Raw genomic sequence first — 72,089 nt, 5'->3', positions numbered from 1 at the left:
GATTGCACAAAAATATGGGAAATTTTAATGAACTTTCCTCATAGGTTCATGCCTATAACCATATTCCCTTTACAGTGGGAAGCTTTAAGTGTTTTCGTCGGTAGAGTTTAATAACTACGTTTTAGGGTTTGATAGAGATAGATAGATAGATAATCAATTAATCAAAAGCAGTGTTTGTTGCACCTATGGATATTGTTATTTTTATATATGAGAACACATTTTTGACGAGAATAAAGGTAACAAAGTCTGCACTCATCACATTTTATTATGTTTTCCAAAATATGTTTTACTAAATCCGTTATTTTGATTAATTTTATAAAAGTGCCAAACAGTCACTGCCAAAAAATGACATCTGCAACGAAGTGTATAAAATAGTAAATTAATCTATTTGCTAGATCTGACAAAAGCTAGCAAAAATAAATATGAACGTAACATTAGTAACAAGAAGTATTGTAGCGCTCCTCTGCAGACAAGAGAAATAATGCAGTTGTGGCGCCTCAACTCATTTATACAAACTTAATACATTATGTGACTGCTACTTCAAACCTCTGCTACTTCAATAATTTAAAAAACGAACATTCTATTTAAGTGTCGCAAGTGTAGCTGAACGGTAAACGCAGTCGTTTCAGGTAAGAACTGGTTACATCAGTACCCTGTACACCAATACTTGAAGTGGCGGCGCAGAGTAAACGCCTTAATAGTATTGACATTCCTCTAAACGGCGTCTAAACGCTTTTCGAGGTCTTGCGAACCTTTTCCTAATAGATACATAATGTAGCTATCACATTGAGGTTACGATTCGGTTTGGGATCGCTTTAGTTGATAGGGAGCTTTATGTGGTCAGCCGAGAAACCGGGCGTGTAATTTAGCCTCCAATTCAACCATGTTTGAATTACACATGAATCCGATTATCGAGATTTTTATAGACTGCTATTTTTGTATCGCTAGCTAGAATTCCAATTTGAGGTCTATACGAAACGTTCTGAATTCAGTGATCAACTGTTATTTACAAATGTTTCCCGTCATATACTTTGGTTATAGGAGAATCTGAGTATCTTAACAGAAGTATTTTCTTATAATGTAAAAGGAGCTGACAAGCATCCAGTCTGGAGGTTAGTGGCTGATGCCGCCTATTGGCATCTGTTTCATGTAATCAACCCTTAGATAGGATTAGCCACTACCCTTGAGGACTAAGCTGGAACGCCTTTGGAAAAGTATGTCTCCCTTACCACACCCTTCAAACCATAACACAGCAGCACTTAACAGTGCTGTTATGGGGCAGAAATAGGTGTGACGGTGATGCCGCCGGAGTCGAACCACAAAGGGTTCTACCACCTTCGATTACATACACAAATAAAATTGAAGTGTCAGCCTTGATTTCCAAATATTTAAATTTTTATCCAACTATAAAACTATTAATTTGTAAATGTAATGTCTTATTTCTAAAATAGTAAAACCGATTTCCGGAACTTCCATTCAAACGATTTTTGTAGTATAAGCTTATTATATTATATACCTTGTAATATCAAGAGTTTCTGCCAAAAAATTAGTAGGGGTAGCGCGTGTTCATACAAAATGTAATATAATATTATCTAAGTAGGCAATCTGGGATTGTTATCTTAGTTATCTAGGGCAAATCCTGAATTAGCTCTTATTTGCGGTGTAAGTAGGGTTGCCAGCTCGAAAATTAGAAAGGACGGACTGTATATTACATTTGAGAAGCCATTTAAGTTTAAAAGCTAGACATCTTTTTTGATTCTATCGCGCATATGTAGATGATCAAATAATAGCATTTGTTGCCTGCCTTATATGTGTACATTTTAAATATTATCCAGCCTAAAGTCGGCCACAAATGTAATACCACTGAGATGTAAGTTGCTACATTGGAACGAAATAAGAATGTCTCCCTTACCACATCTTTCAAATCAAAGCACAGCTACGCTTAACACTACTATTTAAGGCAGAAATGGGTGTAGTGATGCCTCCGGAGTCCAACCACAAGGGTTCTATCATATCATGTTAATAGCCTGAGATTATCAAAAACCAAACGTGTCCAACAAAATCCAAACGCTTGGAAACCCAACGCGTAATACATAATGTGGAGAGACCTTACAGAAAAAAATACAGGATTTGTAAAAAATAATAGTTTTTGCATTAATTATGTAAATGTAAGAGAAAACTATCCGTTTTGTTTTTTTTAACAAAGACATTTAATCAAATTTATAAAGTAACTAAAATATAAAAACCAAACATATCCAACCAAATCTAAACACATAGACATCCTAGAGGTAATAATGTGTAATGTGTACGAACCTTACTCAATACATAATAATACAACTCCCTATTACATTTGTGGTAACAATCCAGACCTATTACCTAAGTTGGCGAAACCAAGACCGAATGCTCGGTATATCGGGAACCTATCGCCGTAAATTGCGGCTGAGCGGATCGACGTAGCCGCACAACGATCCAATCTTACACAACCGTTTAAATTCAAACGATTTACGTAAGAGACAATTCTCTATTTTAATGGTGTGTGCCGCCACGATTATGTGCACGAAATTGGACTTTCCCCATTATTATAATATTAAAATGTTAACTATTTTATTCAGTTATTTGTGACTACTATAAATTAATAAACTATTAATTTTTATTATTATTGTTTAATTAAATATGTCAACATTGAAATATGTTGGGACAAATCACAATTCACACATGACATCAGATGGTCAGGTCAATGGCCAGGCTAGGAAACCTGTAAAAGTTTTAAAGATTTTAATATAATACTAAAGAAACTTTTTAGTAAAGAAACTTCAATAAAGAAAATTTGTTTATATTTGATTCGATCAACATAATAAGAATGTTATAAGTAAGAGAAACCTAAAATAACATTCATTAATTCCAAAAATTCATGTAAATTTATATAAATTGTATATGTAGGTACAATATATACATCACATACGCATTTGACATACAAATATATTATCTTACGTAACATAATACAGCTATTGGCTATATTGCAGCAATTGGAAGGTGGTAGAACCCTTTGTGGTTCGACTCCGGCGGCACCACCGCCACACCTATTTCTACCTAATAACAGCAGTGTTAGGCGCTGCTGTGTTCCGGTTTGAAGGGTGTGGTAAGGGAGATAGACTTTTCCGAGGCGTTCTAGCTTAGTCCTCAGGGGTAGCGGCGCATCTGTGACCGACCTCAGGTAGGCATATCTAATCCTATCTGGGGTTGATTACAGATGTCCATGGGCAGCAGTACCCACTTACCATCAGGTGGACTGCATGCTCGTCTGCTAGTCTTATATTATAAAAAAAATGTGGATACAATATATACAACACATACCCATCTGACATACAAATATATTATCTTACGTAACATACTACAGCTATTGGCTATGTTACAGTTTATTCATTAGTTGAAAACATGTTGACCGTATTTTAAATTCGTTACTCAAATATAGACAAATAAAACGTTAATGAAAAGTGACATCACATGTATGAACCGTTACTCATTTTAATGAATTCATTCGCAAAAAAAATGATTACACTAGAGTAACCATGTTTGGTTTTAATAAAGGGACGTTTGTAAGAAAATATATCAGATTTAATTAAACTGTAACACTGACTGATTGACAAGGTCATAACAGTGTTCTCCAAGAATTATTTTTATATTATAAACGAAAGCAACAAGAAAGGAGAAATAATCGATATAGACTTGTTTCCTGTAAAGAAACAAGTTCTTCATCATCATTAACCCATTCATGTCATAATTATACCAAAGCTGAAAAAATAGGATCCTAGGAGCAGAGCGGCTTCTTTACCAGTCTTACACACATTGGGGTCCAGACCAACTAAGTGATAAATTTGGAGTTCCTTTGCGTCTAGGTATTTGTGTATTCGTCTTTGCGTGTACACACCCACGATACACAAATCCTACCGTGGAGTTATTAGTAAAACTCTTATTAAAAATCGAGTCTCCAAAAATACGTAACTCCTGGTCCCACCAACTATGGATACACAATTTATAACGCATGTCATATCCCTTTGTACGGTTAGGCATAATATTTGCGAAGAGAGGAATGCAATTTGTTTCTGTGTAGCTATGTGACACGGGAATACCGTGAAGAGCCGCTATGTTTAATGTGCGAAGCAAAACGAGCTAGCGTGAATTTAGAGTAAATGGCCTAAAGCGCTAACTAACAGATCATTTATAGTTTATATGTGCCTACAGCGGCTACAGCAGCGCTTTATGGAACTGTTTTCACTGCTATGGTCTGATTTTAAAGAGATTAATTATATGAGTCGATATGACTTGTCCTCAGGGATAGCAATTATACGTCACCATTTTGGTCACCATACCGCACTTTTTATTTGTGGTCTATTTGTTCTCGACTACAAAGGGTGTCGAGCATATATGTGTAATATCATTCTTTAGCACCATTTGCAGACCTGACGGCTGATTTGAATATACCTATGTGGTGCGTTTGAATTCATCTGTACCTACTGTGGCAGTAACTCAAGTTATATTTTTTAGGCCCCGACATTTTCAATTTAGCAAAGAATATAGCCAATATTCAATATAGCCAAAGAATATAGCCAAACAGTACTAAGTCAATAAAAAGACGACACATAAAAATATTTAAAAGAGATTTACAGCCACGCTATAAAACTTAGGCCATAAATTTGTTTCCTGTACGTTGTTCTGTACACCCTACCCTACACGGAACCTGAACTTTGTTGCAATCCATACAGAAAGTTTGTTTTATTACGCTGATATATGTACATTCTATTACTGTCTGTACCCAAAATCGTGACACGTTCTGTCGACAAACAGAGCAAGTTATATGAATTGGAAGCAATATCCATGCTATTCAATTCGCGACGTTAATTTTAAAGTATTTCACGTTGTAAATTGGGTTATGTTTCTGTGTACCTGTGTGTATATAGTTTTCAAATTTCATTTATTTAGCCTTAACAACAGTTAATGTGTAACATGTTGTTTACACACTAGAAAACATCTATCCAACTACATAAATTTACTGCTTTTAGCTTTGATAACTAAAGATACTTCGCCGCCTTGAAATTGAATGAGCCAGAAACGGCTGATTTGTCAGTTATTTTTTTTAAATTTTGACAAATAAAAAACATTTTTAGAGAAATTTTACGAATAAATAACTAATTTGCGTAATTTACATAATAAATAAATAATCAAATATTTTAGTGACATTTTAGGACGGGCACGTGGCAAAACTTTATTATGCAACTATTTCAATTGTCAAAACTAGTTACATTTTCTTGTTAGTGAGTAATATTTACTAATCTATGGCTTTTAGTTCAATTTAGTTACTGATGGGAGAATATTTTTTCTTATTATTCGACGAAGTAATCTCAGTATACGTTAGTGTATTGGTTTGTGCATGGCTGATTAAACTGTATATTAAAATATACAAATAAAATTAGTTGTTCAACATGAAAGATAAATTATGACCAAGACAAAAAAATATCGGTGAATTAAAATGATGGTAGAGTCACATGCATCTTCAAGTACGTATTCATTACATATTCATTGCGTTTTGAAGGTGGTAGAACCCTTTGTGGTTCAACTCCGGCGGCACCATCGCCACACCTATTTCTACCTAATAACAGCAGTGTTAGGTGTGGTAAGGGAGACAGACTTTTCCGAACCGTTTCAGCTTAGTCCTCAGGGGTAGCGGCGCATCTGTCGCCGACCTCAGGTAGAAATATCTAATCCTATCTGGGGTTGATTACAGATGTCCATGTGCGGCAGTAGCCACTTACCATCAGGTGGACTGCATGCTCGTCTGCTACTCCTACATTATAAAAAAAAATCACAACAAATAAAGTAGATAAATAAATTACTCCTTATAATATTAATCGGTAAACAAGAAACCGCACATCGTAATTAAAGAACGGTGGAGAAGTCTGTAACTGTAAAGAGTACTTCAAGGTAAAAACATAGAGTATGCGCGCCTCAGTTGGTCTGTCTAGCTAAATAATTAAATTTGTTTAAAAAATAATGTTTAAGATCAATTTCATGCAGTTTTCCACTCCCTTGCCGATGTCTCGATGGCCTCCTCGACAAACTCTTTTACAAAGTTATAATATTAATTTTCTTTTCCCACGCGACATCGTAAAGTATGCCTCTTATGGCCACTTATACGAAAACTCTTATTCGAGCAAAGTTTTTACCTCCGAATAATTTTATTTTATTTATTTAAGGGCCTCTAAATCAAACCTGTATGCGCATGTGCGATTTGTGTGTAGCTACATGATAATTTAATTTACATTAATAGATATTAAAAACGTTTTCTTTTGCCACGCTTTTATTAACTTGACTTATATGTACGAGTATATATCTGGGTTTGTAAAGGAATCTTTGAACTCGATTTTTTCCCACTTTGAACGGTCAGAATTTTGCAGAATTATCAAGAAACGATAACTTACACAATTTTAATAATTTTGTTCCATTTTCCTCATTAACGATTAATGATTTACGATCTTCCTTCTACGTTTTAGCGTGGTCTTTAGTTTTGTTGAACTATATTTTTTAAAGTACTAAATACTTACTTGATCAAGGCACCGTAGCCTTACAAGTTCACTATAGGATTTTTAAAGTATTTAAATACTTATGAAGTGTTGCCATTATTTTACATGTATTGGTTACATATTTAAGTTAGTTTTATGGACCGAATTTAGATATTTTATCTCTCAATGACACCACAAAAGTATTTTTACTCTAAAATTGGGTGCGTTATTTATCTTTGAACATTATTTTGGCTAGGAAAGTCACCGCGACTAATCTTGATGAAGCACATTTCTGGACGTATAATTTATCTAATTTATAACGAAATAAGGTGTAATAAAAGTAAATGTAGTATTTCTACCTATTGACAGCAGTGTTAAGCGCTGTTGTGTTCTGGATTGAAGGATGTGCTAAGGGAGACATAGGTACTTCTCCGACTGTCCCTGTAGTTTCGGGACCAGAATAGGGCTACGGTATCCCCTGCCTGTCGTAAGAGGCGACTAAAAGGGGGCTTCCGGGGTTGCGGGCGGTAAGTGTGGGAGCTCGAACCGCTCGGTAAGCGACCCCGGGAAGGGCGGCGGTACGTGTGGTCGCATACCGTCGTACGCACCAGATGGTGTGGCGAGCGTCAAGCTCACCTGGGCAGAGCCCGACGGGGCAACGCGCTAAGAGGACTCCGGTTGCGTTCCTTTGGAGATCCCGGAGTCCTCTACGCAGCGCTGAGGACGGCCACCGGGGGGGTTTTAGTGCGGTAAAAATCCCACATAACCCTGCGTCGCTCCCACGGCGCCGGGTACCTTTTGAAGGTTTCCCCCTCGTGAACAAAAAAAAAAAAAAAAAAAAAAAAGGTACTTCTCCGACGCATTCGACTTTAGATGGGACTCTGGTCTTCTCTGTGGTTGATTGCAGATGTCCATGGGCAGTAGGTACTAAATATCAGGTGGACTGTTCGTCTGCTACTTCTATATTATTTGTATAAAAATGCAACTATCTGAATGTAATGTAGAGCCCTAAATATCCTGCAGTAAATGGCACTACATTTTGCACAGTGCGCGCACTATTAGAGTTAGTTTGGCAGTTAACCCTTTAGAAAGTACCACCATAGTTCGAATCATGACTAAACCACTACAGTCCCAAGCGTCTTAGGTCCGAATTATTTTTAACAACTAAATTTACCCCATAATTATTGTAACCTGATTATTTACAGATTTTCAACTCCAGAACCAGAATAGTCCAGAAATGTATTCAAAATGACCGATATTCCTGCGACTAAGTAGGTATTACTGTTTCAATTAATTTCATAGTACATAATTTTTTATATAACCAAACCTCCATGCAAATAGGATGAGTATTTTTTGAGAAATATTAAGATATACTGCAGTATATCGATATTCTTTAAAATTCATGAGTTTATTTACATGCAACCACTCCGCAAATTTACGGGTGACAATTCTATCGCTCTATTGCATTTATTGCAGCTTGTACAAGAAAACATCGTCTCAGAACAGTACAGATAAGCGTAATATTATGCAGTTATGGGGCCACTGAAATTCCCACATCATAAAATTGGACCCGTAGACGCCATAAAAGTGATCAAATCAAATCAAATCAAAATTTTTTATTCAAAATAGGTTCTTTACAGATCACTTTTTGAATGTCAAAGCAACTACCACCACTTCACAAGGTGTTTCGTTATGGAGAAGAAGCGGCGAAAGAAACTCCATAACACACATCTTTTAAAAAAAATGTTTTTGACAATGTTAACTTAACGTAATGGTACATGTGGAGCTGGAGCTAATTCAGACCACACCGTTTTGTCAGTCAAATAATCACTTACTTTATAGTACGCTTTTTTACATAGCGTTAGTTTGACGACATGTTTAAACTTTTTTTCTGTGAGATTCAAAATGTGGTCGGGTATTTTATTGTAGTAGCGAATACAGTTGCCCACGAAAGATCTAGCCACCTTACATAATCTACGTTTAGGAATTACTAATTTATTTCTATTTCTGGTATTAAAGTTATGGTGGTTACTATTTTTTTCAAACATATCAGTGTGTTTTCTTACATACATAATATTTTCATAAATGTATTGACTATGCACCGTCAATATATTAATAGTGGGAAACAGTTCTCTTAGGGACTCACCACGCCGCAGACTATATATTGACCGTATTGCTCTTTTTTGAATAGTAAATATAGAGTCTATGTCAGCAGCACTGCCCCACAGTAGAATGCCATAAGACATAATGCTGTGAAAGTAACTGAAATAGACAAGTCTGGCAGTGGGTATGTCTGTTAACTGTCTAATTCTTCTGACTGCAAAAGCTGCAGTACTAAGTCTGCTGGACAAAGCAGAGATGTGGGGACCCCACTGGAGTTTAGAATCAATGGTAATCCCCAAGAAAACAGTTTCATTGACGAATTGCAAAGTCTCACCATTTAGAGCGACATTCATCCCCGTACTCCTTACATTTGGTAGCATAAATTTAATACATTTAGTTTTATTAGAATTTAAGAGTAGGTTGTTTGCATCAAACCAGTTCTGAATCAAGCAAAGAGTTTCATTAATATCGTTCGTATCCTGTGATTGTCGTTTTACTCTAAACACCAAGGAAGTGTCATCAGCAAACAAAACAACCTCAGATAAATCCTTTACTACATTTGGCAAATCATTTATATAAACTAAAAATAGAAAAGGACCTAGGATGGAGCCCTGAGGTACACCTATTTTAATATTAGAACCTGCTGATAATGCTCCATTTACTTGCACTCGTTGGACTCTATTGTTTAAATAAGAATTTATCAACTTTAGAGAATTTCCCTGAATACCATAATATTGTAATTTTAACAATAAGGTTTTATGATCAACACAATCAAAAGCTTTAGACAAGTCACAAAAAATACCTATAGCATCATGTGCTTGTTCCCAACAATCAAAAATATGTCGCAGCAATTGAACACCAGCATCTGTGGTAGAACGGCCTTTAGTAAAGCCAAATTGCTTTTGATGTAAAAGATTATTAAGTTTAAAATGAAGCAACATTTGCTGTAAGAGGATCTTTTCAAAAATTTTACTTAGAACAGGCAGTACTGAGATGGGTCTATAATTGTTGGGATCTTTAGTATCACCTGCCTTAAACAATGGAATTATTTTGCTATGTTTCATTAAATCAGGGAAACAGCCCTGATCAACACACATATTAAAAATAGTGACTAAGTAGGGAGCTAAAGTTTTAATGATTGATATACAAACTTTTACTGACATTCCCCAAATGTCCTCTGTATTTTTAACAGTTAATTCTTTAAAAGCTTTTAATATGTCATTAATTAAAATATGTCTAAATTTAAATTTAATGTGACACTGACTTAAATTCTCTTTAAGGATGGTCACTGCTTTAATTGGGGATGATTTTAAAAATTTAGTAGTATTAAATGGTATATTCGAGAAAAAAGTTTCAAATTCTTGTGCAATTTCTTTATCTGAGGTAATCTGACCACGTTCAGTGGTAAGAGATACTTTACTGATACTTAATCTGCAAGTTCGTGTTTCGGCATTAATTATTTTCCAGATTGTTTTAATTTTATTATCAGCATTTTTTATTTTATTATGTATGAACTTAGATTTAGCTGTCATACAAACTGATTTAAATATTTTAGAATATTTACGAACATATTCATTGAAGTGAGGGCTACAGTTATTCTCTCTTTCACTATAAAGCTCGAAAAGTTTACTTCTACTTAGACGAATACCTTTAGTAGCCCATTCACAAAAACTAAGTCTAGTACTCTTTTCATACCTAACTTCAGAAAATATTTTTTTAAACTCTGTGTGCACTGTGGAGAAAAATGCAGAATATAAATTATTAACACAAGTGCTATGGTTCAGAACTGACAACTTATTTAGTAGCACTTTATTATATTTTAATAAACGGTGACTTGTAATTGGTCTATGAAGAAACTTTATGTTCCCTTCCTTGGATATGTTATATTGGATATGGACAGACTGCCCCTTGTGATCAGATTTAATCTGATTTATTATAGATTTTTCAACTACAGAGCAGTTACAGAAAATGTTATCGATGCAAGTAGCAGAGGATGAAGTCACCCTGGTTGGCTCAAAAAAACTATATTCTAAGTTATATGATCTAAATAAGGAAAGTAATTTTACTTTCAATGTGGTGTTTTCTAAAATATTCACATTAAAATCACCACAAACAACAACATATTTCTTACATTTGCAAATAATATCCAAAACATTTTCCATTACACCTTCAAATCTAGAAAATGTTTCTATGTTAGGGGGCCTATACACGCTAACCACAATAAGGCTATCCAGCTCGACACATGATAATTCAATAACACGTTCAACCGAGAGCCCCACTATATCCAAGCGTTCTCTTGATTTTAAACCTTTACGAGTTATTATTAATGAGCCACCATGGATAGCTGACTCACGGCTGAACGAACTAGCAATAAAGTGATTTATATAGTTTATTTGTGTTTCACCTTGTTTTAACCAGTGCTCTGTTAAACAAATTATATCATAATTGTTACTCTCTAAAAATAACTCCAGTTCCAGTTCCTTACTTGAAAAACCCTGGATATTCTGGTGCAATATTTTTAGAGATGAAAACTTTTTATTGCTAGTTTTATTATTACTAAATTTACCCATATGAAGACATTTATTTGAAATATGTCTCTTAATTTGCTTATTATTATTATATTCATATGAATTACTTACATAATTATTTATTGATATGTGATCATTTATTTTTACGACATCGATCCCTAGCTTAATAATTGCGACGCCATAATTCTTGTGGACTCTGAAACATTTTACTGCTTCCACTGTGAGGTAGTGTATCGGAGTTAGAAGTTGTTGTAGACTAAATATTTTTATTGACCTGTGATTTTTCGTAGTTATACTCGAACATAGATTAGTAAAGATGACTCACTCCTAACAAGAAAACGTAACCAGTTTTAACAATTGAAATAGATGTGTAAAAAAATTTTGCCACGTCTCCGTGCTAAAATGTCCCTAAAATATTTGAAATAAATATTTATTTATTATGTAAATTACGCAGTATTAGTTATTTATTCGTAAATTTTCTCTGAAAATGTTTTTATTTGTCAAGAATTCAAAAAAAGAACTTACAAATAAGCCGTTTGTGGCTTCATTCAATTTCAAGGCGGCGAAGTATCTTTACTAATCTATGTACTCGAACTAAAGTTTTCGAATCCGACCGCGTAATTTTGATGTCTATCTTCTTTTCAATATTTGTTTGGTTTAGCCATAAGGCAAGTAACATACGAGCGATACGAGCGACAAAATAGTCGTCGGTGAACGCTGACGATTCGTCGTCGACGTCATCGACAATCGACCAAAGTTAATGTCGGTCGCTGACGACAGGCGGCGATGATCGCTGACAACAGGTTGTAAAAATTTGTCGAACAATTTGGGACGTTCGTCAATATAAACCTTCGCTCGTGTAGGTGCCTTACCTTGGTATAATGGTAGATGTATTTGAATGATGTGCTATCAGAGAGTTTGAATTTCATTACGTGCACCTTTAGTTTATTTTCCAACATCTTTCGTATTGTCAAAACTGGCGAAGCGCCTAAATCCTTCAAAAACGAGAATATAATCCTTTTCACAAATAATCAGATAACAGACACATTAACTGATAAGGTACACCTACGACAGAACTTAAATTTCGTTTATATTTATTCTTTCAGTCTACAAATTGAGATAAGTAAAATTGACGTTTGCAAAGGAGCAAAAGTTTGAAAACGGTTTCAACGAGTATTGGGTTTATGATTTATTTTTAGTTTTTTTTCCAGAAAGTAAACGGTTAAAGGAAAATGACGCAAGGAAGCTATAAAAAGCAATGTAAAAACTCTAGTATCGACGTTATCGAACAGGCTTCCTTCTTATGCCCATTATAATATAACCATTCTATCCATTTTTACCTACTAGAGATCGTAACATGTCTATTGAAGTAATTGAAACGATCTTTAGTAGGCAAAACATTGAATTAAACCTATAACTTTCTAACCTATATTTGGTCTTCCAGTAATGTTTGTGCCCGAGAATCAAATTTCAGTGACTCCGAACGGTGATTTAATTGATCGAATTAAGCGCTTTATTAATATAGACACAGATAGGTATTTCAGGACACTAAATGGTAATCATTAGTTCAACACTGGAGGCAGTGACCTCAGAGCTCTAACTGTAACTCTAATATTAAATAGTTAACGAATTGTCAATAGCATTGGAATGATCTTTCCAAAACTATCCTTGATGAGATAGGATGGGGATATTGTCATTTTCCTAATGTTAAATGAGAACGTCGTCGCGGATCTTTTCATATTTACTCAAAATCACATGTTTTTAGGTATGAAATAGCTTATAAGTGACATAAGCCCTATATTTATATACGGTCTTTTATATTACGTCTAAAAGTTTCCGCGATCAAACAAACATATAGACAAAACATCTATAGTCCATTTTTTATTGCTTGTACATATATTTTATTATGACTTACGTACATTATCAACTACTATTATTTTATTTATTTTAATACGCAAGAAATACTTGTAAACATCTGTAGACGTGTACTGTCTATACAGATAACTCAAGCAAGTGACGATCTCGCACTGTTGACGACGTACGTTCGCCACCGTGAACGGTTTTAACGATCCTTCTCGGCTCCTCAGCCGTTAATTAAGGCTATTAATCCGAAGGCACGGCCACCTTGTTGCCCCTAATTGGTAGCGATTTTATATAGGCGAAACCTTAGCTTCGTGCCGTAATAAAATTGCGTTATGAAAAAAGCCGCGTTCAAAAATATGTAAGGTTTCGAATTAATTTCCTAATTTTAATTTGGTTTGTTAATATTCTCCATGTACATTGTACATTATACTAGACTTCAAAATAGCAGTATATCTTTCACATTGACTATTAAAACTCATCTTCAGAACCATCAGAATCACTAGACTTGGCTATCAGTATGTCCTGTCCTACGTACCTAATTCAAATTAATTCCTATTCCTCTAGTGTTTTACTCCTATTAGCATACTAGCCGACAATTTCAAAGTTCATTTCAATAATAAACTGAAAAGACAGAGCGAGAGAGAAAAAGATCAGTAGATAATAGAATTATTTTTCTGAACATCCATCGAACCAGCGGGGGTCGTTATTCAATTACAAGCCAGCGAAAATACGCCGCGATGTTTGCCGTGTCGCTACAAGCCATTTTAGCTGATCTTTTCCAAATTACTTCACCTTTTAGGTATTCATACGAATTCATAAGAATAGTCTGTACTAATTACTACAATCCCTTAATTAGGCTTTAGAAATGGGAAATAATTAATTCCTGACGCCGAAATACGAAGATTTTTACGTCAAACTCTATTCTATCTATCCATCTTCGTATTTTTCAGTTTTAAGAAACATGATGAAAATTGTAAAATTATTGTAATATCACCGTAAAAATACATAGCGAAAGATCGGTAGATAATACTTTTTTCCGAGTATCTATCGAACCAGCGGGGTCGTTATTCAATTACAAGCCAGCGAAATTACGCCGCGATGTTTGCCGTGTCGCTACGGGCAATTTTAGCTGATTTTTTCCAAATTACTTCACATTTTAGGTATTCATACGAATTCATAAGAATAGTCTGTACTAATTACTACAATCCCATAATGAGGCTTTAGAAATGGGAAATAATTAATTCCTGACGCCTAAATACGAAGCTTTTTACGTCAAACTCTATTCTATCTATCCATCTTCGTATTTTTCAGTTGTAAAATTGTAAACTTAATGTAATATCACCGTAAAAATACATAGCGAAAGATCGGTAAATAATACTTTTTTCCGAGCATCTATCGTACGAGCGGGGTCGTTATTCAATTACAAGCCAGCGAAAATACGCTACGATGTTTGCCGTGTCGCTACGAACCATTTAAACTGATCTTTTAGAATTACTTAAACTTTTAGGTATTCATACGAATTAGAAAAAATCTAGCTTTAGAAACGGGAATTCATTAATTCGAAACAGCTAAATGGATTGAATTAAGCTTTTTACATCTAATCCTATTCTTCCATCCCATCGTAGTATTTTCACTTTCTACAAACGTGACGAAAATTGTAAGCTAATTGTAATATCACTCTAAAAATACAGTGCAAAAGAGATAGATGGGAAGATCGGTAGATAATAGAATTAATATATTTTTTCCGAGCATCCATCGAACCAGCAGGGGTCGTTATTCAATTACAAGCGAACGAAAATACACCGTGATGTTTGTTGAGTCGCTTCGGGCCATTTTAGCTGATCTTCTCATGGTATAGTATAACTTTTCAATGAAGTCGGTTAAATAGGATCTACTTTCAGTATTGTTTACAGATTTACCTGTAATTGATTCTGCCATATAAAAAACAAGAATGGATTAATTCGGAAGAGCTAAATGAATTGAACTAAGCATTTTAAGAAAGGAATGTGGCAATCCGTTCTAACTATTCTATCTTCTATTGTATCTCTTTTAATAGTTAAGTCGAAGCCAAGTAAATTTTAATATCACCTTGAAATACCAGTGACAGAGGTATATAGAAAGATCGATAGATAATAGAATTATTTTTCAGAGCATCCGCCGAGCCAGCGGGATTCGTTATTCAATTACAAGCCAGCGAAAATACGCCGCGATGTTTGCCGTGTCGCTACGAGCCATTTAAACTGATCTTTTCTGAATTACTGTTCAGTTACTCAGACTCACACAATCATTCATACGAATTTGTAAAGAATACTATTTTAGAAGTGGGAATTTATTTGGAATGGCTAAACGCATTGAGTAGTTGCTTACGCCACTTTCCGTTTTTCCGACCCGTATATTTTCACAGTGATGAAAATTTCAAGTTACTTAATTTTAACATCATCCTATAAATTTTTGAGAGTGGAAGATAGGTGAAAAATCGGTAAATAATAGAATATTTTTTTTGAGGCAGCGGACGTCGCTATTCAATTATAAGTGAGCGAAAATACCGTGTCGCTTTAACATTTTAGCTGATCTTTTCATAATTACTTTGGTACTCAGACCTCCTCCACCATACAATAATGTATACAGATACCTGTAAAGAATCCGGCTTTAGAAATTGGAATTAATGAATTCGGGACGACTAAACGGATCGAGCGGAAAATGTTATTGTGATGCGAAGCTTGGGTCTCGGGATATCGGGAGCCATTTTTGTCATTTACTCGCAATAATCCAATATGGCGGCGCGCGTGATCTCGTTGACAGCGAGCCGCGAGCGCGATCCATTATTCATGGTGACCGACGCAGATAATGCTTGATTTGCTTTTGAAACACCGCAATGTAAGGGTTTAGGGACATTGATTAACCCATTTAATACCCAACTAACAATGTTTCGTCTGTTTCATTGTCACTATTTTAATGAGTAGATCAGGTAATTATAAATTGATAAATCGAATGTTCTCGTTTAATCTACCTCCATTTACTTTGTATTAGAGTGACAATGTAAATTAAAGAATGGGCGCTTAAGATACATTTAAAAAATGATTTCTATATTTAGTTGTTAAAATTGTGACTCAAAATATAACAGAACTATAGAAGAAATAAGTTGCACGCAACTTACACTTTTAAACGTAAAAAACAATGTTTAACATGCATTTAGTTTCCATACCGCTTATGCAACGCGAGAGCATCTTATACAACCAAAACCAGTAATTCAAAGTACCTACTGAATACCTATTTTTCCCAAATTAAAATAACAGTTTGCTTCTGGACTTAATGGCCATTATAAATGGTTATAAAGAATGCTTGTAATTTCCAAGGAACCCTTATAAGAGGACTTAATCCTGGCTAAATCGCTGATTTATTAAATCGCGTGCATGGTAATTATTCACCGGTACCTCACCCAATAACCCGCATAAAGGGTGGTTTCAAACCATGTAATTTGCTCGGGAGGTTTAAATTTTATAAATCATTCGATTGCGTGTTCACACGAGTTGTTTAACGTTACTTTACTACGAAAAGGAAATACGAATAACTTTTGACGTGCACTCGATTGTAGGCTGTCAACGCTATGATAGAGTTTGGAAGACTTTAATTTGTTTCGACTTTGTTTTGTATAGTTTATTTTATTTGTATAGTATCGGTTGTATTCAGTAGTTTTTGTACGATACAGTAGTTTTATATATCTATTTACTATGCCTACAGAATCTTATAATATCTAATATGATCCACGTCTACTTGGATAATCTTAAAAATTAACACATCTCTTACGTCCATTATTAATACTCAATGTATCCAATGTTTTGCTTAATATGATAGGTATATTCAATAGTAGTATATCGATGGGTATATTGTATCAAAATTTGACAATGTCTAGTATGAAGAAATTGTTAAATGTCAACCTTTGGTAATTTGATGAATTGGTTATTAAAACTAGCGTTTACGTTACTATTATTTATGCTTCAAATCAAAAGGTTATGTGCATTTCCACATTATCAAACAGATTATATAATTAGGCGTGTTACAGGAATTCCTGCAAAATGTTAGCAAATAGGTAGATACAACATTTTGCGTGGCTGTTGAAAATTAGTTTCATTCTCATTGGAGTGTAATCGCTTAATTAAATATTTTAAACTTACGTAAACCTAAACTGTAAATGTAAGCACGCACGCGTGAGTACATGCACAAACACTAACTCAATTCATAAATTTAATTTTATGTTATACATATTATGTTATAATTTTATGTTATATATATGTAAAGACGTTATTACGTATAGAATCGTAGGCGTATTATGTAAGAAAGCAGTTATATATTAAAGGGCGGACTCTCAATCGAGTGGTCCAAGGTTCAAATCCCTGACACGCGCCTCTCATCTGTGTGCATATCATAAATAATGATCACTTGCTTAAAATATGGAAAACATCGTGAGGTAACCTACATACCTGAGAAAAAAGTTACAAAGGTACATAAAGTCTACCAATTCGCACTAGATCAGCGCGGTACACTAAGACCTAATCGTTCTCATTCTGAGAAGAGACCCGTCCCCAGTAGTGGGACAGCGATGGGTAGATGATGATTATCCAAGGATCGCGGCAAGTGTAGCTAAATATTTTCATAGCACATCTTACTCGTTCAATTTCGTAGCTTCGCTTCGACATCGCACATCGCTTAGTTTTTTGTTGTGTTGTAAGAGATACTTATCCCAAGCCTTCCAACTTAGTAATCAGTACCTACCCTTACCATGAGTTTTTACGTTTTGACAAATATGACTGTTTTGGTAACGTAATATTAAATGTCTAAATTGACAAAATGGCGCTTTATGTTTTGTTTCTCTTTTTTGCGAACATGTGAGACAGACAGAAAGACTCGACCTTATTGTTACGTTTACTCAGTCTTCTGAAGCAAACGAAACAGAATATTGGATTGAGTAAACGTAACGTAAAATTGTGGGATGTTTTGAAAACTCATGGTAAGGGTACAGGAGTAACAACGCATGTATGGACGACCTCAGGAATCTAATCTCATATAGGGTTATTTACAGATGACCACGAGCGGCAATAGCCAGTTACCATCAGCCTTAGCTACTTCTATATTATAAAATAAGCTACGTCGCACATCTTTGCAGAAAAGACACAGAGACAGAGACGACACAGAGAAGAAAGAGACAGTAGAATAACAAAGGCATGACAAATAAATAAATTAGTTCTCTTAATTCTAATATGTACCTTTGAATTAAACTTATTTCAATATAACAATCCTTTTAGCATTGCTTTATTCCACAATTGTCGCAAAATTTTCACCGTTATTTCATAACGTCTGTCATTAAGCGCTAATGCTGTATAAGTTAATTTGTAAGATACTTGCATTAAAGTTAGACAACAGTGACTTCAACTAATATTATACGAAACTGCAGTTTCTACTTCCGACGTGTAATTTGAAACTAGCCAAAATAATTTTATCAAAATTTCATTTTAACGGAAGTAAACCGGTTATGTACACTGTGTATTTTTTAAAATTTTAAAATATATTTATAATTCGTTTAAAGAAATCTTACTATTTGACACACACACACTACCTGTGTATGGTTTCAAACGTAAGATTTTTTGTTGGCTTATTAACGCGATCTTAAATGCTACTTTGCTTTCAGGTGAAGCTAGGGATAAGGGAGAAATACTACTGTAAGACAGTCAACGTACTTATCACGGTTAACAACGTATCTGTGACTAACCCAAGGAAATCTACAACCCTACTAAGGGTCAATTACAAATGTTTAAGAACGAATGTCATCAGTTACCATTATGTCGACGTTACTTCATATGGACATATGGTGTGGTTAGGGATTTTCAGAGCATTTCAGCTTAGACCTCAAGAGTCCGGTGCATCTGGGTTCTGCCTCAGGTAGGAATCTAATGGTATCAAGGTTTGATTATTTATGGATGCCCACGGGCGGAAGTAGCCACTTATCAGGTGGACTGCATGCTCCTCCTGTCATAAAAAATATTCATTTGGTATTTTCATTTTAAAAACTCAATGTTTTACTCCATTTTATCTTACTTTGGTATTTTTCCTCTGTTTTGTTCATTTTACCTCTCTCGTATTCATACTGTTATCTTACTCCACGCCACGAGGTTATCTGGTAAAAAATCGCTTTTCTGCGATAAGACTACACTTTTTTATGTTAAGAACATTTTTCAACCTAGTTCTTTATTCTATTTTTTAAGTTATGCAATAAAGAAGAATATAATAATAACATTGAAAGATTTGGTCTATATGGTACCAAAAAAGGTACCTGTACAGTTTGCCGAACGAAAACAAAAATTTGCAGAATTATTCCCAAAGTATTCAAAGCCTAGACAAATGTTTTAATACATACCTTAATTCCTAATTTACAATTCCATTCATTTCACTTATAGTCCGAATGCGTATTTTCAATTTATAATGACATTTTTTTTTCTTTACGAGGGGGAAACCTTCAAAAGGTACCCGGTGCCGTGGGAGCGACACACGGTTACGGGATTATTACCGCACTAAAACCCCCCGGTGGCCGTCTTCTAGGCCCGTGACTACAGGGACAGACATGATATGCCCTAAGGAAGTAACTTAATGTAGTAGAGCTAATAAGAGCTAGAAATACCTAATTACAAAAACAAAAAAAAACAACTGCTTAAAAATAAAAACAGTCATACTACAATGGTCGGCGTAAAAATGGCCAATTACCCAGAAGATAAGTCAACAAAAGCTCTTCATTTTCATATAGGTAATGATATAAGGTTGAAAAATGGAAATTGGACCGTTGATGTCAGACACTTCTTGCTGAGTATAGTAGTAACCAGCTCGACGGAGCTTGAAAAGTAAAACGAGCAAAAACTCAACTTTGCCGTAGCTTCACAAGTAGTTTCTCAAAATTTCGCCTTCGTTGTTGCTTAAAGAATATGATATCAAATGCGACGTAGCAACAGACATTCTATTAATTACATTAAGTATGTGTTTCTTTTTTTATAGTCCCCGTAAAACTGCTTGTCCACTCTGAGTATAGAAATGAATCGCGTCGCCATAGCAAATTGTATGACGACCTGCTCGCAACAACTTCTGAGCGGACTAACAGTTTGGTGCGGACTGCGGAGGGCAATTTTTTTAAGTAAGAATATATGTATGTACCTATGTCTTATTTTGGCACGCCTAAAGACCAAATGGCTTGATGGCTTAACATATTTACCTACCTATATGTCGTTGGATTAGTCTAAATTGTGAAAATAACAAAGCAATACTTACAAGCAGTCGGGTTTTTATTTTTATAATATTTCTGTAACATTAAAACCACATACCTTACAGTACCCTTACCATGAGTTTTCAAAACATCCCATAATTCTACATTACGTTTCCACTACCCATAATTCTGTTCCGTTTGCTTCAGTAGACTGAGTAAACGTTACAATAAGTAAGTGCTCAAGTATTTTTGTCTGCCTCACATGTTCGCATAAAAGAGAGACCAAACAAAGCGTCATTTTGTAAATTTAGACATTTAATGTTACGTTACTGACACTATAGTTCTGATACAATCCGCTAGGGGCGCGGAATTTATATGGGAAAATACGTAAACAAATACCAAAACAGTAATATTTGTTAAAACGTAAAAACTCATGGTAAGAGTACTGATCTGTGGTTAAAACTACAATTGACACTTACACCACTTAAAGGACATACAAAGCAGTTTCTAATTCAAAAATATATTAAAATTCCTACAAAACAGAAAGCGTTTCAAACACTTTTTAACTAAGAGTGTCTGTTTAGTATTCAAGCAGGTCCGCCTTCCAGACACCCATTCAAATTGAGATATACAGACGAACAAGACTATTGCTGAATTGACAACATTTGTACAATCTTTTAAACTTATTTTATGTAGAAAAGCAAACGGCAGCAGAAATAATGTTGTCGAGGTTTTTATACAGACCTTATACATGAAACATCTATAAATCTATTATTATTTAAAAGGGCACTTATAAAACATAACCATGGGCTTTAGTTTTATTAATAAAGAATTTACACCAAATTGGAAATAATTTGTTTTAAGTCACACGTGAAACGGGTAAGAGGTACATAAAACATAATTTGTGTATATTTTATTTCAATTTACGTACCTGCTATTAAATATGTATGTTTAAGTGCAATTTTAATAGACAATATGCTTTTGATATAAATTAAAGAGATTTAATAAGAAGATAAGAAGAGGATTAATTTAACTTTTTTATACACTTTTTTCATACCTTTAGCCATAACATTTTCATAGAAGAAAATACAACAACAGCATGAAGACTTTTCATTATTAATTATAAACTCATTTTGTTATTATGATTCAAGTAATTTCAATTTGTGCAATTTACATTTACACCACTTAAAGGATGTCCTTTAAGTGGTGTAAGTAAACTGTTTTTATGTAAAAGCAGATTCTAATTCAAAAGTATATTAAAATTCCAACACAACGGAAAGCGTTTCAAACACTTTTTAACTAAGAGTGTCTGTTTAGTATTCAAGCAGGTCCGCCTTCCAGACACCCATTCAAATTGAGATATACAAGCGAACAATGTGCTATTGCTGAATTGACAACATTTGTAAAATCTTTTAAACTTATTTTATGTAGAAAAGCAAACGACGGCAGAAATAATCGTGGCGAGGTTTTCACAGAAACCCTTAACAAAAATCTCCTGTAAATCTCTTAGGTAATGTTTAAAAGTGCACTTATTATAATACATAACCCGTAGACAGTAGTTCTTTCAATAAATAATTTAAAACAAATTAGATATTATTTGTAAGTTTTATCTCAGTCGTTAAAATGGGTGCAATGTATAAAAATATTTTTAGGATTTTATATACACTTATATACCCCCTATTAAGTATATAATAATTAAATACTTATGTTTAAAGAATTTATTCACAAAAAAATACTTAAGTGTAATTTTATTAGGCAATCATGTAAATTAAAAATACCGTAACAGCTATGTTACAAATTATTTAACTATTATTTAACTTTTTTACACTTTTTACATACCTTTACCCATACAATTTTCCGTAAACAAAATACAACCGCAGCAATAAGGCTTTTCATCATTATTTACTCGTATACACTCATTTTGTTACTATGATTCAATTCGTTTCAATTTGTGGACAACAATGTATTAGAATTTGAAATTGAAGACTAAATTAACTATCTACAGCTGAACTAGGCTAAGCCAAGGTTGGTCTGAGCTTCTCGACCTCATTATCTAACAACCACGCATATATGAGCCGAGATAAAGTAGGTGTTAGCATATTTTTCCTGTATCAAAAGCTGTAAGGTTCTTTGATGTTTTATATTAATCTGAATAAATATTCATTTAGTTGCAGATATAAATTATAGACATTGCTTGCAAAGGAAATTGCTTAGATTACTCGATTTATTTATAACATTCACTTAATTTTAGAAAATAATTACAAGTATTAAGAATTCGACGGTATAATTATAAGTATCTTAAAATTAGCATTTTTTTTTCAATTATCTAATACACTGCATTCTAACAAAAACATAATGAGCGACATATTTCATGAGCATTTTATAATTTTAAGCTTTTCATTTTATTGTAAATGAATCTAACATGCACTGCAACATATGAACTTTTATACTGTTTAATGGATCGCCATCAAAATTAATATTGGTACATACCTATAATAATTCATTCAATAAAATTTGGTGCAATAATTTTATTGCATGTAAGATATTGTAAAGTTACAATTTTTGAAGTCAAAACTTCTTTAACGGCGTTGTGGACTGTGAGTGATAGGTAAAGTTAAACTCCCGTCAGGACACGTGGCCTGATCGGAAATTCGTAAGACGGCTTAGCAAACTGCAAAAGTCAAGATGTCATCCGGTGTCAGCATAGAAAAAATATGTCAATAGATGTCAGTTTCATTTTTTATATTTTATTATTCAGGTTAGGTTTTTTTTTTTTTTTTTTATATAATATAAGAGTAGCAGACGAGCATGCAGTCCACCTGATGGTAAGTGGCTACTGCCGCCCATGGACATCTATAATCAACCCCAGATAGGATTAGATATTCCTACCTGAGGTCGGCCACAGATGCGCCGCTACCCCTGAGGACTAAGCTGGAACGCCTCGAAAAAGTCTGTCTCCCTTACCACACCCTTCAAACCGGAACACAGCAGCGCTTAACACTGCTGTTATTAGGTAGAAATAGGTGTAGCGGTGGTGCCGCCGGAGTCGAACCACAAAGGGTTCTACCACCTTTAAAGTTTAGGTTTCCAAAGTTTTCACTTCTTCCGGCACTCTCGGAGTGCAAGCCGTAGATTTTTTTATATCAATTGTTTCCAATCCTAATTGAAGTTGCAGCTTTGTTAAAAATGTAAGAAGTTATTGTAAGTGTGAAAATCAGAGTTATATTGTTTGCAAAACTTGAATTTCAAGACAAAACTTATAAAGTATGAATTTGCCAACTGCTCAACTTATAGAAACTTGAACGTTTCATCTTCGAATGGTCTCTTAATTTGCTTGCAACTTTACGTTACTTGTACAAGACGACAGCTATATTTTAACAAGGTTTTCTAGCGAAAATTGTTTATTATGAAGTATAAGAAATCCTACGTAAACTGCTACTGTGATTATAAAGTTACTTTGTGTCAGGTATATTGTTCTTAGAAGGAACATTGAGAACAAGTGACTTATTAATTATATATTTTAATAGAAATAATAAAACCAATTATGTAGACTAGTAATGGCCTCCCACGGATATTTGCACCTAGATTTTATAAAGAACAGTTGTGATTCTTAAAATTAAGTGAAGTCGTGAAGCCTAACCGAGCTATACATTCATAATAAGTATCGGGTACCTTGCAAGTTTTGCACGGAAGTAATTATCCTATATAAACTTAACAGTTTTATACAGGAGGCAAAGTAAACTTACATGTGTAGTTATGTACCTGTAATTCGATTCAGATGTAGGCACCTAGTTCATGAGATAGTAAACTAATCAGGGATATGTGATATCACAACTATGGGATGCAACTCCCATTTATTATAACCAAACAATTCTCAATAGGTACTTTTGCAAAAAACGCACTTTAGCTCCAAACTTTAAAATGTTTTATAATGATTTAAACCACTATTTCTATAGTGACAATTATGTCCACAGTTACAGTTCAAACATTGAAATATACGCTAACCATAGTTAAACTACGATGCGTGGATAAGCCTGACCCGGTTTTAGTTCACTTTGTATAATTAGTAACACTTATCCCCAGAGGATAGCCGCACATTAATTTACACCAACCAGCAAATTATGTAATAAACTCCATGAAACTAATATAGTGCAAAATTTATCTGGAGTGAGGTAAAATATGTTATGGGTAATTTGAATTGTACTGAAATGTGTTCTTGTAATATTAATATCGCAAAACTAACGCTTGGTGAAAGCGTTCTATCACCTTTTTACCACACACTGTTTACTTTTTTTTTACATGAAGCCACAAAAAGATGATTTTATAATTTATTGTTTGAATTCTTGACAAATAAAGAACATTTTTAGAGAAAATGTAGGTACGTATAATAACGAATACTATGTAATTTACCTAATAAATAAATATTTCAAACATTCTAGGGACACTTTATAAAGCACACCTGGCAACACTTTATTTACGCACACAATTTAAATTCTCACCATTGGTTACACTATCTTGTTAGGAATAATCAATCTATATGCTTCACTTATCTAGGCCTTTTACGTATTTAGTGACCTTTCCGTATTAAATAATTCTTCTGTAGATACAAATAAAATCGTAAAAACTTTTAGCCCACCATAAAATTGACAAAAGGACTTCATATGAAGCTGCCCCTTTTATTTACGCTTACAAGTCGATCGTAAAAGCGGATCTTACGAATAAAATGTACTCTGCAAATTGAATTCAACTCTAAATTATATGTTTGAGTCTCTAATGTTTTTAAGATGATCTTATCGATTATAAATTAGTTTTTGCGTACCTCCCGCTGCGCAGTTTCTACCTTATTATAAGAGACTATAGGTAGCACTTTTGTGTACAGAGACACGAAACTGTTAATCCTTGTAGGACACCAATCCATCTATATCTAATCTTAATATGACTCTAGTCTCATTTGCTTTACTATATGTACCCCATGACATAGTAGTGACCACCCATCATTCAAATACTGTAGTCTATGCTGTTTCCATTTATTAAAACATCGATAACTTCGTGTAAACTTTAAAAAAATATATTGAAAGGTTTAAAATGTTCGTTAAACCTTTATTCTTTTAAATGTTATTTTTCCGAATAAACTTGTTGTCTCATGTTTGACATGTTAAATCCTTTGACACGCTCTGAACCGCGTTCGCGTAACATGTGCCTCGTAATTGGGACAAGTTAATGTGCGGCCAGCGCCCCCTGGGGGCCAGACGTCACAAATGATCTGATGAATCACTGAAATTCGGACTTTGTATTTCCTTTGTATGATGTAAAGGGGTTTCCACCTTCAAACCTATCAATATCTATGTCCAACCTTTATAGAACTCTAGTCCTATCTGCTTTACTAAAGGCCACATGAACTACGGTGACCACCTACCATATAAGTACTGCATGCTATGCTATTTACATTAATAAAAGGTCAAAAACTTCCCGTAAAAAAAAATGTCGTTAAACCTTTTCTCATTTAAATGTTATTTACCCAATAAGCTTGTTGTCTCATGTTTGACAAGTTTAAATCCTTTGACACGCTCTGGACCGCGTTCGCTTAACATGTGCCTCATAATTGGAACAAGTTAATGTGCGGCCAGCGCCCCCTGGGGGCCAGACGTCACGAATGATCTGACGAATCACTGAAATTGGGACTTTATTATTATTTGTACTATGTTTTTACAAAATTTTAAAGTTGAATGATAATGGAATATCTTGAAAAGATGATAAATATGCAACATAATTGATAACTCATAGTGATATCATTTATTTGCACATGATTCCTTCTTGTGGCAATTTTGTTAGAGGATCACAAATAAATCCTAGTAGGTAATTGTAACCCCTACTTTTTAATTTATCTTTCTCTTCAACCGTAAAGATAATAATAACATATTCCATAATTACTCTTTAAGTTTTGTCCTTATTTTTTAAATAAAAACCAACATAAAACATTTTAAGATATAATTTTTAAGATAAACTACCCCAAAAATTAATTTTGCGTGGAAAACACTGTTTCTATAAGCTTCAAAGCTAGGGAACGATCTAGTAAATAGGCAACAATTTAAAAACATTAAAACAAAGTTAAAGCGTCATACTAAAGCCTCTAGGTTTATAAATAATGCATATTCCTTAATTAGACTGAATTAATATACAGCACCGTTCTCTAGGGATGAATGTTACCAACTACACAATAATCTGATGCCTCACATCGGGCGGACTAATCCCCGAAATAAAATTCAAATTTGTGAAAATGTTTATGAATTTTGTAACATTTTCCTTTATGTAGCAAGCGACCACGTATTATACCTGATGGTGACCACTGCCAACTCCAAAATTAATCACCAGTGATCATGCTGATAGTTGTTTTACAATAATATAGGTACTTACATATAGTAAATAAATTTTTTAACAAAAAAATACAACCGACTTCTATGTCACTACAAAGTAAAAAATAATTCAAATAAATGTTGGCTTAGTACATATTTCTGAAGTCGGCGCTCTATATATTTCGTTGGATAACGATGTAAACAGCGTGTCTAATATGAGCGCCGACTTCAGAAATATGTACTAAACCAACATTTATTTGAATTATTTTTTACTTTGTAGTGACATAGAAGTCGGTTGTATTTTTTTGTTAAAAATTTTATTTCACCCTTTTTAGTGATGATATAATAAAATAATATAAAATTGTATAAACGTGATCATGAATGAAGGTAAGGTCTGAATTTACATTGATTGGAACCGCCCACTCGCAGGGCGCTGGCGCGCCCTGCTCGCTTAGTTTTATATTGTCTTATATGTTCCAACCTAACCTAACTAAATAGTCAATGATGAACTGGCTTTGCAATTTCATTAGAACCTTCACCAAATATCTTCAAACACAACTCAATTATTCCCGTCGGTTGAGGAGTTACATATTTTGTCTCCGAGCCACATTATCAGACCCTTAAATAGTCAATGATGAACTGGCTTTGCAATTTCATTAGAACCTACACCAAATATCTTCAAACACAACTCAATTATTCCCATCGGTTGAGGAGTTACATATTTTGTCTCCGAGCCAAATTATCAGACCCTTAAATAGTCAATGGTGAACTGGCTTTGCAGTTTCATTAGAACCTACACCAAATATCTTCAAACACAACTCAATTATTCCCATCGGTTGAGGAGTTACATATTTTGACTCCTAGCCACATTATCAGACTCTTAAATAGTCAATAATAAACTAATTTTGCAATTTCATTAAAACCTACACCAAATATCTTCAAACTAAACTCAATTAAACCCATCGGTTGAGGAGTTACATATTATGACTCCTAGCCACATTATCAGACTCTTAAATAGTCAATGATAAACTAATTTTGCAATTTCATTAAAACCTACACCAAATATCTTCAAACAAAACTCAATAAAACCCATCGGTTGAGGAGTTAGATATTTTGTCTCCAGAACCCTTTCTGATCCTCATTATATTTAAATGGGACCAACTTGTAGCAATAGTCCACACACGAAATTAAAGGCATTAAAATAGGTTCATAAACGGCGAAGTTATGGCTGTTATATTTACATGGGTGGCGGAGTTCCCCTCATTTTCTCCAGAACCCATCGATGGATCCTAACCATATTTAAATGGGACCAACTTCCAGCTCGTCTCTACACAATAAAAAAAGAATTATTAAAATCGGTTCACTAACGGCGGAGTAATTCGTGTACATACATAAAAAAAAGATACCGGCCGAATTGATAACTACCTCTTTTTTGAAGTCGGTTAAAAAGTTCTACCACCTATATCAAATACTTGCGAGAGAGCCCCGTTTACAAATTATCAAATAATGATGGTTCAAAGTGTGTTAATTCGCCTTAAAATTAAATAATTAATACATGAAAATAAACTTGAAATTAACTATTAAATAAAAGAATTGATCTGTTATCAAAATTGCCTCTGTTACTTGAAAGTAGAAATAAATATTGATGGCGTTGATACTACGGTACTAGTGCTGACTCAATCGAAGTTATATCTAAAAGATTTACATTACTTACCGTTAAATTTAGTAGGTACTATAAATTAGTTTTGAGTTACAGTAAAAAAATATAGAATTACACATAATACGAATCAAAAAGGAGAAATTTATGTATTGTATGTACTCCCATTTGCATAAACATCAAATCAAATCTAATTATAACATAAATAAAAACTACATAAAATTACTTAACGTTTACGTAGGTAAGTAGGTTATTCTTATTAAGTAACAGCCACAATGTAACAGCCAATTTAATCTTATTTCAGGCAAGGCAGGTCAGCAGTTGCAAAAACAAAGCCTTCCTCGGTACAGTACATAAATAACATCACCTGTTTCAGGCAGCTGAAAAATGGATCCAAAAAATGTAGGTCGAATCAGACAGTTCGTGACAATTCGTGCGATACGTGGTTTTCCGCGGGAAAAGTTTTTTAACGACTGTGGTGCAACCCGCAACAAAGTCAATAAAACGATATATTTTTATAGTACTGGCTCTTGCCTGCGTCTTCGGGCTCGTAATGATAACAGAAATTCTTATTTGAGCTATGTTACCAAAATTGGTTTGTTTGAAGGATATTTCAGGTAAATTGTCATAATTGATTTGTCTGAAAATAAAACAATTTTGACTGACAATGCACTAATAGTCTTGGGAATATCATTATCTACTCCCATTGTTGGTTCTTAATTAAGTATATTCTCTTACAATCATAAAAAAATCATAAAACTTCAAAATTATTTTACTAACATAAAAGTCCCTAGGGTAAGCTCTGTATGACCGTTAAATTTCAACTTGTATGTATTTTAATAATCCATTAATTTGTCTAAATAATTTCATTTAGAAAATAAAAGCTTTTTATTAATTGGGACAATATTTTTTCATTAGGTTCGCAGTTAACTTACCGTAGGTATTGTACAAATGTGTACGTAATCTTATCATTCCCCTTTTCTATTAGAAGGAGCCGACCCTAAAAGGAGCAAATCTCCTAAACGTAGACTGACTAATTCCACATTTTACATATTTTAATAAATACGCATCACAATAATGTATTTCATTAAGTACTTAGTCGTAATTTTCCGCGTAACCTTTCCGATGATTCCGTGTAAACGTTTTAGAAACTTCACAATAATTACATAGTTTATTAATTAAACGGAACAATGAAAGTAACCAAATTTCTTCATAATATTAATAAGGAAGTAATAAATAGAACCCCGACATCATTTACCAATTTTCACTGTCTCTTAAGAGACTGTAATAGACACTCGTACAATCATTGAAAGTGAAGTATGTAATTAAATTGAGACTCGTAATTTATCAGCGAATATCGGACGAGACCAATATCGTAATTATTTGTCCTGGGACCATATTTCGTTGCACTCCTAATTTCATTCCTTAATTGAGCAGAGAAATTAATTGCTTCCAGCTTTTTAATTCCGATATTTGCGGCGATTCGACGTGATTTCCCCGGTGAGGTTTGTACGAGTAATTAAATAGACGAGTAGAGTATTTAAAATTAAATGTGATAATTTTGGTGTAAATTTTAAAATTCAATCTGTATTCCGGTGTACTGCCTGCGCCTATTTCAATCCTATAGCACACGTTCCTCTGGTTTGAAAGTGAAAATCACTCTTGATATTTCATACGGCGCTCTAGGTTAGTACTTGAGTAACGTTGGCATTGTGATAGATAAATAGAGTAAACATCAATACTTTTTTGAGTAACTCGTAATGATATTGGTTTGTAGATATTATTTAACTACGTACACTCACGCAGTCGCGTGTTAAATAGTGATAGCTGTGATTTATTTTGTTTCAAATAAAAATATATCTTCAACTTATAATACTCTTGAGAAGTCAAAAACAATGCCTTTGGTATCTTTAAGATTAGGATATCCACTAAGGAACTTCATCAAAAAAGCCTTTTAATTTCCTTGAACGCCTTAATACATACACAGACAGACTTCAATCTTATGCCTCCCCTCTTTTTACTCGAAAATTGTTAAAACAACATCGAATTCAAATAAAACAAGGCAAGAGTAATTGCGAAATAAATTAATTAACCGAAAATATTGCAAACTTGCACAGATACATAAATGCAAATATCAATCATGAATTCCTCAAATAAACGAGATTCCAATTGATTGTATCCAATCATTTGCCTCTACAATGTCGTTATTAATGTCAATTAATTTGTCAGCAAATGAAATTCCACGTGGAATGATACATTAATTACTTTGTGATTATCTTTCATCAGGTTATATTTTCGATAATATTTTATGTAGTTACTAGATGACCCGGCAAATGTTCGTTTGCCATATAAATAAAAAAATGTTAAGCGTGAACAACCCATATCACCTAGGGGTATGAAAAATAGATAGTAGCCGATTCTCAGACCTACTGAATATGCATATAAAATTTGGTGAAAATCGCTAAAGCCGTTTCGGAGGAGTACGGTACCTAACACTGTGACACGATAATTTTATATATAAGATTATTTTATGTATACTTGGATGGTAAATACATTTTATTATTAATATAATTAAATCTACAACAGCTAATAAAGTTTTACTGCTATAGGAATTTATGTGAATTGGATTTATTTCATTTTTTTTATTGATAAGAGTAGAGTCCCTTAATAGCTAGCAAAAAAGTAAAACGTATGAGAAAAAAAAATGCTACATATTTTGTAAAATTTGGACATGAATAAAAAATAACTTTTAACGGATTTCAGTAATGGAGGAAGTTTTCAAACATGTGCGCTTCCGTGTTTGAAGGGCGCGTTAAAATGTCGGTTCTGTTTAGAATATGAAATACGCTTTTTATTATTTAAATATTATTCTTGATCTAATCACCCCCTATGCCTTCATCCACTTATGCGCTGTGGCCCTATTTGCTTGAAGAGAGACCGGATCCCAGAAGTAAGACGAATAAAATTCTACGTACATATTTCAACAATAACATTTACTGCCTTTTAATTAAAAGTCATTTGTCTTGTACTTATAAGTGGAGCATTTTACAATAAGTTGTTATGCTAGATTTTTTTCTATCAGTAACAATTCCAAATACCACAGAAAATAATGCAGCAGACCTACAATAATCAAACTTTCAAATCTGATCAAAACACGCTACGATCCTGTTTTACAATTCATTCGCTTATCAGGAATCTTCAAAAATGCCTTTTTCCGAACCACAACTCCGATTTAGATTTATATCATCGAGTTTAGTGGATTCCTTGGCTCGTCTCCCTTCTGATTTGTTCCCTAAGGATCCGCATTGCTGACGTGGGGGTAGACAGGGGAGATAAAAAATTAGCTCACGACTGTGACCGGGCGCAGCTGAGCAGGGGAGCCAGGGGTGCATGTGCAATCCCTCGCAGAATTTGATAAATTATGCCGAATTCAAGTGACGAAATTGCTCTCCGAAAGACGATTACGTATAAGAAAAAGTGCTCCCTCAAAACTTTCTATTGTTCGACATTTCCTTGGTAAGGGATTTGTGATGACAAATACTGTAATTTAACAAAAAAATATTCAAAACGAAAAATGCATTCGAATTATTTCGGAATACTTCTGCTGAGTATGACTGTAGGGTGTAATTTTTTCCCCATTTTCTCGCCTCTTAAATACCTATTAGTCAGTTCAACAATTTGCAAGCGTATGCGAAAAGATGACAAATGAGTTAATTTAGAAAATAATTCGATACGAGGAACAGAACAATGTTGATTGAGACATTAACTTGGCGATAACTATCTAATAATGCTTTATGAATCACCGCCTACTTCTTGTAAGTCAAGTGTAAGTTGTAACACAAATACTATGTTATTTTTTCTTAAAGGTCATCAAAACCTCATTTTGAGGGGACGTAAAGGTCATCCTAGGCATTACTTCCTTTTTGTATGGCTCTATGTAAACGAGGGTCTACATTCCCTACATAATCTCGGTCATATTTGAAGCTTATCCGTCAACTAAAGTATTTTGGAGGTCTATTAAATGTTTACTGTGAATCACTACTTACTGAATATTTATTTATTTTATTTTATTAGCAGCAGTGATAGCCTAGTGGTTAAGAAACTCGGTCTCTCGATCGAGGGGTCCGAGGATCAAATCCCAGGCACCTCTGAATTTTGTGAAGTTATGTGCGTATTAGAAATTAATTATCACTTGCTAAACGGTGAAGAAAAAACATCTTGAGTAAGCCTGGTGCATACCTGAGACATTTATGAAGATAAAATCGCAAAGGTATGTGAAGTCTACCAATACGCACTTACGACTATGGCCTAGTCCTTCTCATTATGAGAGGAGACCCGTGCCCAGCAGTGGGACAGTAATGAGTTGATGACGATGATGATGATGATGAAAAGATAAATAGATCAAAATAACGGTCTAAATGATTTAATTGAAAGATGTTGTCGTACAATTAACAAACATGTTTATTAATTTCGAAATGTCTTTTACCCCTATTTCTTTTCCTACAGTACGTAGTCCGCAATACGAGACAGGACAGCGGGAACAAGTTCGTGGAACATGAAAACATCTAATAGAATTTTTTATCGCCGTCTAAGATGTTCCGTCGCTTTATTAAACTCCTTGAATGGAAGCTGTGAGGGGCAATCGGCTCCCTTGATTTGCATTAGCCGGGTGAGCACAAACCATTGTAAGGGATCCTGGAAATTCTAAGAAAGGCAAGCACCTAACGCGTTGACAGACTCATCTCAGAATAATCATATCTAAGTTTGAACGTAATCGGACAATGGACAAGTCTACATATGCTTGTGATTGTAATTGCCAATTTCTGCCTTATATCAGGTGTGTAGTTTGCTTGTTGTATTGTGATGTCGGGTTTAAGTAAGTTACGGTGGTAATGGAGATACTCTAAGGTATTTTTAATCTGGTACCGGTTGTACTGTTATTGTATTATTTTCGTTATACTATTTACTACACGAGAAGCAATTATAATAATACTACATAGCAATAGTTACTCCTATAAATTAGCTGAAATGTTTTATAAGTTTTTTTTGATAATTCAACTACCTATAATTTTAGCAGTTATATTCGAAACACGCATTGAAAAGGAGCAAGTCCATGCTAACTTTATAAGATGATTCTTAAAACGAAAGCGATATACAAAAATATATATAGTTAAATTTTATTCCTATAGGCGTCTCTTGAAAATTACTAAACTGATTTTGACATAACTTTCGCATAAAGAATAAGTAGAAACATAAAAAGAAAAGATCGTCAGCTATTACTAATCACCATTTTATAGTACGCATGTATCACTGCTACTACATATAAATTAGCGTATTGCTACGCTATTACAACGGAATCCGTCGGTTGTAGGGCGGGCGATCCTTGGGCGGGCGGAATGACAATATCTCCTTTTTATTGCGAGCTCGACGCGGACCAATTACAGCTGCAATTAACTTAATTTGAAGGTCGGTAGCTTGCTTAACTGATGATTGACCAGTAAATTACAAAAAGCTCTTCGCTTTGATTAAGTTTCAAAGGATTAAAGTGTTTGGATTTTGTGTGTATAAATATTTATTTAATAGAACTCACTGTTTATGCTTAAAGATTAATTCAACATTTATGTGGAAATTTTGTGTTTGGACTTCAGTATTCATGGTCATGTAATAGGTATGTGGATTTATTTAGAACTGATTCGTTCTGATTAGTACTAAAACTCTAGTTTGTCTGTTAGTCTTATAAGAAATAATTGTCATATTCACTTATACATTAAATTCAGTGAAAACCTTAAGGGTCAGAGGTTAAAATCTCAGGCTCAAACTCTCCTTATTTTTTTTTTAATTTGCACTTATTAGTAATTAATTATCACTTGCCTTACGAAAAACATCGTGGGGAAATGTATACGTCTGAGAATGTATGGAGCCTGCCAATATACACTTGACCAGCTCAATGAACTATGGTCTTAACCCCTTTCACTCTTAGAGGTGACGCGTGCCCGGCATAGGGACAATAATGTTTTGACAACGACTTACAAATTGCCGCAAAAATTATAAGTTTCCAAAAATGTTTTTGTATTATGGCTATAACTTTTGAAATTTTCATATTCACATTCTACATTTTTTTCAATTAATCTACGAGTAACTGTAGCATTCGTCACACTAATTAACTCCATCTGAAAAAGCTCTAAAAATTGAAAATATTTATTATTTTACATCCAAAAAAGTCATACATTCGTTAATTAATCAAAACAGAAGCATATAAAAGCAACAATGTTTATAAAATAACAAAATAATTTGCTGACAAAGTAATTTACGTGAATGCTCATTCCATTATTATTGAGTATGGTATTAACCTATTAACGTTAACGATTAATAAGGATTGTCGGATAACATTATTTCGTGACATACTTGTGTGAAGGGTAGAAACGTATGTGTAGGTACCGACCTAGTAACTTTTGAAGATTGTAGAACTTTTTGTGGTTTCACTCCGGCGGCACTACCGCCACACCTATTTCTGCCTCATAACAGTGTTCACAGCTTTTTATAATGTGTTCAGGTTACAAGGGATCTGCTAAGGAGGAAATACTTTTCCAAGGCATTGCCTTTTAGTCCTCAAGGGCAGGAACGCATCTGTGGTCGACCTCAGGGACTCCTACCTGATCTTATTATCTTATCAAGGGTTGATTACAGATATTAAAGTTTGATTCCTGACTACACAGATTCTAAATGTTAAATTTAGATTTTTGTTTTGAGTTCGCCTGTTTGAGTATGCGTCTCCACACCCGCAACAAAATAAACCATTAATAGTACCTACCAAAGTTAATTAATTTAGGTAAGTAGCCTAAAAATAGTTGTCAAAATATGTAAAAATAAGATTGATAGCAGATAATTCAAAGAAATAATTACACAAAAGCAACCCTGCAATACATTGTATGGGTTACCGGCGTTACTCCGTATTCAATTCTCAGAATTTTATTTTCCATTCGCCGTATCGTAGCATCACAGATATTTAATTACCAACCAATATTTCGAATTAAATTGATATCTTAATAATAAATTCGAAGAACCGAATAATTAATTTACGTATAACTCATTTTAGTTTTATCTGTGCAATTTACTTTTCGTAATGCATACAACTACAATTATTATACAAAATTATATATGTATCATTATTACCTACATAACCTACTTACCTAATTATGTAGGCATTGTTTTTATACAAAACTGGAAAGCCAACGAACATGCAGTTTACCTGATGTCAAGTGACACCCACGGAACACATATAACAAGAGTTCTACAGTTAGGTAATTACAGATACATAGCCTCTACAGAGGACTAAAAGGGTCGCCTCATGCAACTCGGCCGTCATCTACAATTCCATCGAGGTGCAGCGGACCCTCCCGATCACACCTTATTTAACGTTTTACCTTAACAAAACAAAAGAGCAACGCGAAACTTAAAGTTTTTGTACACGGAAGTTATTAATAGCAAACATTATAGAAATACAGTGAGGACTTTTTTGATTATTCTTTTTTTTTGACGGAGATAAGCAAGAAAGTACCAAAATTAAAAGCTACAATTGTATCAAGTACTGTAGTAGTAAACAGTCTCGATTCCCGTCGGAATTTGGGTCAATCTCGACATTCGGGTTAACGCCCCATAATGTCCCGTAAATAGTACCATACGCTGCTTTTATCTTCACTTCACGCGGCGGTAACCTTTTCATTGTTGGATTAAGAGAGAATTGGATCCGTCAATGAAGTAAAAATAATTTTTTTTTCGAAGGTGGTAGAACTCTTTGTGGTTGGACTCCGGCGGCACCACCACCATACCTATACCATACTTTTCTCTGACGTTCCAGCTTAGTCCTCAGGAAGAGCGGCTTGTCTGCTGCTCCTATATTAAAAAAAAAAAAAACAAGAAAATAACTCTTCCAACACTTATTACGATTGCTTATCATAGTGTCGTGTTATGTCATATGTGTGTTGGATCTGTTTGAAAGTCGGTAAAACCAGTATGGTTCAGGGAGATAAAACCATACCCATTTCTATTGACAAGCAGTTCTGCGTATCGGTAACGGGTGTTGATGCCGGTTGACTTACCAATGAGATGGCCATATTAGTCTTCAGGAGTGGCAATGCGCCTGTGATCAGCTTGAGGTAAAACTAGTTCTATGTGGTGTTGGTCAAAAACGTCTATAAGTGACAGTGACCATCAGGATACACATGCGTGTTTGCTACGAAATCTTATAAAAATGTTCAGATAAAATGACGAGCTCAAACCAGACCTAGAATAGACATCTAAATTCATCAGTGTTGAGGTCACAATTATTACCAACCGAACCAAAAAAGTCGATCCTAATACGCGTAACTCTTTCGGAGAACTTAATAGTAATATCAGAGACATATTCAAACCTATAGAAGAAAGAAAACGTCTCATGAGAATATTGTCCGTTTTCTTTCTCTTATTGCATAAGTTCAAATCCCAAAACGATATAAAGTAACATATCTATGTGATTAATAGTAAGCAGACTTAAAAAACATTAATATAAAACTCTAATGTTATAGTTATTTTTATTTACACAGTCGTGAGCTGTGTTGTTAAACAACAAAGTATTTGCACCTACTTTTAAGATATTTCTGCGCGCTCAGTTATTTTGCAGCATAGAATTCCTCATAAAAAGATATGTCGTGAAAAGCTGACACAGATTCTATTCATTCTAACAACAATTTGTTTCCGCAACATAATTGTTGAAAAGATAGGAATGAACTTTACTTTTAATACGTTTTTATAATACGAGAAACCACAAAATTATCGCGGTTCGTATCATTTTTGGATTAATTTCATTTACGACGACCGAAAACAATTTTAAAAATTCACAACCAATTATTTTAAGCCATCTGTGGTTGGAATAAAAAGGTAATATTCAGCTTATTGTGCTTCCAAAAAAGTGGCAAACAATTCAGAATGCCACAGGCCGCGGCGGCTTGGCTCGCGATGCCAATACATCATGACTCGAAACTTGCTTATATTGTAACTTTCAAATAAAATATTCATTGCGAAATGCAATTGCGGAGGGTAATGTTTTTTGAGCGTATGTAGGTATATATGTATACTCATTCTTTGGCACGCCGTACAGTCCAAGCAGCTTGACGGTATTTATCATACTTATGAGGTTTCGTTGGATTCCTTTAAATTGTGGGAGTGATATTGCAGTCGGATTATTTGCTACATTATATTGAAGCTCATGGTATATTACCTATGTATGTAATATCACTCACTTTAACAAGGAAAGAAAATAAAGTGCGAATATCGACGTGCTTTCTTGTTATTTTGACCATGTCTTTAGTCCTCTGACTGGAAATCCATGTGATAATAATTCTAGTTTTAGAGTGATGATGAATTAGGACGCATAAAAATGATACTGCAAACGCTATCACAAACTCTACAATCAATTTCCTAACATGCGAACTTTTCATAAATAGGGAGCTTTACATATGAATAGTAACCCTCAAATTCTTACATCGATGTGCAGTAGATAAGTAAGAAAAGAACTGCAGAGGCTTCGGAATGGGGAATTCGTGCAATCGCTTTATGAGACGCAACGGGCTCAGAGCGCTCAATTGATTTGCATTGAGACCGAACAAAGCGCTGAGACGGGCATGGAATCTTGCGCAGTCGAACGCTCAACTAAATCTCAGATTAGAAGTCAAGTCGAATGAAGACGTACGCTAATAGAATTCCGTTTAATGAAAAGAAATGTAATGCAAGAGCTGTTTTCTTCATGGCTTTTACTTTGTAAGGGATCTTCGTTTGCTAGGAAAATGCGAGTCTAGAATTCAGTTTTATTTCTTGGACTTTATTTATAGAATCTTAAGTATATCTAAACCTGTTTATGGATAAGTACATCGTTTGAAGCAATTGCATACATACCTACTTTGCACTTTATCTCCAATAATATTTTTATATCAATCTGTTCTTTACAAAATACGACTTATTTTGAAAAAAGTTATTTATTTAAAGTATTATGACCATAATTTAACATTGAAAAAAAATCTACAAATATTAGTAATATACGACTAGTGTATAAATAAGTATTAATTCAGGAAGAAATCACAAAAGAACAGCAATTAGGAAACTATCTATCGAAATTGAATTTTTTTATCGCCCGAAAATGTTCTGACGCGCTATTAATCCCCTTGAATGAAAGCTGCGAAAGCCAATCGGAACTCTCTTGATTAGCATTATCGGGATTAGTACAAGATATTGTAAAATTATCCGGAGAAGTTTATTAAGAATAAGTCTTCAACTTCTGTTTTAATAATAACGAAATAAATCGGAATCTCAAATTAAACTGGAAAGCCTGCATTTCATAAGAATCTGTTTTGAACCCAAAATTAGGCTGCAGACCTATCTGATCTCGATCACGGGTTGCTATCCGTCAGTTCTGTGGCACCTTGATAAAATTGTAGCACTTATGTATGCCTTACTACATCAAATCATAATAATATTATTCTGATAGTAGAATACTCTTGAAATAGGTGAAAGTGTCACCACATTGTAACCACGACATACTCAATCAAAATTGTCTCAAATATGTGAGAACAAAAGACTTGTATAAGTAAAAGCTGAAACGTCTCGTCGTAACGCACTAAGCGATTTATGAAAACGGAATCATCCCGACTTTACACTACAAAGGATTTAATAAAAAAACAAAGCATCCATAGACATAAAGTTACGATTTATTGAAGCAGAATCGTTCTGTCGTGACGCCGTAAGCGTTTTAAGAAAGCAAAATCATGCCGTCTTAACGCAAAAAATGTTTTAGAAAAAGAACAAATCGTCCGTCGTCATTTATTCGCACGTTCAGTCGGTCCGTCGTGACGCCGTAAGACTTTCATGAACACAGAATCGTCACATCGTAACGCCGCAAGCGTTTTATGAAATCAAGACCATCCCGTCGTAACGCACTAAGCGTTTTATAAAAGCAGAATCGTCGAACGGCTTTTGAGTTGACGGATATGCCTAAACATGATCGAGATTACACAAGGAATGTAGACCCTCGTTTACATAAGGCTCACCGACAAAAAGGAAATATTGTAGGCTGACCTTTATATCCCTGCGGAATGAGATTTTGATGACCTCCGAACGAAAGTAACATAGTTTACGTGTTCAAACTACAAACTGGTTCGGAGTTGTTATTCCAAAATCATTAGGCGATAATAAACGCGATGTTAATGTCTCACTCGCAGCCTTTGTTTCGTTCCCCGTATCGAATTAAGTTTTCTAACTAAAACTCATTTGTCATGAATTTCCATTCAGCCCTCGTGAATTGCGACAACCGACGTTTTATGTGCCGTAAAAACGTAGAAAGCTGGTTACAATATTTTTTTAGTTATGCATTTTGTACATTTCAGTCGTGTTTTTAGCTCATATTTTAATTTTGTAAGTCACGACCTCTTCTAAAATATTCTTAAGATGGATTTAGATGTTTTGTCTCACATGGAAACTATATCGTTGTCAACCAATTACTATCCCACTGCTGGGTACGGCTTCGCCTTTCAGAGTAAGAAATGTTCAGTTTAGATAGTCCTAGTGTGTAGTCCACCAAGCTAGCCAAATTCGGTTTGGTAGTCTTCATATTTTTTTTCTAAATAACATAGCATGTGTGATTTTCCTCACGATCTTTAGCTTCACCGTATAAGCTAATGATTATTAATTTCTATTACACTCAAAACTATGAATCATCTGAGTATGTCGTTTCGTTAACGAGTTAATAGCACTTAAATTCGGCACCAAAGACTACATGGTTACTACATCATTATTAATATCTTTCACATAGATTAGTAAAGATACATCGCCGCCTTGAAATTGAATGAAGCCATAAAAGGCTGATTTGACAGTTATTTTTTTAATTCTTGACAAATGAAAAACATTTTTAGAGAATATTTACGAATAAATAACTAATACTGCGTAATTTACATAATAAATAAATAAGTATTTCAAATATTTTAGGGACATTTTATCACGGAGACGTGACAAAATTTTTACGTAACTATTTCAATTGTCAAAACTAGTTACATTTCTTGTTAGGAGTGACTAATCTTTACTAATCTATCATCTTTCATTTACACTTTCATTATAAAAATAGTTTAAATTAATGAATAACATCGCCAACAGACAGTGCCCATTACGGACATATCAGGCCAAACGCGTGTATTGTACATATTTGATTTATACAACAGATTATTGACAATGACAAAGGTCGGCAATGGAGTTGACATTTTGTTATGTGGAAGTGAAAAATGGTACGTTGTCAATGGGATTTGCCCTCCTTGTCGTATTAGCCTGCTTTTTGTCAGCAAAATGTCCACGAGAACTGGGATTTTTGTCAAACTATTCAAGGAAAAAATGTTGGGTTAAAAACTATGTTGCCTGCTTTTTTTATTAATTGTATTATTTTCCTACCATAGATTAGTAAAGATACTTCGCCGCCTTGAAATTCAATGAAGCAACAAACGTCTTATTTTAGTAAGTTCTTTTTTTGAATTCTTGACAAATAAAAACATTTTTAGAGAAAATTTACGAATAAATAACTAATACTGCGTAATTTAAGTAATAAATAAATAATTATTTCAAATATTTTAGGGACATTTTAGCACGGAGACGTGGCAAAATTTTTTTACGCAACTATTTCATTTCTCAAAACTGGGTACATTTTCTTGTTAGGAGTGAGTCATCATCATCATCATCATCAACCCATTACTGTCCCACTGCTGGGCACGGGTCTCCTCTCAGAATGAGAAGGATTAGGCCATAGTCCACCGCGCTGGCCAAGTGCGTATTGGTAGACTTCACATACCTTTAAGATTTTTTATAAATCTCTCAGGTATGCAGGTTTCCTCACGATGTTTTCCTTCACCGTTTAAGCAAGTGATAATTAATTTCTAATACGCACATAAATTTGAAAATCAGAGGTGCGTGCCTGGGATTTGAACCTCGGACCCCTTGATCGAGAGGCCGCGTTTCTTAACCACTAGGCTATCACTGCTAAGGAGTGAGTAATCTTTACTAATCTATGTTTCCTACGTGAAAAAATGGTAAAGGGTTGTGCTAAGATATGAAATTCGAGCAGGATGAAAGTTTTTCTAAATCTTGACATTGTCCTATTTATAGCCTTGTATATGTATATTTTCTGTTTGATTTAGACCTCTAAAAAGTAAAGGATTAAAAAAGTAAAAGTACTGAAAAAAGTTTAATATGTACGAGTATTTTATGTAGTAAGTACAAACACGGCTAGCTACTTGGCGCTAAATCGACATAAAATCGATAACATCCCTTAAATATTACAACAATTCGGTAACACTGTTGAACGGTAACTCAATTGGGTATTATATCTCGTTATTCTGTACCTACAAGGAAAATGAAAGTTATATGGGCTGCAATTTCTCGTCGGAATTTCGAGCCATCTTGTAATCCTTCTTTTAAGGGCTACTCTTGATGCTTACGTACTTAAGTAGGGACTTAAATTCCAGTTGAAAGCCTACTGTAAAGTGAAATGATAATCGTAATGTATTTTGTCGTTATAATTACGCCGTGTTTTATTTATTAACATTTTCGTAAAAATTACTTTTGATGATAGATTACTCACTCCTAACAAGAAAATGTAACCAGTTTTGACAATTGAAATTGTCACTGTCATATATTTTCGTGTTTAAAAAATATTTAAAAATGTAGTTTTTAGATAATTTACATATGAAACGATATTTCTCCGCACTTTTTCTTCGATTTCGTGTTTTTGCACTACTCAACTGCGCATGTCGGCATTGTTCCGCGTAAATTGCACGATGACAGCCATTAAACGCCTGACAAAAGTGTCAGCCGCTTAAGCCTTTCAATGGCTTCCTTAAATTACAAGACGGTGAGATATCTACACTTATTGTGACGTATCGGGAGAGGTGCCGGTCGACCGAAGAAAACCTTCCAATGTTCTTATCTTTCAAATGCGTATATTTCCATAGAAGCTCAGAATTCGACTGTACATAGTCCGCAAATCGGACCTATATTTATACCCCGAATTAAGGTACGGAACGCGCGACAGGTCTCACTAGTAATATGCCTCTGTAGGCCAATGGCGTGCGAGCATATACCTATCTCGCTTCATGCGTCTCTTTCTGTCTTTCGGACCTGTCGCGACGTGTCCAAGGATAATTCGGGGTTCACAAGGTTACAAGGTTATAATGGTGACACGTGTAACTGGCACGTGTAACTGACACGTGTAACTCTTTTCGTTACTATTTATATTTTAATTATTTCTAGCATTTAATATTTCTAAAACTATTCTAACTAATAAAACAACCTATTCTATCAAATTACATTCTTATAAATATCCCTAATACCTAATATAGATTATTTTTTTATTTTCAATTAAAACTCTTATTATACATAACTAATTCTAACGGGTTGAAGACGTCGCTAACAATCTCCCCCCAGTGTTCGGCGGTCCGGACACTCCATCCTCAGGTGGCGGCGTCTGGTTCACCACGATGAGTCGGGACACCGGTCGGCGCAGCGTTCCGCCCCTTGTTCGCACGTCGACGATGCGGATTCTCCCGTCAGGCCCAGGGAATGTCTTCTCGATTTGCCCCCGCGGCCATGTGTTGCGCGGGAGCGTGGCGTAAACATATGAACCCTGGCCGTCGTCCTCAGAAGGCGCCACCAATTACTGAACTTGCGAGGGTCGAGCAACTTCTCTTTTTCATTAACGGCGGCGATGGTGCAGGCACTCTTTTTCTTTATTTCAGAGTCATCTTCTTGTTTCAGTATCTTCTTTACGGGCCAGTCAGATTTCGGACCGTAAAGGAACGCGGGACCTCTGAACCATCTTGCCTCTTCGTTGAAGTCTCGTGGGGTGTTCCTAGTCGCATCATCAGCTGGGTTGTCCTTGGTGGATACCCACCTCCATTCGTTCGGCTTGGAGAGTTCTTCTATGGCGGCGAGTCTATGTGCAACGAATACCTTGAATCGTCGTGGGTCCGCCTTCAGCCATTGTAGAACGGTCGTGGAGTCCGACCAGAATACTCTACTGGTAACAGTGAGATCGGTTTCTTCGCATACGGACGCAGCCAGTCTTGCACCCAACAGAGCAGCTTGTAGTTCGAGGCGGGGAATCGATGTGGCTTTCACTGGGGCCACTCGCGCCTTCCCAGCCATCAGCCTGATGTTGACCTCCCCGTTGTCAGCTGTTGACCTCCAATACACGGCGGCGGCGTATGCGGTTTCACTGGCGTCGACGAAGGTGTGTACTTCGCCCGATCTCGTTGTTGGTGCTAGACATCGAGGTATCTTCAAGCAGCTCAAGGACTTGACGTTCCCAGCGTATTCTTCCCAGGCGCGATGCTGTTCCTCATTGACTTCTTCGTCCCACTGGACTCCGGTTCTCCAGAGGTCTTGTATGATTCTTTTCCCCATTATCAGGACTGGGGTAGCGAGTCCAAGCGGGTCGAAGGTAGACATTACTGCGCTGGTGACTTCTCTCTTCGTGGGCTTCTTCTTGCCATTCTTGACCTCCAATGGTGTGTTTCTGAGACCGACGTTGAAGGCTAATGCGTCTTCTTGTACGAGCCACCTCATACCTAATGTTTTCTCTTCTTCTTGGCCAAGTCTTTTTTCTTTAATATTCTCGTTCGCGTCTATCTTGGCTAAGGCTTCTTCTTTATTGCTGGCCCATTGCTTCAATATGAATCCAGCCTTCTTCTGCACTTGATTTACTTCGTCAGCAACGGATGCCGCCTCTTCCGTTGTAGAAAAGCTCTGTAGGTAATCATCCATATAATGGTTGCGGATGATTGCTCGGGCTGCCCTCGGATGTTCCTTTGCATGTTGCTCCGCGTTGATGTTCTTCACGTAGATAGCCGTTGCTGGAGAAGACGCGGCGCCGAAGATTACAGACTTCATTCTATATTCTTTGGGCTTCGATCCTCGGTCTTCACCTCGCCAAAGAAAGCGTAGGCTGTCGCGGTCTTCCTCTCTTATCTGGATTTGCAGGAACATTTCTTTCACGTCAGCGACGACTGCTACGGGCCCCTCTCGGAATCGTATTAATACCCCAAAGAGAGATTGGAGTAGGTCTGGACCTGGTAGCAGCGCGTCGTTCAGGCTCTTCCCTTCATGCTTAGCGGCGGCGTCGAATACTATTCGAATCTTCCTTTTCAATGGATGTTTCACGGCGAAATGAGGAAGATAGAAAGTCCGGCCCATTGTGATGTTCTCCGGTGCTTCTTCGGCGTACGCGCTCGTCAAGAGGTTACCTAGTTGCTTGCTATATTCTTCATTGAGTGTTGCGTCTCTGTCCAGTTTTCTTTCAACACCCAGCAGCCTGTTGCAAGCTTGAGTGTAGTTATTGGGCAACCTCTCGTCTTCAGCTTTCCACAGAAGCCCGGACTCGTATCTTCCATCTGGTAACTGCCTTGTAGATTCTTTAAGTATCTTCAACGCTCGTTCATCTGCATCGTTGCTAGGACGTCGTTCTCTTATTCCAATTGAGTCTAATTCGAAGTGCTTCTTAATTAATTCTTCAAGTGATTCTTCTTTATTATTTATTCGACAATGGTTGATGAAGTGAACTGAAGCTATCCCGGTGTGGCCCCCGTGAAGTACCCAACCCAGGCTTGTGAGAGAAGCCACAGGTTCGCTTCGTTTCCCTTTCACGATCTTCCTTGAGACTATGAGGTCCCAGTTGTCCTGACCGATGAGCAGTGCGGGCCTTCCTTTTTCATATACCAATTCATTCTTTAAATTCTTCAGATGGTCGCATCGTTCAATAGATTTCCCATCTACATATTGAGGTGACAACTTCAGTTCTTCAACGGTGCGCACGCCTCTCAAGGCTCGTTTGTCCCTCCTGTGTATGCCTCTTATCTTCAGATCCATTTTCTGTGACTTTTCTTTGGTGATTATTTTCCCACCGACGGTTTCCAATATTAATTCTTTTTCTTCCCCCGTGGCCCCAATACGTGAGGCGATGGAGGCGTCCAGCAGGGAAACCGTTGAGCCCTCGTCTAGTAGTGCTAGTACGCGGGCTGATCCTTTGGGTCCGTAGATATCGACAGGCATCATCTTCAAATAAATTCTTGCCCCATCCGCTGCGGCGTAGACGGGACGAACATCTTCTATTTCCTTTGCTTGATTACAGGGGGACGGTTCGAGCTTCTGTTGTTGCGTAGACGGTGCTGTTGTGCGAGTCAGCTCCGAGTGCAACAACGTGTGGTGCGGTCTCTTACATTTTCTGCACGGCTGTGCTTTACAATTCGTTCGTACGTGTCTCAGTCGCAGACACTTGAAACATAAACGCTTCTGTTTCGCTATTTCCCATTTCTCATCGGTTGTTGCTTCCTTAAAATTCTTGCATTCGGTGAGCCAGTGTTCTCCATTGCAATGGAAGCAGTTCTTCTTATATGGTTCCGATGACGTTGCTACAATGTGCGTTTCTTCTTCGTCATCTTGCGTTGTGTGGACAGGGAATCTTCTTTGCCCGAACCTCTTCTTAATCAGTTCGGGCGGTGCAAACGATCCACACAAATCAGCTTCAGAATTGAGGAACTTCTTAAGTTTCACCAGTTCTGGTTCATCGTGGCCCATGCTGGCGTTGAAGTCGAACCATCGATACCGAAGTATGGGTGACAGCTTCTCAATGACGACTCTTGTGATCTCCGGTGAATATAAATACTGGACTTTCTTCAAAGCTTCTATCGTTGTAACGGCGTTGCTGACTTGACTCGCGAATGCGCAGATGTCCCTGGGTGCGTCGCTAATACGGGGTAAGTCCTTCATCCTTTCAACTTCTGCGAGAACTAGTTGCTCTGGTCTCCCGAAACGACGTTCTAACGCGGCGAGGATTTCTTGAGGTTCCGACGATGCGAAAAGCAGGCTTCGTATTGCTTCTCTGGCGGCTCCCTTTATTGTTCTTCTTAGGCGAGCCATGTTCTGTACGTCGTTAAACTGCTCCGCGCTGTCCATATATGACCTCTTGAAAGGCAGCCATTCTTCGTTAGATCCGTTGAAGTCGGGTAAGTCCCATACCTTATGAGCCGCAGGCGTTGGTTGCGTTGTGCGCGCGGCGACGATAATGGCGTCGGCGAGTTCTTTAAGTTCGCTCTTGTGTGAAGGTACTTCCTTTTCATTCGGGGCTTCCACGTAAGACGCGGTGTGTTGGACCCATTGTTCGATGTGCGAGTGACGTTCAGCTTCGAATTCGTTGTCTACTTCATCTTCGGAGTCGCATTGTGCAAGTTCCAGTTCGGTGCGTGCGAGGGATGCGGCGGTCTCCGCGGCCGCTAGCTGCTTTTTCTGAAGTTCCACTTGTGCTCTGAGTTCTGCCTTGCGTGACCTTGAGGATCTGGTCGTCCGAGGGACCACGGTGTCTGAAGACGCGAACGGAGGGACGCTAGGCCTTCCAATGTTCTTCAGATGCGTGTGTGGTTCGTGGTGCGGGATGCTCGCGGGTGCGGGCATCGTAGTCGCGGGATTCGTGGACACGCTGCGTGCGGGCGCAGTCGCGGTCGGTGCGGTGCGCGTAGTTCTACTCGTCGTTGTGGTCGCGGTCGCGGTCGTAGTCGTAGTCGTAGTCGTCGCGCTCGGTGCCTCGGTCGCGGTGGCGTCGGCGGCGGCTGCGGTCGCGGCCGTCGCGGCGCGCGTTCTTCTTCCATGCGTCGAGGCGGATGCGGCGGTTGAGGCGGTGGCGATCGTGTGACGAGATGTGGACGTTGACGCAGTCACGGTGTCTGTAGGTGTGAAAATCGACCAGTCCGTTCTTGATTCTTCTGAGCTTCGTTCTTCCTGCTTGGAGCGTGACGGTGACCTTGAACGAACGGTAGGCATCTTCGGTTTTTTCTTCTCTTCCCTATCCGACGTAGAAGGACCAAACAATGTGACGTATCGGGAGAGGTGCCGGTCGACCGAAGAAAACCTTCCAATGTTCTTATCTTTCAAATGCGTATATTTCCATAGAAGCTCAGAATTCGACTGTACATAGTCCGCAAATCGGACCTATATTTATACCCCGAATTAAGGTACGGAACGCGCGACAGGTCTCACTAGTAATATGCCTCTGTAGGCCAATGGCGTGCGAGCATATACCTATCTCGCTTCATGCGTCTCTTTCTGTCTTTCGGACCTGTCGCGACGTGTCCAAGGATAATTCGGGGTTCACAAGGTTACAAGGTTATAATGGTGACACGTGTAACTGGCACGTGTAACTGACACGTGTAACTCTTTTCGTTACTATTTATATTTTAATTATTTCTAGCATTTAATATTTCTAAAACTATTCTAACTAATAAAACAACCTATTCTATCAAATTACATTCTTATAAATATCCCTAATACCTAATATAGATTATTTTTTTATTTTCAATTAAAACTCTTATTATACATAACTAATTCTAACGGGTTGAAGACGTCGCTAACACTTATCTATGCTTTTTATACGGTAGGTAGGTACTATATTTTTATTCGGAAGTAAGAAGGGTGCACTTAATTGACCGCGCCAAAAAGATTGTATATAATGTTATTTTGGTAGTTGTAGGTATACACATTACGTATATAATTAATAATTGTACAATCAAACAAACTTACCAAGTGTAGTTCGATTGAAATTATGCTCCTAGTTGTCTCGTCCGAAGATGATCATAGAATACTGACTGTTAGTTAGCTCCCTAGCACTTACTAACGCCACATAAGTTTAAATAATCTTTCTGAAAATAAAAAATCTGCATAATCTGTACCTCGTTGTCTGTCACGCGCTGTCATTACGTCGAGCTGTCATTCAGTTTAAAGTTGTAAATATATTTTAGTATAGGAGTAGCATACAAGTATGCCGTCCACCGGATGTCAAGTGGCTACTGCCGCCCGTGGACATCTGTTACTACACTTAATTGATTCTACAACTTTCGGGAGCAGGTGTAATACCTGCAGGGGAGGGTGGGACTGATCATCTTCGGACGAGACAACTAGGAGCATAATTTCAATCGAACTACACTTGGTAAGTTTGTTTGATTGTACAATTATGCCCTAGTTGTCTCGTCCTCGATGATCATAGAATACTGACTGTTAGATGTTCAAAGACCTGTTGTAGAATCAATACGGACAAACATCACACAGCTATGAAATAAATACGCCACGCAGGTGCTGACCTGTGTGGTGGAACGGTCGCTGTACCGGTCGGAAACGCAGTGTTCAATTAGGAAACATCCTGAAAATCAAATAATAAATTCTGTTTCAACTCCGCGCTTCCATTAATTCTTCCCTGTGTGTGTTTATGACTTCTTTACTTAAAAAAGAACCAATTATAATAAGAGAATGTAGCATAATTCAGCATCTTATACATTCAATACAAAAAAAAACACAGTACTTATAAAATAAATATTTTTCGACTTGGCGGTGGCACTGCCGTGGCCCCAGAAGTCTTATCTATTACATAAGTATATATAATAAATGATAATATGTAACAACACTTATTGCATAACTTTTGATTGCATATATGAGGCAATCTATAGCACAGTGTACTAAATGATACCACCAAAACGGTTCAAATGGACCAAATGTGGTTCCTTATGAAACATAAATAAAATATTTAAAATATTATTATATGAATTTGTTTTTTTTTTTTTTTTTTACAGAGTCCAAACTTCTCAAGTTTCATAATTTTATGTATAGTTATCATTTATATTAACTTGATTGGTAATAGTGGAGGCTAAAGTATGTAATATTTTGTCTCGAACTAAAATAAATATAGTAATCATTTATATTTTCTCTGCATTTCAAATGTTTATTGCTGCAGTAAGAAGGCTATCCACATATAGGTACTATTAAAATAATAATAATAATACTGTAAAGTATCACTTGTTAACATTTGTTCCCAATTTTGAATACAAAAACGTCTATCAGGAATGCTCCCTGATACCATTTTTCTTTTTTTTTTTTTTTTATATTAATGTAATGTTCCACATATATATACTTGTATCACACGTATGTGAATTTCTCATTTGTTCTCAAGACGGAGTTATTTGAACGCACGCGGGATATCGGTGCGCTGGATCCTTTAGCGATTTGACACTGTGGGATTCAGCACAATTACCCATGGCGTTTTACAAATATAAATTTATATATTTATTTATTATGTACTACCTCTATATATATAATATGTATGTATATATTTATGTACATATATTTGCATAAATTGTAATTATAATTAAATATAATTTGTAACTGTCGAATTAATATAAACATTGTATATATTAATTAAGTGATATATATATAATAATATATATCACGAAAAAATCACTGTGAACTCATCTTATGCTCAGCTGTATGAATAAATATGTAATTATTTTGAGGGATATAATTGGTTAAGACTCCAATAATATTTTAATCAAGGTAAACAAAGGTTGGATATCTGATAGGTTACCCTGAATTCCAGTTTCTTTATTCTTTTGATTTTGTCCTATAAAAATATGGAGACATAGAAGATAATATTTCAATGTTGTAAATATTATTGTGTATACTTTTGAAACTAAATATTTTATTTCATTCCCATTCTGTATGACCTAAGTAGTTCCTTGATATAAAATTTATGAATGAATTTATATAATTCAAAAAAATGCCTTGCTTTTTTCACCAAATTTACTTAATATAATCCTTAAGATTATGCAAGTGTAGGTGCTGTATACTAATAAAGCATTTTATCCACTAATTGCTGTGACATATTATTAAAGTCATCTTAACAAAGGATTTCAAAAAGAAAGTAAATTTATTTAATTTATTGATATATATATAATACAATATATATTTAAAGATAGCAATTATATGGACTGAATTTCAAGGAACTTACATTTCCTTTAAATGAATAATTTTATTTATTTTTGTTGACACATAATTGTCAAGTATGAAATACCAGGCTATGATATTTATATTCATAAAGGTACATAACAAGTGTATATATGCTATACAAAGTCAGCCAATAATAATAAATAAGCAATAAACTCTTATAAAAAACTGAACAAATTTTTATATCAACAAACAAAATTTATATCAAATGATGTTCTTATTACTTACTTACTAGGCAACATGTCACTCCTTCAATAACACTAGGTTTATTACTTGGCAAAAATAGCCTTAGGTAACAGTTTTGTATACAAAATATATTATCACATAGTACAATATTATGTAAGTCTATGCTAATTAAAATTATTTATTGAGCAGGTGGCCTATGTTAAAATTTGTTATGTTCAAATATTGAAATAAAATTAGTTTCTTTCTTAAATTTAATATGTGTATGCATTGTATTACCATGTTGCTGTTAAGCTAAGGAAACAAATTGTAAAGGAATAGAATGGTTGACTTGTGTTTTTTCCTTAAATATTGTTACTTGTACATTGTTACCGAATGAATGTTATCTATTATTTCCATTTCTCATTTTAGAGGGAAAATATATTCATTCATAGGTCAGCATAATTAAGATGGTAATCATGCCATCAATGGTATGAATCAAATTTGATATTTATACATACCAGTCTTGTACAGTTGAGTACGGTTAAGCATTGAGTAACTCCGGAATGGATGCCTGTCTTCCTTCCTGTGTTGAGTTGCAGGTTGGTTCAATCTCTTTCTTGCCATCGTCTGGACACTTGTATAGAGAGGTCCCCACTAGTTTAAAGAACTGGGTTAATTTGAGTTTTTGGTATTTGCTGTACAATTATTAAGTCTTCATGTTTGATGTAAGTCATCATAATATTAAAAAGTCGTCTGCTTCTCTAATAGGAGAAAAACACCTCTGAAACATAAATTTTTTAGAGATATAGGAAACCATATTTTATTTGTGGTCATGGTTACCTAAGGTACAGTATAGGTACTGTATAAGATACAGTATAAGTACTTTGCAGCAACATTATATCTGTGATGATATAATGTAAGATTTTGTTACCGTTGTGAACAACTGCAATGGATTACACCCCGGGATAATACACACTTGTTTGTTAATCAATAATGAATGAGTCTCGTTTCATTATGGATTCAATAACCCACCATCATCACAGAATTGAGCTTTGGAAACTATATCTATTTTTTTTTTTTTTTTTTTTTCAAATGTGAGTGTTTCCCCAAATACTCTAAGTTATTCACCAAACATTCGGTCACAATTCTTCTTCACAAATCTTCTATCCCAATTTCTATCCCACTACTGGGTACAGGTCTCTCCTCAGACTGAGAGAGTTCTTGCATAGTCCATGATAAAATAAATCCTATGTGCCTTATTCACAATCTGATTAGCAATATTTTTGTCAATAATTAAATTGCTTCATGAATAAGTTTAATTTTAGACGGGCTATAAATTTCATGTCGTTTCCAAGTATTTCAGGTATAAATAAATATTTGTTATGATAATGTTAAAACTTTATCATTATAAATTGTTCACTTGAAATTAATGTTATAAGTAAGTTATCGGGGCTTTTCATTAGCCTAATCAGTAACCGTTCTTCATTTATTGTTGGTAAGATTAATCTCCCCTGCAATTCTTATAGAAACATGCTTCAAGTGCCATACCAGCTGGATCTTGGAAAGACACATAGTGGTCCTATATAATATGGAATATTAACCACTGTTTACAATGAGCAGTTATTAACTGTCATTTATTACATTGCTCTTTAGAACTAAACAATATCACAATAGTTGCAATAAATGTATGACCATGATATTCCTTGCGAATATCCATGGCAGCTTAAGCAAGTTTGACCATGATATTCCTTCTGAATATATGGCAGCTTAAGAAATGATCAGAGAAAAAACAAAGATCAGATAGGTCGGCTTTTGAGTTTTCAAATGTTTTGACACCGCCTCACCCCACAGGTGGGCCTGAGTGTCTATCAAATGGTATATAAAGCCCATTCATTTGTTTTGAAATATTTCAATGCCGCCTTACCCATCTGCTGGGCATAAGTGTCCATTATCTGGGACTTGGTACATCTCTGAGCTCCGAGATGTACCGACACGGTCACACGGTCACACAATGAAGGTGAGCCTAAGTATCCATCAGATATGTTTCAAACCCTTTTTATGAAATCTTTTGACGTTGCCTTAACGTCCATCTGATGATTTTGAAGGACCGTCTTTGAGTTTTGAGATGTTTCAACACCGCCTCATCCCGCAGATGGGCCTGAGTGTCCATAACAAAACACAGAATTGGCGGGAACATAATAAAGAAAATAAACTTACCAATACATTCCGGAACGAACTTGTCGTTGTCGAACTCGCACAAACATTGCCCGTATATCCGCTCCGTCCGTATATCCATTGAAAATTCTTCTTGTTTGGTCTCCAATCGTCATTTTTTAACATAACACTATATACATTATACATAAAATAACATATTTTATATATTATTGCGGTGACAAACATGTGGCGTCGTTAAGCGACATAGAAAACGAATGGCAGCTCGACGTAATGACAGCGCGTGACAGACAACGAGGTACAGATTATGCAGATTTTTTATTTTCAGAAAGATTATTTAAACTTATGTGGCGTTAGTAAGTGCTAGGGAGCTAACTGACAGTCAGTATTCTATGATCATCGAGGACGAGACAACTAGGGCATAATTATGTTAAATTAGCAGTCTGTACAGACCAAACGGCTAGACTGAATTTAATATTACGAGGTATTGTTAAATCGTCTCGGTAGCACAAATGGTACTGGGTACATTTCAATATGAAATAGCCCTTTTAATTTACGGTTTTGAAAGTCTGATATCTCGTTTTGGAAAACATGTTTTTCAAAAAACTGATATCTATTTTTAATAAGTTGATAGAATGTTTAGTTGTTCGAAATCGATTGTTATGACAGCATGGTCATTGGTCAATGGCCATACTAATTCCTACTTTGGTAAAGCATACGACATTCTAGATGTCCTCGTGCATAGTCGAAAAATTTTTTTTTTTTTTTATAATATAACATATATAAGTAGCAGACGAGCATGCAGTCCACCTGATGGTAAGTGGCTACTGCCGCCCATGGACATCTGTAATCAACCCCAGATAGGATTAGATATTCCTACCTGAGGTCGGCCACAGATGCGCCGCTACCCCTGAGGACTAAGCTGGAACGCCTCGGAAAAGTATGTCTCCCTTACCACACCCTTCAAACCGGAACACAGCAGCGCTTAACACTGCTGTTATTAGGTAGAAATAGGTGTGGCGGTGGTGCCGCCGGAGTTGAACCACAAAGGGTTCTACCACCTTTGGTAATGGTATCTCATATGTTAAATTCTTTCAAGCCTTTAGAAATTTAGACTAAGCTCAACAAAAATTACCCCGCAGTCGGGTAAAAAATACTATTTTCTTTCCTTCGTCAACTTATTTTTAATCCTGCATACATGCATGTTTAGAAACTACACAATTGCAATAGTTATAAACCGCACACACCCCACGCTTGAGTGTTGACGACGTGAAAGGTTATGTGCGAACAATTTTACCTTTACAGAACTTCCCAAAACCGAGCTGCAAATTAAACCACACAGTTAAATCCTAGATACGCCTTTACTTTTATAACAGCGAATGTAACATGCAATATTACTCAGTTTTTTTTTTATAATTTAAGAGTAGCAGACGAGCATGCAGTCCACCTGATGGTAAGTGGCTACGGCTGCCCATGGACATCTGTAATCATCCCCAGATAGTATTAGATATTCCTACCTGAGGTTGGCAACAGATGCGCCGCTACCCTTGAGGACTAAGCTGGAACGCTTCGGAAAAGTATGTCTCCCATACCACACCCTTCAAAACGGAACCCTGCAGTGCCTAACACTGCTGTTATTAGGCAGAAATAGGTGTGGCGGTGGTGCCGCCGGAGTCGAACCACAAAGGGTTCTACCACGTTCAATTGACCGTTATACAAGCGAATACAAAAATATCTGAAGTATGAAAATGTACGTACTTAGACAACTACGAAGCATGCGTGATTTATCGTCTAGTTTTTAAAAGTATTTATTAAATAGATAAGTATTATGATAATATCACATAAATAATAAGAATACCCGTAGATGAGCTTCAAAGCAAGAATTATTATTTTAAAAGAGCAAATTATTTCACAATCTTTGGTAAAAATGAAACAGAAAAATAATGTAATGCTCAGTTTCACTTATAAGTATTTTATCGCTCCTATTAATAATTTAAAGTTTTTTGAACACTGACTACACGTGTCTTTGTAGGTAATTTGAGGCACATATCTTCTATTTCTTGGTAGGTTGTACACGGAAAGTATGACTTCCATTTTCTTGCAAAACAATTGAAAAGATTTCGCGCAGCTTGAAGCGTAGACAAAGCCTGCGTGTGTTACGATTTACGGGACATTATGGGACGTTAACCCAAATGTCGGGAATTCTAGATTGACCCAAATTCCGACAGCGACGCACTGTTCGCTTCTCGAGTATTTACATCAAAGGACAATTTTAATTAAACGGGATTAGCGCTTACATTCTTAAAGGTAACGCGGAATTATTGAGAACACACTGTTTTCTACACTTTTTCATGGTTTCTAAAGATGTGCCGTAATATCAAAATATTATAATCCGCTTCGTAATAAAGTAAGTACCGTAATTTAAATGTGAATTTTGATAATTTGCTAGATTAAACAGACAATGTAGAGTTCGGTAAATAACGAATGATAGAACTTTTTTAAAACAATTTAGGGAAAATCTACCCCTAAGTGGGTAATATAGGGGTTGAAAGTTTGTTTATAAGTAAGCCGATTATGAAGCAAAGTCTACGAAAATTGGTTATTCCGTTTTAGGAAAATCAACCCTTAAAGTCGTTAAATAGGGATTGGAACTTTATATTATAATCCGTTAATTTGGAAGCAACCACTATGAAAAAATGTGCCGCAATATCAAAAATTTATAAAACGCTTCGTAATAAAGACAGTACCGTAATTTAAATGTGAATTTTAATATTTTGCTATATTAAACAGACAATGTAGAGTTCAGTAAATAACAGTTATTCAAAATCTATTCGAATTGATCTATTTGAAATGTCCCCAAAATAGACAAAATAAACTTTTTTACCGTCTTACAACATGTTTCAATAAGATTCGAGTATTTTCAAGAAGTAACTCAACTTCGGAGTTACACCACTACATCTTGCACTAACTTTAAATCGTCCTCAAAGTGAAGTTTGAAGTGTTTTCGGTGTGACTCAAAAAGTGTTTTGCTTTGACCGCTAAGTCCACTTAGTTTTTATATTTAAAAGTTCACGAAATTTTCACGTAAAAACGGGAAAAACATTCTGAAGTACGTTCAATTTATCGATATTAGGAAAACCAAAAAGTAATGAACATTTTGTTTGCTGCTTATTCTTTATTAAAGATCTTTAAGCATTAAAGACAGACGAAGAAGTAACAAATTTTCACCATTACCTAACAGTATCAAAAAGTGTTGAAAATGATGAAATTTTGTTACTATATAACTAAACTATTATACCTGACTCGGCAAACGTTGTGTTGCCATATAAATAAAAAAATGTTAAGGGTGAACAACATATTTTTCATACCCTGAAGTGATACTTCAGGGCATGAAAAATAGATAGTAGCCTAGTAAATACAGTAGTTCTCAGACCAACTGACATGCATCTAATATTTGGTGAAATTTGGTAAAGTCGTTTCGGAGGAGTATGGTAACTAACATTGTGACACGAGAATTTTATATATAAGATAATCAGCATTCTGATTAGCATTTCAGATTTCTTTAATATCTACTCGTAGCTGTTTTCAGTGCCGAACAAAAATTCGATTACTTTTGGTTTTCCTATACAGAAGAATTGGTAAATACGTAACAGAAATCTACTTACTAAGTTTGCGTCTAAAAACTACAAAATAGTATGTTTCTCAAAACAAAAAATCGAGTATTGGAAAGTATTAGCAACATCATTATTTCCGTAACTCAGTTATGTAATTTGGAGCGAAAACAGACGTCAGTTGCTTGCTTATAAAGCTGGCTTTTCACTATCTGATATGATATATATTTCAATTAGTTCATAAGCGATTTGAGAATAACCTCAGCAGTTCAAAGCAAATGCGGCGTCGTACAAACACACTTAAAATTAGTAGTATTTCGTAAATTAATATATAAATGCAACAGAAATTATTTTTTGCATATGTTAAATACAATTACAACATAATTTAAGATTTAGGTAATCGATACAGACATTAGCAATAGCAGTGCATAGCTTAGTGAGAAAAATCCGGCCGCTCAATCTGGAGGTCCGATGTTCGAATCCCGGGCACCAACAAATAAATAAAGGAGTGCTAATAGTATGGTATGTATGTATGTAGTATGTATGGTTAATCAGAGTAAAGAAAATGGCGTGCGTTCTCTTTTGGTTAGTGCGTTACTCTCATTTGCTAGAACTTCGAAATAATAAGTCTCTGAAGCTTTTCGATGAAAAAATGTTTGAGGAATTTTTCTTTTCTCACATATGCTAGGGGAAACCCCTTATCGTCTCCGCTGTATATACCCATATTATATCCCATACTGAAAAACCGTCCTAACGTGCGTACCGTGCCGTGTTGTTCTTATGTTAGGAACAACTTCGGGGAACCAAGTTACGCGGTAGGTATATTTTGACTGGAAAATTATTATTTGTTCTCGCTACGATGCTTTACAAGCAAAAACAATACAAATTTTCATGGAGATGAGCTGTTTGTTGTTCGCTAATTTACATTCCATTACGCCGAAATGTTTTATCATATCTGTAAGGAGATATTCCGTCTTGTTTTGCCTTTTTTGTAATGTTTCTTGTAGGTTACTTCATCTCATTACCCGTACAAGATGTCTTACGTAGATGTTCATATTAAGTTATTAAAGGAACATGATATTTCACTTGCTTTACCAGGTATGATTGTTAGAAATTGAAAGATTACGTTACTTTCTTAAATATATTTGTTTCTCACACAAAACAAAACAGTTAGATAGCAGCGCATTTTTATGGTTTATGGTGGTGGTGGTTGACCTCAGGTAGGAATATCTAAACCTTTCTGGGGTTGATTACAGATGTCCATATGTGGCTACTCACTTACCATCAGGTGGACTGCATGCTCGTCTGCTTCTCCTATATTATAAAAAATATATGATCATTTAAGGAGTCCGTCCAGACCGATACATGTGCACTGAGCAAGCGTCAGCTCCTTACCGCCTGGAACCCGCGGCGGGCGGCCGCCGCGTTTAACCCGCGTACGTTGCGGCGGCGCTCTTTTGATTTTGCAAAGCGCGGGCGCCCGCTGCATGCGAACGCGCCGTGGGCCCGCTGCACGCTATGCGCTATTTGTGTAGTATCATAATACCATCATAATAATCAATAAAATACCATCGTCTCCATAAAATGTCACAATAGTTTTTACATTTACTTACTCTTTTTAACCCGAAAATGCACTATACTTTATAATAATCATAAGTCAATCGCAACGAACACTCAAATAAATAAGATATCAGTGTCTAATGATAACACAGATAAAGCTCACAAATCTTAAATACATCCAAAGTATCCAGTGGAAACTTCAATTACCCTTTGTAATTCAATGGTCAACCGTCAGTTAAACAACGGCCGACCTTCAAATCAAGTTAATTGCAGCTGTAATTGGTTCTCGCTCCTCGCAATAAAAAGGAAATATTGTCGTTCTGCCCGCCCTCCATCTGTAGAGACAATTGCTGGCTTTTCATGGTCTTTACTAGATTAAGAATATTGTTTCTGATAATTAATCCTTTATATGTGAATTATGTTTTTTAAAATATAGTGGGGAGCGAGCACCCAGTAAATGGCCACTGCCGACCATAGACATCAAGTCAACCCGAGGTAAGATTAGAGTCATATCTAATTTCCGCGACAGATTGCTATTCGTGAGAACTAAATTGGAACGTCTCCGATAAATATGTCTCTCCAAGCAAATTCTTCAACTGCCCTACCTCACTGCACTTAAGACCTGTTTTTAGACAAAACCTAGCTGACCCGGCAAACGTTGTGTTGCCATATAAATAAAAAAATGTTAAGGATGAACAACATTTGGTGAAAATCGGTAAAGCCGTTTTGAAGGTGTACGGCAACTAACATTGTGGCACGAGAATTTTATATATAAGATACATAGTAATGCTCACGAATTCGACCCCGTAAAGAGTTGAAACACCTTCCAAAGATTATTAGTCGTTACGATTTCAATTTATTGCCTAATTTCTTCATTTAATTTAATTAAAAAATATATATAATATACATAAAGTCTACGACTACAATTTCATATAACATATAATAAAATATATATACACTATAAGAAGCACACTTTTATTCATTAAGAGCACAAACTGAATGTAACGAAAAGGTAACACGTAAAAGCAAATAAATATAAAACGAAATAAACCTCTTCTATAGTAAAATATTTCATTTATTTCCATTGACAAGAGCATAACGGAGTTGCAATTAACCTTACGACGTAACAAGAACCTTCCTAGACGCCACTTGAAGATAATAAACCCTTGAAGAATAAAGCATAATCTAATTAGAAAGAGTGGCGTACTGTAGAAATAAAATAACCCTGATTGTTCAATGTCGCAGGATTGTAAGCAGTCGAGGTGTTAATACGCTAATGCTGTTAAGTTTTATATTTATTTAGAAAGTCTTTTCAAAGATGGAGGTATTGAAAATTGTAAAGTTGTCTGTGTATTTAAGCACCAGATTTTTTATGCAGTTTTTTTTATTTGATGGAAGGAGTAAATAGACTGTTTAGTTATTGTTAAGTGGTCATTGCAGCCCACAACCAACGCAAAAACCTACCCCTGTAGAACTTTTCTAAAATTTCTCAAAGGCCCTAAAATCATTTTTTCGTAGGTCGCCTAAGTAAGGTTACTTAAAGGCGATGAAATTTCAGATGCAAGGTGCATCAGATCGCTTTAATATGACAAACGTCATTGTCTCATATTGTTACACTCATTTTTGCTTAAAAGTGTATTGGCAGCCTAGATTTTCCATTTTCAAAATTTGCTTTATTGTTATCTCGTTCACATTAATTAACAAACATTTTATCGGATGTTCTTTCTCAATAGTCCTATTAAGACATTTAAACCCTTAGTTCATAGATTAGCACATACGATTAACACATACCATGGTACTGTGGCGTAGAAAGTAATAGAATAATATTATCATTCGCTCTACAAGATAGTCAACGTGTTAATAGCCTATTCGGAGTCTTTTTCACGCTATTCTCAAGAGGGTGGGCAGTTTTATTCGTTTAGTTAACAAAAGAGGAATGTAGACTTCGCATTAATTTGATATTTTTGCTGCGTTTTATCTGTAGGAAGCCAGTAACGGAGTGTCGTATAATTTAAGTTTGTGATTCATGGCTAACGAGATTGTTTTCTGTGTATATAATTTATTTTATTTGTAGGTTTTAGTTATCTTTTTGTTTAAAAAGCATAAGTCCACATACTTGTACAGTAACAAAGCTAGACATGTCTTGTTTCCAATGTGTTAAACCCTATACGATTTTGCATATTTCCAGTTTTTCTATATCCACCGTAAATAATTAATTGTATGTAATGTCAACATTGAATTTTGCACACGTCTCTTTCACCCCCTTATTTTCTATAGCGAAACCTTTCGAATCAATAGTAGATTGTTGAGGGGCAAAAATATTAGTGTATGAATAAATTTTAAATAAATTAGGTTAGATTTATATTTAATAAAGGAAACTCCATTACAACTCTACATCAAACTATTACAATACATTTTCCAGATTTTCCTATTTTCCACATTATCTGGATGAACAAACAACTTAACTAATACAAATAATCCAGTAAAATTACATAACAAACCATCTAAATAAAGACATATGCGGCAAACAGTTGCCGCAGATGTCCTTGTACATGCCGCAACTCAGACGTGTGATGAGACTAATCCGGTCTAGTCTATATAAAGCCTGCCACGTCCCACAAATCCAGACATGTGACGTGCTTACTTGCTACATTTTTAGGGTTCTGTAGCTATTAATAAGCCATTTCTCCGTTTGTCTGAATATCTTGTATATTTAAAGTGCTGTATTTTTAACGTATAAGAGGGCCAATTGAAATCTTTATATAATAATGTAATTATGGATAGGATAACAAATAAATAAGGAATAACGAAAATGAGGCTACGCTAGGCTACCCTACTTAAAATCTGGAATACTTCAAACTTTATATAAAAGTAAAGTCAAAAAATACAAAACATTAAATAAAAGTCTAAAAAGTTACTTTGGCTCTCGTTAAGGTTCTCCGAATCGAATGATTTTTGTTACAAATACGTAACAAAATGCCTATAATATTTTCTGACATGAAACCTTTAATACACGAGTACGATTCGCACTTGACTAGATTTTTCGAAAGGTAATTCAAAAAATGCATGTTATTTTAATTTTCCGTAACTCATTTCATTTTATAACACTAATCCTTTATACCACTGGACGATAAACATAAAAGGGTAGAAAGTAAAGAAGTAATTTTAATATTGCTCAGGGAATAGATAAGGGTTCAATACTGTTGGCCTAATTTAACAACCAGGAATTAAAGAGATTTTAGTGACAATAAAATGTTTAGATAAAACACGTTCGTTATTTTTTTTAAAAAGTGACCCCCAAGTTTTCAAATATAATTATATCAAAATCTGTTTGTAATAGAATATTACATATAAAATTAACATTAAATTTCTACTGATTTCAATAAGTTTTTAGAGTAGTATAAGGCAAGGTAGTATGAGTAGTTTAAGATAGTTTAAGGTAGAATCTATTACTAGCGTGAAGCAATTCGATGCGTTTCGATGGAAGAGTGTAGATGCACAACAGACTTACATATGAGTCGGCCGCTTTCGTCCTCAGTGGTGGCAAATAAACTGTGATCGACTTCAGTTAGAACCCCTTCTCTATATAAAATCAGTCAAAGCGGCAGTGACTATTTACCGTCAGGTAGATTCTATGGATGACTGCATGCTCGTAATATAAAAAATACGAGTTCTTTTATAAGTCAAGTTTTATTTTTTTCACGTTATTTTTACTGTGGGTGAAGTTGGTACGTTGTAATATTTCAGCACGGAACATTTAGATTGGAGCAATAAGTATTTCATCTAGAAACTTGGTAATAACCAATTTGGGTTAGGATTTGATATGTAACAGTGCCAATGAGAGAATATCGTCATAAATCAAGCAAAATGAGGTCTCCGGGGGTGACGTGTCGCTCAGGGTTATCAGTCATTTCTCACCTTCCATCTTCCATATTCACATATGTTCGAAATTCAGACATAATAATGTTATTCCATTCATAATCCAGATACGAATGTGGGTCTGACGATATTTTCGACCGGTATCTGTATCTACCTACATCAGCTACCTAAAGTAAATACTTCCAGTTACTTTTCTTTTTTATAATATGGGAGTAGCAGACAAGCATACAGTGCACCTGATGGTAAGTGGCTACTGTTAGCAATGGGCCGAAATAGGTGTGGCAGTGCTGCTGCCGGAGTCGAACCACAAAGGGTTCTACCACCTTCTAACACTTTTGTGTAACTAGAAAGGTATACTTTTGAAGAATAGCCTTTGTGATTCGGTACCATCACCACATTTATTTTTGCTCTATAATGTCAAGCATTAGCATGATGGGTATGGCAGATAGAGATACAAGATACAAAGAACTGTAACTCTTAGTTCTCAAGGGTAGCATCTGCGCGTTGCGTGTGCGTTTCATGCTCGTTTGCTACTTCTATACATATAATAAAATAAAATATGTGGGATTGTATAAATGAGAGGTTGGTGGTGATAGTTAATTCTTATTTTATTTCTCAGAGCTAATGTCAAAATACACGTAGGTACATCGTTTTAAACTCACTCACTGACTCCTTCAGTGTTGCTACTTCAACCACATTAATCACTTCGTCAGAGTTGCTATATAAAATAAAAATAAAAGCTCCTTCAACGGACTCTGATGAACTGTAATCATAATCGTGGCTGACCCAGGGTTTCATGAGGTCGCTTGAGCTCGTGGTGTTGAAACATATTTAGAATTGATTTTATTCACAAAGACGTCAATCTAATATACGATACATATAGATATACAAATCTAGATGTAGGTAGATTATCCAGGAAGTACATACATAGCCTACACTTCTTAGTAACCACTAAGCCGGTTAATGTATATGTACTTACGTGGTTAATATCCGGCGCTGCGTCTCAATTTCCGCTCATCTGTCAACTGAGCATTCGACTATACGTACTCGTAGATACTCATAATGCGGATTGCGAATCAGTGCCACCTGAGTACGCTTACAACTAATTAAGATTAATCTATATAATAATTAATATTTGTTAGGTATGTAGCTAACCAGCTATGTACACATCTAATATTAATTATGTGCCCAGTAATGTGTTTTAAAGATTTGGATCGCTAGTGCTAATAACTCAAAATCTGCAAATAGACGACGTATGGTTTATTGATCGTCATCAACTCATTTTTGTGTCTAAATAGAATAGTACTTGGTACAGTCCACTCGTCTATCGATGTTAGCTGCAAATAAAATTTCGAAGTGAATACACGTTTGTTTTGCTTAAAAATAATCCAGCAAAGCGAAAACCAACCATAACGCCCTGCCAGCACGGATCTTTTTTTTTATAATATAAGAGTAGCAGACGTGCATGCAGTCCACCTGATGGTAAGTGGCTACTGCCGCCCATGGACATCTGTAATCAACCCCAGATAGGATTAGGTATTCCTACCTGAGGTCTGCCACAGATGCGCCGCTACCCCTGAGGACTAAGCTGGACGGCCTCGGAAAAGTCTGTCTCCCTTACCACAGCCTTCAAACCGGAACACAGCAGCGCCTAACACTACTGTTATTAGGTAAAAATAGGTGTGGCGGTGGTGCCGCCGGAGTCGAACCACAAAGGGTTCTACCACCTTCAAAAATCTCCCGAAGGTAGAGGATTTTAAGTCTTCCAGCGCGCTGGGCAAGTGCGAATTGGTAGGCTTCACACACCTTTGTGAACGTTTTATAGACTCTCATTCGTATAGGTTTCCTAACAGTATTTTCCTTCACCATTAACCTCCAGACATTTTGAAAAAGACATCTTCCCAAATTAATTAAAATCGATGAACACTACATAAGTATAAAGGTTGAATGTTACACAGATTTTGTTGCCCAAAATTAACTTAAAGTCTGTTAGGAGTAACTTTTGCTATGAAATTTTCATGTAAACAAAACTACGAACAACTCACACCAAATACCATAGCAATATTACTTAAAGGCCATGACATTTATCCCACCTACTCCCTCCCACGTCTGTCGAAAATGATTATAGCGAAATATTACAAAAACAGTCAACCTGGTAGTCTTCCAATGAAATAGAACAAGTCTCTTTTGACGTTAAGTAAGCTCTCAGAAATGAAGAATATTAATGAATATATATGCTCATATGTTTTGGTTTGTTTACAAAAGAGGGAACCTTCAAAAGGTACCTACATTGTGCCGTGAGATCTGACTCTGTGGCCATCCTCAGCGCTACGGGCAGTACTCTGAGATCTATACAGAAACGCGACTGCCGTCCTCTGAGCGCGGATTCCCGGCCGGGCTCTGCAATGGTGAGCATTTACGTTCACCAATCTTTCTGGTGTTTACGGCAAAAAGCAGCGACACATACCGTCGTCCTTCCAGAACTTGCTTGGATGGTTAGACGGTTAGTGCTTACATTTCAGCCACCTATAACACTGGTAGCCCCCACATAGTCGCTTCTTATGATAGGTAGGAGATACGGAGGGGGAGATATAGGAGAAGTCAGTCCTGAGACCTATCATTGATGTGTTGCCAGCATAGACTTAGAATTTATTATTATTTAAAGTTTAAGCCTACGCCTAGAGGTTTAGTTGGAACAATTCGTTTAAGCGTCTTTACACACTACTACTAAGATTTAATATTTTTTTTATATTTTTGGTTCAAAATAATTACTGAGTTACAGTTGAGTAATTAATCAAGTGACTAACTTCATATTCTCACAACTGGCGCAGAATTTGTACTTTCGTCTACACATTCGCTAAGTAGAAAGACAAGACTAAATGAGATTTGAGCCTGCCTACAACTAGCTTACACCGATAGAAGGTTGCGCTAATTAGGTACCTTCGTATAGAAATAGGTATCATACAGAAATTTCCAGTTATATGCGATTAACGCTTTCGCAATTTTCGAGTTTAATTTTTTGCGTTGTTTTTATGTGTAATATGATGCACGTTAAGCAATTTTAAGATACGATACGAGATAAGATATTTTTTAAGAAAGGACACCTACCTAGACTATTATTAGTATAAGAACACCAAAAAACAGACTTTTTAAAAATAAAGCCTATGAACAAACCCCTTTACCCTGCAGGGCGTGAAGAAATGTCTTCAGTTTATTGACACTGCGTAATCAGCTTAAAAACAAAGCAACTGAAAGTTATAAAAACTTAATAAACAATAACAAGAATGAGGAAAAGAAACCGACACTTAATTTTTGCAGTTATTTGCAAGTATAAACATTACGACCCACTGTAATCGCGGAATCTCCAGCCGTAACGAATACATTCGGGCCTGAAAATGAAGATCTAAAAACATTCCCAATAAAAAACGTTATTACTACTTATGTATTACCATATTTCCGTCGGATTTCGTCCGTAATATCTTTCATATATACGTCCTTGTGAGCGAGTTCGATCCCGGAGACTAAGAGGGTAGCAAAGCCCATGTCGACTGGACCTTCATAACCGAGAAGCCGAATATTACGGAAGGGGGTGTAAATTAGGGTCCCAAATACCTCTTTATAGAGATTGCCCGCCTGTCCGTTTAGAGGCCCAGTCACGTAATAATATTGTGGTCGACCTAATCGTCGGAATTCGTTGTAACGTTACAGTATTTACCGAAAGCGGCGAAACTCCTCCCGTCGTCTATTTTCATAATGCGAATAAACTTTATAAACGCTTTCGTTGAGCGCGAAACAGGAATCTGTTTAATTTCATCGCTTTTGGCTTTCGGAATAACTTTCCGGATTTTTTATCATAAACGCGTTGCTCAAAGAACTTCTCTCTTTTATTTCGGAACTTCTTGTAGTTAAAATTAACACCTTTATAACAAAATACTGTTATGAAATTATACATTGTTCATTTAGACTCACTTTGTCAGCTTAGCGAGGAAAACGAAGCAAAAATGAGTACATAAACGTTCTTTTAGGTTTTATACTAATTACACAAAATTACTCGTTGAATTCGAGTCTTTATAGCGACCATTTATATGAAACATTCTTTTCTCTTTCAGCACAAAGAATATCCAGTAGGACACCTGGTCCATTTCACACACTCATTAAGGCTGCTATGAAAGGAACAAAAAACAACAATAGGAACAGTACAGCACTAGAAATAGTAGCTCTATTTGAAAATATACCCATTTTCTCTGTTTTTCTTGGATTTTCTCCGCATGATATGTGCTCTGCGTGCCATGAAGGCTTCCTATCAGACCGACACGAGCGATTTGAATTTTTTCATTACATCACCGTTTATTACATAGTTTTACCTGAATATAAATTATAACCATAACGTAGCTATTTAGTTATTGCCAAACTTTGGTACCTAAGTTTCTCTGCTAAGTTTTAATTTACTTTCACATTTCATTTTTTGACTCCATGATAGCATATATTAAATCGATAGATCCAAAATATCATATTACTATCACAAATTCATTGATTAACAGGCGTTGAAGTTTAAGAATTTTTAAAGATAAATATAGAAGATAATTGTAGATACCCGGCAATTAATGTACTAAACTAAAAGGCATCTAACATTCCTTTTTGTAAAGAAACCCGCATAGCTAAACGTTTGCCATTCAGCTCACTCTGTCACTAAACACTTTTACACAGTAGGTAATTGTATTTTGTTGCCGGTCAAGAACCATGTTTTATCACTGTACGCCGATTTTAATAGTGGTCTTGAATGTATGCAAGGTCTCAAAAATGTCAGATGCCCTTTCTGCGTTGCAATGGGCGTCGTCGCTGGCAGCACCACTACCATTTAGTTTGTAGGCCCTAAGAATTACACTGTGGTGTGACATCACTCCAAGTCGCGTGTTCGGTGACGGATGGGCTGAGCGGTGGCGAGTGGAGGATTAATGATAGCAGAACGGATTTCTGTCAAAGCTGTCAAGCGCACTTGTGCGATGCGGCGCCCACATACCACTACTTGTATTGGTTTCAATAGCACTAAAGTTAGTTTTTATCTAGGAACCATGTCCGACGGCAGAACATCAAATGCTTGAAAATGATAATGGTAAGAATAAGACTTGAGGACTCATATGTTAATCAGGCATTCACACCCTTTTAACAAAATACAAAAGTGCTTCACGCGAAATAGATGTAGCGGTGGTACCTCTTTAATCGAACCATATTGGTTCCACTACCATAAAGAGTCTTTACAGCACGTAATTAAAAAAATCAAGTGTCTATGTATTATGATTTAAGAGATAGAGTCGTTCGACAGACGAAAAAACAGCGACGACTTAGTAATAGGATTAAGATTTTACCCTTTGAGTACGGAACCCTGAAAGGAACATACACATCGTTATTAACATAAACATAACAAGCAGAGATAATAAACATCTAAAAATATCTGACAGCAAACAAGTTACTCTCCGTTTCTTTTCAAAAAATCTACTTTAACGTCACGATTTCCAAAATGAGGACGTCACATCGAACAATGGGCCACGCGGTACCAGTCAATCCCGAGCCGTTGTATCTCATTCGGGTTCCAGGAGAGTCATTTATTACGTCAGTCACCTCCCTCATCCGTCACCTACAATGACAATGGACAATGTCTGCAGGGATAGCCTTAATATTTGAAACAAGGAGGTCTATGCTTTATCCTAGATACGGGATAAGATAGGTTTTTATTCCATTTTTATGTAGGAAAGTATGTATTAATGTATATTAAGGTGAGCTCGGCTAAGATGAGACCGATTTTAATGTCCGAAAAGGTCTAAAATTGTTTTTATGTACGTGAAAACCCATTCGCAAGAAATTATTGAATATTAATAAAAATACTAATATTAATAAAAATATATAATAGTAGTTGGGATTGCATTAAACATTGGAATAACATTTTAAAGTATGCTCTGGTTCTGTCCCAGTCGTATCCAGCGCTGTGACATAGAAAAAAAAATAACAAAAAAATACAACCGATTTCTATGTCACTACAAAGTAAAAAGCAATTGAAATAAATGTTGGTTCAGTAAATATTTCTGAAATATATTTCGTCGAATAACGGCCTAAACAGCGTGTCCTTATAATGGGACCACCTTGGACATATCTTCTTTCCAACAAAAAAATCATCAAAACGTTCATAAACGACGAAGTTATCCCCGATCAAACATAAAAAAAACATATATACAGTCGAATTGAAAAACCTCCTCCTTATTTAGAAGTCGGTTAAAAAACTAAACAATCCTACCATATGTTACTATATCGACTGTGCCCTATTTTAGTCGCTGTGACTAAGCCACGGTGTGTGTAGACTCTAGGAGTCGAAATTGTTACGGAGAATTTCTAAAAATGTATTTATGGGATATGATTGGATCATATTCTTCCTTAGGAGTGGCAACGGATTTATGATGGATATCCGATAGGACTCCCGTTCTACATAAAGTTGACCACGTCCAAGGATGACCGGTTAGTGTCAGGTGAACTGCATGCTACATCAACCTTAAGAAAGGAACCGTAAAATACTCGTACATCCCTTTGATAAAGTCAGAATGCAATTTGTATGCCTTTTTTAAAGTCTTTTTAAGAAGATAAATTATAATTATCTTATAACAATATACCAAATATACAACCTTACAAGTTAAAGATAGGTACACAGTGTTAAAATACACATCTACAAACATTTTAACAATGCATTTGAAGGATAGAAATACGTCCCCATTCTACTAGTATCATGTTCGTAAAAAACGTAGATAAGCTTTGATGCATGTGTGGTTTGCTTTATCTACTGCATTGTTTCTGAAATAGGGGTCGTGATCCCCCTTAGGGGTCGCGACCTCTCAACGGGGTCTCACAAAGGTCGTGATGAGGTTGTGGTCTCGTAATAATGTGACAAAGATTGTTGCAATAACTGTATGATAGAATAGTAGAATTATGAACGTTCTAATAGTAATCTATGGGCAATGTTCTAATTAAAAATAATAATTTGTCAACCTTGATTGATAATTTTGTATTTCAAAGTAATAACGGAGTTTAATTTTACTTAAAGAGCCCTCTAGCGGAAGAATATAAAACTAAAACAAGACACGGCCATCGGTGTTTCGTACTTCAGCGTGTATATACGAGTTGCTCATAGATGTCGCTGTTACCAAATTATACTGCATTTGTTTTAAGTTTAATTTTATAGATGGCAGTTCAAGACTTGGTGTTATGTAGTAATAAGCTACTGGTTTTTAATTTAAAAAATCATTTCAATTTAACTTCAGGATTCGATGGCAACTGAATCATTTTATTTCTACTGTATTCTAGCGAATAATTTATTATAATATGCATCTTAAAAAACGTCCTTTGATATGATGTCTTGAGAGTAATCTATTTAATTGAGGGATACCTTATTGATCAATAGGTATCTAATCTAATAAATAATTATTTTATCTTAATAAAGTAAATGTGCAATTTAGTTAAGTATTAACGATAAGTAATATAAAGTTGATATACCTATACCTGTTAAATGTATTAATAGCTATAGTCTACACCTAGTTTACATTTTCTTTCACAACTTAAGCTTTCACGGAAGGACTGTCGCAACTAATGCCTACATTTACTGAAGCAATCAAGATTACCGTTGTACGTACCATTCCAGCTAAATACCATTTAACCTATCAAACTGTCAAACAGCTGAACCTAACCACTTACAAAATACTCTCACTCGATACTTCCAGTAGCAGAACTCGTAATTGAAATAGAAAGTGCACTCCATTTCATTAAAAACTGATTACACGCTTACATGTCGTTATATCATTAGCGTGCGTACGAAAATTTCGCCTCTAGCCAATCGTTGATACGCCGGGGCAATACAAAGAGGCCGGCTTGACATATGGGAGAAAACGTGAAACACTGACACCGATCGCCGATGCCAACCTCAGATTTGACCCGAAGCATTCTTATAAGGAATCTACCCGTTACTCATTCAGTCCGTTAGGGCTGTCACGTCTCTAACGCACCGATAATGGTGCCACTGGTTAAGTGCGCTAAAAATGATAATAGCCTGTGAATGCCCACTTTTCATGTGGAATACGAAATGTTTACGCAACCGTGTGAAGACTGTTTTAAGAAACAAAGAGGTGTAGATAAATTATCAGGTTTAACTAAGAGAAATGTTATTAGGTTTGAAGTAGGTAGGTATACCTATAGGTACCTATAGTAGGCATCGTTATAATTGACGCACCAGTTGACGGTAATTCAGTACATACTTTTCTAGAAAACTATACTGAAATATAAACCACAAAACACATCTTACTCTACTTAGATCCATTGCCAGTAAAATATCCATGTTTATGATTAACATCATTAAGGAGAAATAACAAAAGTCACTTCGTCACACACAAAATGTATATACGCACATACCTAAGTAATAAGCAATATATCTTTAAACATTAACTGAACAGCACATCCACCAAACTGAATCAGTAAATAAAAACAACAGACTCACGATAACAATATAAAAAAGAAACAAATACCTATTCTAAACTTCGATTGTTTTCAGTCCAATGTTTGTGAACAAGACGTTGAAAAACTTAATAGCATGATTAAGGATACGACTGGCGCCATCTCTTATCATAAACATGAAATTTGTATTTTTTGTCAACCCTATGTTTCGCATCCATCTCTAGGAAAGATATAATGAAACAGGTTCAAACTGTGATATACAATGGTTATGGAGATGGTCCAATGATAGCAACCCGGTGGTTTTTTGCGGTGTAGGGTCAGCGGTGAGTCATCGTTTCTATGTCAATTAACTGTACCGTATGAGCGAGTTTTTGTTACAAATACTTGTAGCGCACTCGTCAACGTCAATGCTGCGTTTCTGAAGCTAGTTGTTGCTTTGATTAGTAAGGTAGTAGATATCGCTTTATAGTGGCTTCTTTTGTGTAATAAAGTGAATTGGAAATTAATAACCTTTTTAACGATGGATTCAATTATAATTTAGTGATATCAACTCCATAGTAAGTTCATGCAGTAAGCAAAAAACAGAGCTAGGATTTGGATATTTTTGGTTGCTGAGAAGATCTGTTCATCTGCAGTATTCAATTAGTCATCCTTTAATCTTCCTGCAACATCCACAAAAAGAGAAAAAATGATGCTATCACAGCTTACAATACATTAAAAATATCTAAAGAGTACGAAAGAAGAAAAAAATAAGTTACAAACAAAGCCATTCTTGTTCTTCTGTTACTTAGTACACAAATTATTTTCGAATTACAAAACAAATAAGAACTTATTTCGATTTTCATTTGTCGAATTTTTCAAATCTTTTTACATGTAACCCTAATTACTCTGTTCATTCCAGTTCGAAGCATCAATCATGTTCACTGAGTTTTATTTTTATTTCAATTTTTTGATTGCGAATGACAGGTCCGCGTTTGCTGATAAAATCGAGAACTAATTCGCTTGCCCCAACAAATCGAGGGCAGAATCGCAAATTTCATTTGTTTTGGATACGAAACGTTTATTTTTCGTTTTGTAACTTAATTTCCACGGCCTCACTAATTTTTAATACGATTCGCAGTTTTAAATGTTACGGAAATATTTCTTTTATGTACAATATTTAAAAAAATATATACTCAAAATTGTTTACAAACGAATTCATCAATTAAAGGATCTCGAAATAAAATCGATTTTTGCTCCGAGTAAAAAATAAAGGATATTTTTCAAACAATGGAATGTAAATGATCGAATGTTGACAAATGGGAGACATTTTATCTGTTCAGTACATTAACCCCAAATAATAGTGCATTAGTCATGTCATGACAAAAAGAGCACCAATAACAATCGAATAATTAATTAGTGACAGATATGCCAGTCACTACTCTACGATAAAAAAAATGTTGGTTGATTCTGATAAAAAATATTTTAAACTGCAGGTTCACTCACAGTTATAACGTGTCTCTTAGGGCATGACGTAAAAAAACTTTTTTTTAATATCAAACGTGCATTCTGTCCACTTGATGGTAAGACATAACTGCGGCCCATGGAAATCTGTAATCAAGCCCAGATAGGCCCAGATAGGAAACTTGAGGTCAGTCACAAATGAGTATACAGTTAGACTGCAAAATCAACTTCACTATATCTTAAATGCATTACTAACAAACCTTTATACGACTATGTCAAGCAACAATCCTGTCCTAGATATATATCTAGAGCTAGAACTTGGCTGCATACCCATGCAGCCAAGTTCTGAAGAAAACTGCCAGGAAGGTAGGTAGGTATCACATGAACAATTTCGATCTACTTTCGGCACTTCCACAACTGAACATCTATTAACATTAACACTTAAATACCGTATGACCGAGCACCATAAAAATATTTTAAGAATAGGTATTTATTTAAGGCTTATTTTTTAATTGCCATTACGTACGTAATTCACGAGTAGTACGCGAGCAGTGCCTCAGTTAGTTATAATTAAATCGCTGCA

The 72,089-nt window shown here is 35.5% G+C and overlaps 1 protein-coding gene across 1 annotated transcript; it reads right to left on the bottom strand.

Annotated features, from left to right (window-relative positions):
• Nucleotides 1-42,842: 42,842 nt before the first annotated feature.
• LOC140757133 (uncharacterized) lies at nucleotides 42,843-47,694 on the bottom strand. The gene has a single exon (XM_073092669.1). The coding sequence runs from the start codon at nucleotides 47,181-47,183 to the stop codon at nucleotides 42,843-42,845; it is 4,341 nt and encodes a 1,446-aa protein (XP_072948770.1). The 5' UTR covers nucleotides 47,184-47,694.
• Between the last annotated feature and the right edge of the window lie 24,395 nt (nucleotides 47,695-72,089).

This window comes from Epargyreus clarus, unplaced genomic scaffold (genome assembly GCF_041222505.1).
Source record: "Epargyreus clarus isolate Ecla_fem2 unplaced genomic scaffold, WU_Ecla_fem_2.2 ptg000004l, whole genome shotgun sequence".
Taxonomy (NCBI): domain Eukaryota; kingdom Metazoa; phylum Arthropoda; class Insecta; order Lepidoptera; family Hesperiidae; genus Epargyreus; species Epargyreus clarus.
Note: the sequence above shows the minus strand (reverse complement) of the source record. Positions and strands in the feature narration are given on the sequence as shown.

Excerpts from the sequence above, each read along its gene's own strand:
- LOC140757133 (XM_073092669.1), bottom strand. The coding sequence starts at position 47,183 with ATGCCTACCGTTCGTTCAAGGTCACCGTCACGCTCCAAGCAGGAAGAA.